The 72,089-nt window shown below is 35.4% G+C and overlaps 4 protein-coding genes across 5 annotated transcripts in view; 1 reads left to right on the forward strand and 3 right to left on the reverse strand.

The window, feature by feature from the left end:
* The first annotated feature begins 29,091 nt into the window (after positions 1–29,091).
* LOC131641354 (glycine-rich RNA-binding protein 3, mitochondrial-like) lies at positions 29,092–32,490 on the forward strand. Its single transcript, XM_058911660.1, has 5 exons — positions 29,092–29,225; positions 29,392–29,548; positions 30,340–30,408; positions 30,551–30,657; positions 31,454–32,490. The coding sequence occupies exons 2-5, from the start codon at positions 29,401–29,403 to the stop codon at positions 32,213–32,215; spliced, it is 1,086 nt and encodes a 361-aa protein (XP_058767643.1). The 5' UTR covers positions 29,092–29,225; positions 29,392–29,400; the 3' UTR covers positions 32,216–32,490.
* Positions 32,491–32,963: 473 nt separating this feature from the next.
* Positions 32,964–36,977, reverse strand: LOC131641353 (uncharacterized). 2 transcript variants are annotated; one of them, XM_058911659.1, is made up of 4 exons: positions 36,821–36,977; positions 35,437–36,561; positions 34,370–34,794; positions 32,964–33,792 (listed from the first exon to the last, which is right to left on the reverse strand). In XM_058911659.1, exons 2-4 carry the CDS (start codon positions 36,296–36,298, stop codon positions 33,043–33,045), a joined length of 2,037 nt encoding a protein of 678 aa, XP_058767642.1. In that variant the 5' UTR covers positions 36,299–36,561; positions 36,821–36,977; the 3' UTR covers positions 32,964–33,042. The 2 variants fall into 2 exon arrangements, with proteins under 2 accessions (XP_058767642.1, XP_058767641.1); XM_058911658.1 differs by having other exon boundaries at positions 35,437–36,714.
* Positions 36,978–64,743: 27,766 nt separating this feature from the next.
* On the reverse strand, positions 64,744–65,211 carry LOC131641351 (uncharacterized). Its single transcript, XM_058911655.1, has one exon. It carries the CDS (start codon positions 65,209–65,211, stop codon positions 64,744–64,746), a length of 468 nt encoding a protein of 155 aa, XP_058767638.1.
* A 5,129-nt stretch (positions 65,212–70,340) lies between these two features.
* The window catches only part of LOC131641349 (phosphoserine phosphatase, chloroplastic-like), a 4,290-nt gene continuing 2,541 nt past the window's right edge, over positions 70,341–72,089 (reverse strand). Inside the window, exons 4-7 of the mRNA XM_058911654.1 lie at positions 71,697–71,790; positions 71,297–71,446; positions 71,166–71,219; positions 70,341–70,790 (exon numbers count right to left, since the gene is read on the reverse strand). Of these exons, the coding sequence (XP_058767637.1) occupies positions 70,665–70,790; positions 71,166–71,219; positions 71,297–71,446; positions 71,697–71,790 (424 nt within the window). The 3' untranslated portion in view covers positions 70,341–70,664. The remainder of the gene's footprint in view (positions 70,791–71,165; positions 71,220–71,296; positions 71,447–71,696; positions 71,791–72,089) is intronic.

A 72,089-nucleotide genomic window follows, 5' to 3' on the forward strand; every position in this document is an offset into this window, starting at 1 on the left:
TGATCTTGAGGGTGCTCAAACTTAACTCGGGTGCATGGTCATTGCTACTTCTATTCCACCCTAGTCCCTAAATGTCTAGGGAACTTAACTCTTTTAAAAGTAACGAATATTATGAATATTTTTCAAGCAAGGTTGAGGGTGTTCATTAAGAAGAGTTTATAGAAATTAAAATGTCGTATCAGATGTGTTGGGAGTCAGTTGTCCTAGCCTTTGGTTCCATCAGTAATGGAGATGTCTTCTTCCTTAAAAGTCTTTGAAAAGAGAAAAAGGCGCTTGTCGAACGTGCTAGTACCCTTACTATCAAGTGGAACTATTTTTTTGGAAGATCTCACAAAGACGGGTGGTCTGTTGGTGGAGATGGGGAAAAAGATACGGTCTTTAGGGTACCCTCGTCTATAATTTGAAAATGTGGAGTTGTTAGCTCTAGAGATAAAGGATTAGGACGCTTCCCTATCATATGCTTAAATGATACTATCTAAAACTGAGGCTGCTAAGCCGATGCGACTCAAGCACAAAATTTATCTTGTAAGAGGGTAAAAAAATCTAGAGATGTCTTTGAAAGAAGCTCAAGAGGGTTGGAAGAAGGCTTAAGTTAACCTTTAGGAGATGCGTCTCAAAAACCTGAATTTATCCAAGGAGTATGCTAAGTCAGTGGAGGATAGTTATTGCGTTCTACAAATTTCATTTGAGAATGCACTAAAGCAGTGGAATTTTTCCATATCGAGGTGAAAATTTCAAGGGAGCGAATTTGACTTGAGCAATAGGTAGTGGATGAATGGCCGATTAATATTAAGTCATATTCATAGTTTTTTTGTGGTGCTCTTGCTCGATGTAACACGTGTTGTTGACTAAATTAATATTCATCGATATGACTTTATTTCATTACCTTTCTTTATTTACTTATAGGGGTGGAATAGGCCAGGCCAACTAACAGGGGCCTACGGCCTAGCCTACACAGGACCATACCAGTCCAGGCTTTTTATTCAAATAGAAAAGGCCTAGGCTTTTTCAAAAGCCTAATTAGCTAAAAGGCTAGGCTACATGACATACAAAAAGCCTTTTAAGCCTATTTGACAGGCTTATTTAAATATATATATATATATATATATATATATATATATATATATATATATGAATAGTTTAATTATTATAGTATTGTATTTATATTTTGAATTAAAATACAAAAATCAAGCTTAGTCATTTAGAAGAACTGGTGAAAATTAATCGCAAAAACCTTATGAACAATGTCATAAGTTGTTTTCATAAGTTCTTTCAAACAAATAGTATCACAAAATTTATGTTAATAGGTAAACTTGAATAAGAAAACACAAATAAGCATTTAGTCTTGTTAATCTTTTGATTTGTTAGTTTATTTCAACATTAATTAAATTTTTTATTTACAAATGCTCAAATAAAATAGGCTTTTATGTAGGCTCTTTGGTCAAAAAAGCCTTCAAAAAGGCCAGGTTTAGGCATATAAATAAGCCTTTGATAGGCCATAGGCCAAGCTTAGGTTTTAAAAAATTTTACATGCCAGGCTCAGGCTTGGCAAAGCCTAGCTCGGCCCAGCATATTCTCACCCTTATTTGCTTACCATTATTTTTACCTGTTATGTACGTTGTCTCGAGTCTCGAGTTCTCTTAATTGGGAATTATGTGGAGCTCGAGGTCATGCTCAATTTTTTTTGACCTCTATAGGGACCATGTCGGACCAAGGTTCGATACCCCTTCCTTGCCCCAAGATTGAACTTGGTTTGAGGTTGACGTATTGGGGACTCGCCTCTGCACTCTAGATACTTAACTAAGAGACTATGTCATTACGTAATGATCTCTAGGCACCGCACCTTGGTGTTTTGCACCATGGCCAACTCGAACATACTTTTTGTAGCTATATCTTGAAATTATCATTATAGAGTAATTTATGTTATACCTAGTAAGAGCACCAGTCCCTTTCTTTGTTGGTCGTTTACCATTTCTCAAATTATTTTATGAAAGACACTGTATTGATCTTTATTTCATTCTATTCATATTTCCCACTTCAATCGCAATGCAATGCTTTGTGTATCCTTTGTGCTCCACCTAGATCAACACATATTGTTACCACATTTTTGTGGAAATTATGATATTTTATCTTCACTTGGACATGGGAGGCCACCATGTCGAGTATTGCTATATATGACTTACCTAGGGTGCGATTGTAAATGTTATTCCAAGGGACTACCAAAAACTTCAGATCAAACATTTTGTGTCTCTTCCTTCTCTGAGTGTGACCATTAGTTTGATGTACCCCTAGAGATGCGTTACTGTGTCATTAAAGGCTTACATGTTGAGCTTCTCAAAACTCTCCGCATACATGATGTCACATGAGCTCCCCCACTATTTGAAGATTATTGATACGTCGAAGTTGGCCATAGTCGTGGTTATTACAAAAGGAAATATTTTATCCGAGAATCCACCCAATTTTTTGATATTGTGGAATCAGAGGACAAGTTTATCTAGCTTCCCCGTAAAGGTTACCACTCCTTCTTTGCTGACCACTGTTAGCTCGACGATTCTTCTCTTAATGGTGCCCTTGGACAGGTTCCTTAGCCTGGAAAGACCTATAGTAATGGATACAATGTACTAATGTTTCACTTTTCAATTGCCTTCTTCTTCTTCTTGTTATTCTTCTTCTTCACTACTATCATCCTTCTTCTCTTTGGTCCCTCATACAACCTCAATAGTTTTCTTAGAAGACCCTTTCCCCGAGGGGGGATATTTTCTTTCTTTCTTTCTCGGTTATTTTTTGTCCACCTTCCTGGGTTTATTGGATGAGTCTTCCTTTCTCTATCAGCTCCTTGATCGTGTCCTTCAAATGGTCACATTGGTTTGTGTCATGGTCTTGGCTCTTTTTGGAAATGTTAGTACCTTATTTTGTTAGCCTAGACAGATTCCTTGATTGGGTATGGGGTTCTTAGCTTGGCTTCCTTAAAGTCGACATTTTCACAATCCTTTAGGACAAGAACCTAACTTGAGATCCCCCGTATCCATCATTCCAATGACGGATGTTGTCCCTCTCTTGTCCCTAGTCATTTTCCAAGTGATCTATTCCTCTACCCTTTTCAACCTCTTCGACCATGAGCTCTGTTAGAACAAGATTTGGATTTGCATTCAATATTTAAATTTTGATGATAACAATACATATATTTGTACGAAACAATTTGTACTCTAATAGTTTCTTAGGTGTGAAGATTCACTATTTTGGTTGATTAGGATTGCTGTCCAGATAATCACGTGAATCAGGGTTATCACACATCATAAGGACTATTCATCTCAATTCTGAAGAGACGTCGGAAGTTCTGGAGAATGTTGAACAACTCATCAGAAAAGGATATACAAATATTCTGAAGCAAAACTGTGAGGGCAAGGTGTTGTTTTCATGTTGTCAAAATATTGTGAATCAACCACAACTTAAGTGGAAACTTAGAAACCGAGCAAATGCAACCAAGACAAGTATTTTTGGCTACAAGACACTAATAGGTCGACTCAGAGACACAACAGGTCGACCTACTGCAAGATGCTTCTAAAAATTTTTGTGTAAGGGCTGAATGCGTCGACGCATCACATGAATAGGTCGACGCATGGAACTTTGTGTTATCTCGGGTATGCGCACGCTGACTCCTCAGGTCGACGCATCCACTCTTTGAAATTCAAATAAAAAAGCAAAATGCGTCGACGCATTGAGTGACTAGGTCGACGCATATCATTTTGGGGAACCCACGGGAATGCGCACGCCGACCCTTCAGGTCGACGCAAGTGTCACACATTGCTCTTTTTCAGGTGCTATACACTCAATAGGTCGACCTATGCAGAGAGCAGGTCGACCTGTCGCTAATAAATCCAGTTTTCTGCTGTTTTCAAGTTGGCTTATACATTGTAGGTGTTATAAATACTCAAGTGATCATTCTAAAGCAAATTCAACAAGAAACGTGAAAGATAGACTCAGCTTCTTCTCATCTTCAACCTTTCGCTTATTGATCGAGAATCACACATAATCATCTTTCTCGATCGAAGTAAGGAACGTGTGTTGATAAGGTTCGACGGTAGATATTTGTCTTGTTCGAGATTCGACGGTAGACATTCATCTTGTTCGAGTGAAGAGTGTTGAGGGTGTTTCTTGTATAAAACCTTAGGGTTTTTCCTTCTTCATCAAAGATTTTGTTCGAAGGTTTTTGACGATCGATTTGCTTTGGTAATCAATTCATCCGTGCATAAGGGATTGAGGGATTGAAGATCCGCTCAACAAACTTGCTACAACCGGAGGATTGAGAAAGGAACGATCGGGGTCTTGATCGTGAAGATATTAGACATTGACTTGATTCAACTTGAATCAAGGGGAGGATCGAATTGTATTCAATTTTACTGCATGTGTGTAGTTGGTGATTGGTACTTTCTATCCTTGTTAAACATCTTGCAATCTAATAAAACTTTCCTAATTTCATTTGAAATTAGGGACAGACGTACTCCTGCGAGGACGATAGAGGAACTGCCTAAACAAATATCGTGTTCCTTATCGCTTTTACTTTATCGTATTTCCATTTGTTTTCGTTTATTACCATTGTTGAACAAAAACTAAGGTTAGGTAAAATATCGATCACCAAGTGTTCGGTAAAATTACTCAATCAAATTTTTGTTCAAATTTTAGTGAAAACGTTCATTGTGAGTAATATACCATATAGTGTGCAATTGATACAATCGATATATTCGTTAAAAACGTAATTCATAACTTGACATTTTCATCCGTTCGGTTTAGTGCACATATCCGGTCCCCGATAACATAATCGCTCTTAGACGATTAAGTGATTCAGGGAAGTCACGTTTCAAAAGCTAAAATTTTCTTAAGTCGGAAAAAGGTGGTCTATTCACCCCCCTCTAGAACATTCCTATCGTCTAACAAGTGGTATCAGAGCTCCGGTTCATTCTAGTGCTTGATATAACTTTTTAGAAAATGGAGAATGGTCAAAAAGGGGCGTATACTAAAGCGCCTGTTTTCACTGGAGAAAACTATAGTTATTGGAAAGACTGTATGTGCATTCATATCAACTCCGTTGATAGAAAAATATGGGATGTCATCGTCAATGGTCCTATGGCTATCACCATAACCAATGACGCTGGCATCACAAGACCTAAACCTCAAGCACAATGGGATGAAAAAGATGAAAAGAATTACGGGTATGATTGGAATGCTAGAAACATGATTATAGCTTCCTTAGGGGTCGATGAGTACTTTCGTGTGTCGCATTGCCAGTCGGCTAAGGCAATGTGGGATGCATTACAAGTCGCCCATGAAGGAACTAATGATGTTAAGCTAGCTAGAATCAATACCTTAACGCAAGAGTTTGATCTCTTTCATATGAAGCAAGGTGAATCCATTGCGGATATGCAAAAGAGATTTTCTCACATTATCAATCGATTACACACTTTGGGACATATTACTTCCAATGTCGTACCTACTAACAAAGTTTTGAGATGTCTTAGTAGGGAATGGCAACCGAAGGTCACGGCAATCAAAGAAGCCAATGATCTCACTACATTGGATCTCACAGCTCTATTCGGAAAGCTTGAAGAACATGAGCAAGACCTCATGAACCTAATCAAGCATGAAAAGAAAGAAAAGAAAGAAAAGTCAAAGGACACGGAAAAAAAGTCTATCGCTCTAAAGGCTTCAAGTTCTAAGTCATCCACCAAAGATACATGTGATAGTGAGTCTAGTGATGAAGATGATAGTCCGAATGAAGACATGGGATTATTCGTAAGAAGATACAACAAATATCTTCGAAAGAATGAAATTAAGCATTCGGACAACAATCTAGTTGATTATAGACGTCAATCAAAGCCTAACAAGCAAGATGAGTACAAGAAGACTAAACCTAGAGGATCTTGTTACAACTGTGGAAAACCCGGTCACTACAAACCGGATTGCCCTTCGCTAAAGAAAGGAAGAAGAGCTTACATCGCTTGGGAAAGTGATAGTGACTCATCTAGCAAAGAAAGCTCAAGCGATGAAGAGGAAACCGTCAACCTATGTCTCATGGCACATCAAAAGAAGAAAAAGATTGTAAGTCATGATAAATATAATAATGTTGATGCTATGTCTTATTTTGAATTAAAGCATGCCTTTGATACCTTGCATCATGAAGCTAAAGAAGCATTTCAACGCTTAGCTTCAAATAAAAGGATTTTCAAATACCTTGAGAAGAAATTTTCCGATTCCGAAAAGGAATTAGAAACTCTCAAGGAATCTATGATCATAAGTATCAAAGACACAAGCGTTGTTGACAAGAGTCCTTGGTTTAAGTGGGGAGGATGTGAAACTTGTCACATTTGGCAAAAAGAAGTTAAAACTATCAAAGCCAAATTAGACAAGGCCTCACAACCAAAAATCACATATGCTATTGATAGATCACATTTCAAAAATAGTATGATAAATCCGTATCAACGATACACTTATGTGATAAAGGATCAATCTAGTAAATGTGATGACTACTCAAACTCAAGATGTCTATACTGTTGCAAAAGGGGGCATACCATTAAAAAATGTCGCTTTAGGAGATTCTTGGTTCCCAAAGGCATTTTCAAATGGACTCCTAAGAGCAACCTTTGTTTCACTAACACACAAGGGCCCAATGAAAATTGGGTACCTATTTCCCTTGTTTAAATTTGTAGGTGGAATGTCTTGAGCCATCCAAGAGAAGATGGTTTCTAGATAGCGGATGCTCAAGACATATGACAGGTGACTTATCTTTATTCTATGACTTTGTGGCTAAGAAGAAAGGATTTGTGACCTATGGTGATAACAACAAAGGAGCAATACTCGGTAAAGGTAGTGTAGGTAATCCCTCTTCTACTACTATCTCTGACGTCCTTCTAGTTGAGGGCCTTAAACACAATCTTATTAGCATCAGTCAATTATGCGACAAAGGATACTCAGTATCATTTTCTAAAGAAAGTTGCATAATTCGAAATGATGACAAGAAAGATGATGCGTTCAAGGGCCTGAGGGTAAATAATGTATACATGCTTGATCTAAATGATGTATCCTTAATTGATGCAAAATGTCTAGCAACTATGAGTGAAGACTCATGGCTTTGGCATAGACGTTTAGCTCACGTCAACTTTGATTTGCTTAATAAAATCGTCTCAAAAGACTTAGTGTCCGGCCTACCTAAAATAAAGTTTTCCAAAGATCACTTATGTGATGCGTGCCAAATGGGGAAGCAAACGAGGATCTCTTTTAAATCTAAAAACATTGTTTCAACTACAAGACCTCTTGAACTTCTCCATATGGACTTCTTTGGACCATCTAGAATAAAAAGTCTAGGTGGAAACTATTATGGGTATGTCATAGTTGATGACTTTTCTAGATATTGTTGGACGATTTTCTTAGCAAATAAAAGTGACACCTTCTCCGCATTTGAGAAATTTGCCAAGTTAATTCAAAATAAATTAAACACTAACATAGTATCCATCCGAAGTGATCATGGAGGTGAGTTTGAAAACCATCTCTTTGAAGAGTTTTGTGGCAATCATGGCATTAATCATAATTTCTCCGCACCACGAACTCCCCAACAAAATGGAGTTGTGGAACGTAAAAATCGTTTGTTGGAAGAACTTGGGAGAACTATGATTAATGAACATGGGCTTCCAAAATATTTTTGGGCCGATGCCATTATTACGGCTTGTTATGTTCTGAATAGGATCCTGATACGTCCTATTCTAAACAAAACATCGTATGAACTCTTGAAAGGGAGAAAACCGAACATTTCTCACCTTCATGTATTTGGATGTAAGTGCTTTGTTCTAAACAATGGTAAGGAAAATCTTGGCAAGTTTGATGCAAAAGCGGATGAGGGTATCTTTCTAGGATACGCTCAATCTAGTAAAGCTTATAGAGTATACAACAAAAGGTTACATATTGTTGAAGAGTTCGTACATGTCTCTTTTGATTAGTCTTGTCCGAAAGTTGTCGGAAAAGGTAGTGCTCTTAATGGTGCAGGTGTCTCAACTGAGAGTTTACTTAATGATCCGGATGCCAAGCTTGACAAAGATAAAGGATCCCTCTTACTCGAGAATAATGAAGAGGAAGTGGATCAAACACCTAAAGAAAAAGTAGAAGATCAACCAAGCGAGAAGAGTGATCTTCCTCTTGCATGGAAATCTTCTAAGGACCATCCTATGGAGAATATTCTAGGAGACATATCAAAAGGGGTGACAACACGGTCAAGGATAAGTAACTTTTGTTTTTATTATTCTTTCGTCTCTCAAATTGAGCCTAAAAACTCAAAAGATGCATTAGTCGATGAGCATTGGTATTTAGCTATGCAAGAAGAGCTAAACCAATTTAAGAGAAATGAGGTTTGGGACCTTGTCCCTCCTCCGCGAGACCATCGAGTAATTGGCACTAAATGGGTGTTTAGGAACAAACTAGACGAAAACGGTATCATCACTCGCAACAAGGACCGTCTTGTTGCTCAAGGGTATAGCCAAGAGGAAGGGATCGACTATGAGGAGACCTATGCTCTAGTCGCCCGACTTGAGGCAATACGCTTGTTAATTGCATTTGCATGTTCACAAAACTTTAAGCTTTATCAAATGGATGTTAAGAGTGCATTTCTAAATGGGTTTATTAATGAAGAGGTTTGTGTATCTCAACCTCCCGGATTTGAAAACATTGATTATCCTGATTATGTTTACAAACTTAAGCGTGCCTTGTACGGCTTAAAACAAGCTCCTAGAGCTTGGTACGAGCGGCTTAGTAATTTTCTAATTAATCAAGGTTTCTCAAGAGGGAAAGTTGATACCACCCTATTCATTAAGAGACATGAAAAGCATTCAATATTAGTTCAAGTGTATGTGGATGATATTATCTTTGGTTCTACTAACATGACTCTTGTAAAGGAGTTTTCTAAGCTTATGCAGGGAGAATTTGAAATGAGCATGATGGGTGAACTAAACTACCTCCTTGGACTTCAAATAAAGCAACTAAAAGAAGGAACGTTTGTGAGTCAAACCAAGTATTGTCAAGAACTCATCAAACTGTTTGATATGGCAAAGTCCAAGGCCATTGACACTCTTATGCCTACCGCGGTAAATCTTGATCGGGATGAACATGGTAAGCCGGTTGATGTAAAAAGGTATAGAGGTATGATTGGTTCCCTACTTTACCTTACCGCTTCCCGTCCCGATATTATGTTTAGTGTGTGCAAGATATCAATCATGTCCCAAGGAGTCTCACTTAAAAGCCGTTAAGCGCATACTTAGGTATCTTGTAGGTACTACTAAGCATGGCTTATGGTTCTCCAAAGGTAGTGATTGCTCTTTGGTTGGATATTCCGATTCCGACTTTGCCGGGTGCAAATTGGATAGGAAAAGCACTAGTGGAACATGTCACTTCTTTTCAAATTCCTTGGTTAGTTGGCACAGCAAGAAACAAGTGTTCGTTGCTTTGTCAACCGCCGAGGCGGAATATGTGGCGGCTGGTAATTGTTGTGCTCAAATTCTTTGGCTCAAGCAATAATTACTTGACTTCAATGTCAAGCTTGATCATATTCCTATCTTTTGTGATAACACAAGTGCTATTAATCTAACCAAAAATCCGGTCTTGCACTCTCGCACTAAACACATAGAAATTCGACATCATTTCCTTAGGGATCATGTTGAGAAGGGTGATGTAGTGTTTGAGCATGTTGATAGCAAAAATCAACTTGCCGACATATTTACAAAACCACTAGCTACCGAGCCCTTCTTTCACATCCGTAGGGAACTTGGCGTCCTTGATATATCGGATAGGTTGCAACTATGAGTAGTTGCATATGCTTTATTTATTATTATTATCTATTGTTGGAGCGGTATGGAGGCAAGCAACAAAAGTTTTGGAAATATTTATCCGGGAATTTATCGTGTCCACAGAGATTAGTGCTACTGAACTGCCGTTCGACGGATTCTTAGTTATGAGTTTGGTTTTGAATGAATTTAAATATGAAATGGAAAAGTAAATATCAACACAAAAAGAATACATTCTTCAAATAGAAGAAACTATCAAGTATTGCATATAATCTACTCTTCACAAACTTAAACTTATCGACCAGTTGCACTCAGTCTACTATACTCCTTAAACCATTCACGTGTTGCCCGTTGTCGGCATTCGTATCCAAACACCTCCACGAGTTCTATCGTATGCTTAGTTAACGATTTCTCCACCAATCAAACATACGGTAGCTTACCGTGTTAAATTAAAATATTGCTCGATCGACGATGTCTCCACCGATCGAACAACCCGGTAGCATTACGAACCAACACAAAGTGAACATTAACTCTTCATTTATCTCTACAATCAAGAAGCTAATGATTATCTCTCCTAATCAAGATTCGTGAGGTCTATCTCTACAACAACACAAACCCCTAACATCAAGATGCAAAACAACCCACCAAACATAACCCAAACATGAAGATGTAAAAAATCAGGAAAAACAACAAGTTTATATTGTAAAGCAACTTTATACAACGCCATGGGCGACAAATATACATGAGATCAAAGTATATATATACAAAACCCACAAATGAAACCACAAAGAGAAGAAAAGAAGAAAAACCCAAAAATCTCACGGTTTGTCGGCTCCGATTGATGAAGGATTCAATCCCGGATCATCCATTTGACAACTCCAATGTGTTTTCTAGCATCTTTCCACTCAAAAAATGCTATTGGATGGATTGGAGCTCTAAAATATCCAACCATGCCCTAAAATATCTGATTTCCGCCTATTTATACAATACTGGATCTGGTACAGCGCGCGTCGCGCGTAGGAGCGCGCATCGCGCCCAACCTGCTGAATTGAAAAAACAGCTTTTAGTAAAAATGGCGTAACTTGAGAACCGTAACTCCGATTTGCGCCCGGTTCGAAGCGTTGGAAAGCTTATTCAGTTTCCTATATAACAATGACAACATATCAACCAAATTGGTGATTTATTATTCTTTGATTTTTGAGCTTTATTCGCCGAATGAATTGATTCCGCCGCTCAAAATCGCGCGTTTGAAGCCGTGTCTTCGACACGTTATTGCTCATGCTCCAAATACGCAAGAATACCTACAAAAAGAGTAGAAAACTATCAAAAAGTATAAAAGTGTATGAAAATATATCTATTCACAAAGTATACGTATTTATGCACAAAACGGGGTATTATTCGAACGGTATTAACTAAAAGTATCGATAAGTGCCACAAAACATATATACAAAATAACTACATTTTGGCACTTAACATCTATGCTCTCACTACTTTTTGAGTGTTCATTAAAAGATTTGTGAGGGCTTGTTTCTCCTCTCTCATGTGTAAAGGTAATATCGTTTCAACCTTAGATTCACTTCATGTTAATATATCACTATGGTAAAGCTGATATTTGTTCATCAATATGATTATTCTTTGCAAGATCTGGTCATAACATGCATACATTCATTGCATACAGCCAAATTTTGAAATTTGCAAGCCTTAGGTCGACCTACTTTTTATGTGAGTCGACCTATTCAAAAATAATTTTAAAAATTTAAGGCTAATGCGTCGACGCATTCACTGCATAGGTCGACGCATCGTTCGCAGAATTTCAAAATTAGGTTACATTTAAAAAGGGAACACAAAGCAAATTCACTTCTTCCTTCTCCTCATTGCGCCGACCCCCTCACACAAACCCTAAGCACCACTCATCTCCTCCCTCTCACTCATCCATGGCTTCCCACAAATCACTAAGAAAGAGAGCAAGCAGAGAAGACTCTTCCTCTCAACAACAACCTGAAATAGAGGATGCTTTGTCTCTTATCCCTGATGCTCTTGTGGAATCCTACTCTTCCCATTTCAGAAACCGAAAAGTCATCAAACAATTCATGTTGTTCACAGGAACTCTACGAAGACTTCATCTTCAACAGGTAATGGAACTAATTGAATTTCAAAATTTGGGTACTTTTCTTGAACTAAGCCATGAGTACAATGAGGATTTGGTAAGGGTCTTCTACAATGGTATGCAAGGACACTTCCAAGGCAGTTCCTTCAACTTTCAGATGTGTACAACCACATACGCCATCACCGACAACACTTGGAGGCAATTAGGTCTATTTCCACTCCGTGAGAATGCCGTCACGGTAACTGATACCAATGTTTTGACCCAATTTGACTATAATGTTGCTCTGAACAACATGTTGAGGCGTCCTCATGCTGACCATGTAGTTCAAAGCAACTTGTTCCCTCGGTCCGCTACTACAGGTCTCTTAAACATTGTTGATAGAATTCTACAATGGATTGTGTCACGAATCATCCGACCTAAACAAGGTGGATATTCTCGTGTTGACCAACAAGAAGTGTACTTGGTTTGGTTGATCAATGGGTGCTTAATAGAGTCAATATTCCCTCTCAGCGGCTTCCCAAGAAGACCATCTCAATTGACCAAGAATTCACAAAGAAGACATTGAATATGATGGGATTCTTCTACAATCGCGCCACGGGTGCCTATGGAGTTGTTCTACGAGGAAACAATCCGGACCTCAATAGAGAAGATGAGGATGAAATGAACATTGATGAAGAGGAAGATATTGCAGGTGAAGATGAAGATGAAGATGTGGGTGCTGAAACTGGCGGCTCGAATATTACACAATTGATGGAGGCTATGCGTCTTCAACAAATTGAAAATCAAAATTTGATGAATGAGCGCCTAACTACTCTAACCACTCGTGTCACTGAGCAAGGTGCTCAATTTACCGCCTACTCAACACTTCAAGAGCAAAGGTACAACACGCTCTATGGCATGTTGGATGCCCAGAGCAACCAAATCTCATCCTTCACTAGTGCCTTCATGCAACACTACCCTTTTCCTCCAGTTCATTCGGCTCAACCACCACCACCGGCTCAAGAAGGAGATGATGATGCCAATGCCTAGTGTTCTCTTTTGATTTGTTTTGCATTCATTATTTACATATTGTCATGAACATTTTTATTGTATTTTGTGACTTCATTTTATTTTATGCTGGACAAAATTCTACCGTACTTTGTGTTTGTGTAAGGATTTGAATTGAGCTATGTGCTCATTATGCGTTTAGCTATTTATGTTATGTTGCCGTTTATTTGATCATTAAGCATTGTTTTATGTGAATGATTGCTTTATGATTATGATTGCAAAAGGGCTTAGTACTGATCACGATTGAGTTATGTTATTCCGCCATATATGTATAATATTGCCTATCTCTTTTTGATGTTGTCAAAGGGGGAGAAAACTGAGTGAATCAACAAGCTATGGAAAACAAACGCACCAAGTAAGGGGGAGCATACAGAAAGGGGGAGCATGCATGTCGGACAAGCAACACCTCGACAAAGATTCACAAATTTTGCCATCATCAAAAAGGGGGAGTATGTGAGGGCAAGGTGTTGTTTTCATGTTGTCAAAATATTGTGAATCAACCACAACTTAAGTGGAAACTTAGAAACCGAGCAAATGCAACCAAGACAAGTATTTTTGGCTACAAGACACTAATAGGTCGACTCAGAGACACAACAGGTCGACCTACTGCAATATGCTTCTAAAAATTTCTGTGTAAGGGCTGAATGCATCGACGCATCACATGAATAGGTCGACGCATGGAACTTTGTGTTATCTCGGGTATGCGCACGCTGACTCCTCAGGTCGACGCATCCACTCTTTGAAATTCAAATGAAAAAGCAAAATGCGTCGACGCATTGAGTGACTAGGTCGACGCATATCATTTTGGGGAACCCACGGGAATGCGCACGCCGACCCTTCAGATCGACGCAAGTGTCACACATTGCTCTTTTTCAGGTGCTATACACTCAATAGGTCGACCTATGCAGAGAGCAGGTCGACCTGTCGCTAATAAATCCAGTTTTCTGCTATTTTCAAGTTGGCTTATACATTGTAGGTGTTATAAATACTCAAGTGATCATTCTAAAGCAAATTCAACAAGAAACGTGAAAGATAGATTCAGCTTCTTCTCATCTTCAACCTTTCGCTTATTGATCGAGAATCACACATAATCATCTTTCTCGATCGAAGTAAGGAACGTGTGTTGATAAGGTTCGACGGTAGATATTTGTCTTGTTCGAGATTCGACGGTAGACATTCATCTTGTTCGAGTGAAGAGTGAAAAGGTGGTCTATTCACCCCCTTCTAGACCATTCCTATCGTCTAACAAAAACGACTATTCAAATATAAGAATTTAGATAAAAAATGCTTATTTCTTCCAGTTTAGAAATTAGAATGTGTCATTAAGATAGGTTGTTGCTCTTGACTCTGAAGACCTCTTTCTGTATCTACCCCAATCTTTATTTGTACTTACCCTAATCTTCGTGATGTTCTTCGATCCTATGTTCAATTAACTATGCGTTTAAGCTCCAAAAGATTTTGGAATTATAACACTGACATTGGTGATGGTTTCAAAACCTGAAGTTTATTTGAAAAGGCAGTCATCATCTTGGTAACATATTTATTTTGTCGAGGATTTGTAGTAACCTCTTTTTTGACTTTGTTATCCCTAACTTTTTCCTGAACTATTTATTTTGAGATTACAGTTAGCGGGATGTTCCGATTTTGCCTAAGTCTCCTTCATAGGTTTCGACTTAGCGGTCTTTTCGCTTGATAGATATTGACTGCCTAACTTAATGGTTAGAGGAACCCATCACTAATTGTACAAAAGAATAACTGGCATAATTGAGTTAACTGAATAACTACCCTGCCCCGGGTTATGATTAAGGGTTTAAATTTTTATGTGAAAGAAAAACTTCTACTCCTTAGGCTCGAAAGGGGTTGACAAGAGATGAAATTCCTTATATCTCTGATGTTTAGAAATTGAAACAATGCCTGTACATCGTCAGCATAGTCTGTTTAAAAGCATTACTGTATGAGGTCACAGTATCGTTTTTCGTCATCCTCCCTTAAAAGGCAAACAACTTAGCAGAAGTTGAGTATCACAAACAGAAACAAAGTAAAGATACAATTTAAATGAGTGATAGCGAAAGAAATAATTCAAAAAAAAAGATGCAATGCATTAATGATTATTATCAAAACAAATAAAGTCTATCATAAGGCAAATGTTTAAACAAACAGAATAGAAATTTCAAATGAAAGTGAAGCTAATGATCTAAAAATTCCATCCTTCTAGATATTAAGCAGTCTTGTCATGATTGGGCATAGGAGCAGTGGTCACGTCAGGAGTCTCAGGAGGATCAAATTCAATTTCCCCAACATCGATCATATCTTGAATCTTGTTCTTCAATGCCCAACAATTGTTAGTGTCATGTCTAGGACTATTGGAGTGATATGCACACCTCGCGTTGGGATTATAGCGAGGAGAGGAAGTGTTGCGTTTTGGATGAGGAGCTATCTGTGTAAGTAGCTCTGCTTTCAACAAGTGTTGCAACGCTTGAGTCAAAGACATATTGATCTTAGTGAATTGCCTTTTGGGTGCGCCTTGTTTACGCTGGTTGCCTTGTTGTTGTACCAGCGCTTGATTGGAGACCAGGATTGCCCCAACAATTTTGGATTCATTCTTTCCATTATACGGTTTCTTTGTGGTACTAGAGGATGCAGCCACCTGAATCTTACCACTTTGAATACCGCTTTCCACACGTTTTCCAGTCAATATTAAGTCAGTGAAACCAGATGACGAACTTCCAAGCATATGACTATAAAAGGGACCAATCAAGGTACTCATAAACATGTCGACCAATTCTCTATCAGCTAAAAGATGTTGAACTCTGCCAGCCAGGTCTCTCCACTTCTGAGCATATTCCTTGAAGCTTTCATTAGAACCCATAGACATGCTCTGTAGTTGCATGCGGGTTAGTGCGAGGTCAGCATTGTATTGGTATTGCTTGTAGAAATTAGTTGCCAAATCATCCCAGGTATGAATGTTGGTACCTTCAAGTTGATACTACCATTCTAGTTGTGTTCCAGTCAGACTTTCTTGAAAGAAGTGGATCCAGAGATTCTTGTCAGCAGTGTGAGGCTGGATTTTCCTCACATAGGACCTCAGATGCAGCTTGGGACAGGAGACTCTGTCATATTTAGCAAAGGTTGGAGTCTTGAATTTGGGAGGGATAACAACCCCTGAGATAAGTCCCAACTCTTCAAAATCTAGCCCATATACCTTCTGAATTTCCATGGCTTTCATACGCTCTTCCAACAACTTGTATTTTTCATCAGGGTGTTCATCCTCATGCTAGTAATCCTCTTCTTTCTTAGAGGGTTGGACAGAATCATGGTTGCTTTTCATGTCAATTTTGATATTAGCATCATCATCTTGTTCATTGTCGTCCTCTTTAGAAACCTTAACTTTTTCAGCTTTCTTAAGTGGACCTCACAATCTTCTTCCCATATTAAGGACACCCACATATCTTCTAGACTTCTTATCCTTCTTGGTCAGCAGGGTTTTTCAGCCCGTCTTGCCCCTTGGACAAATTCAGAATCAAAGCTTGGAACTGGGCATTCTGAGCATGAAGGTCTTTGACTGATTGTTCGAGATCCATTTCTGCTAAAATAAACGACGAGAGAAGATGATAAACCTGTTGCAGAAACCTGTTATGCGATATCATGATATGCATATGCAATGTTTTCAAGGATCCTTAAGGGAATTTAGTTTACAACTTTAGAAAATGAGTTGGTCGCATCTTTGTCTGAAGAACTTTCATTTTGGATGTCCTTCTATGAGAATCACGCTCACCATGTCCAATGGGTCATAACCTCAGATTCGGGGTACCTGTACTTTTGAATTTGAAGGTATATGGCTAGAGGAAATAAATCTTCTTTCCCCTTGATAGGTACTGTGCCTCTGAACTGGAAGACATATGGCCAAAGGAAAATAAATCCTCTTACCCCTTGATAGGAATTCAGTCCTTAATAATGACACCTGAAATTGTGCGCCCTAAATTACTAAGATCCTTGAAAGGGTTAGTTAACATGCTATGTTATGATGTCATGATGTTATCCAAAAGTTATGCATTAGGCAAAGCATAAGGTAATAAGGACGAGCAAGTCCTACAAACAAGACCTGCAAGGAAATCAAAGAGTTAGCAGCACGCACAAGCAAGTCACACAAGTGTCCTTAGGTTTAAAGGCTTGCATGGAGTCCATAGGTAAGTACCCTCCCCACTGAAGTTTAGTTGGCTCAACCTGTCATAAGTAAAGATGGGGTTCTAGGGAGCTCATATCACGGATCTTTCTCGAAAGCATTATCTCAGTCAGCGCTCGAATGGTTGACTGAAAACATCTTGAAAGATTGATCTCAATGAGTGTAGCATCAAGTATCAACCAGTTTCGGTCAGGAATCCAAAGTCAGTCATCTCGCTACTTTCTAATAGGCCAAAGTCATGTTCAACTAGGGGTTCTAAGGGCAAATTAGTGCTTAATGAAACTACATGGCAGCCTAATGTCTCCTCGATCACATTCAAGGGCCATCAGAACAAACCCGAGCGTCGCACTAACGGTGGCCACCATATCAATCATATCAAGACGAGTCGTACAGTCTCCTTGGTCTATTGCCACTTATCTAAGGTACACTAGATCTGGGTGTAGGATCTTTCATACAAGCCAATACCCAAGCAATACCCTTAAAAATGAAGCAAACAAATCAAACAAGCAAATATTAAAAGTGATCTAAACTCTAAGGTAACCCCTCTTTTTATTAACGTCCCCAGCAGAGTCGCCAGTTCTGTAATACGGTGGGAGAACTGACTTTTTAAAATGTGCGGATAGCTAGAGTCGCCACCGACTTTTATTTTATCCAATTAGGAAAGGCAAAAAGAACAGGAAAGACCTTTTTGAAAAAGATTGAGTTCGGGGGGTAGGTTATACAAAGGGAAGGTGTAAGCACCCTTTGTATCCATGGTTGGTTATCCATGGGCTCTTAATTGCTTAGCTCACTTGTTTTTGTTTGATTTGTGTGAAAGAGTGTAGTGTGTGTTTAGAAAAACATTTTGAAAAAGGACTTTAACTTTGTAAATAAAGTGTAGCCTTTGGAATTGTTTTGAAAAGAGGTGTATGAAGTAATTTGAAATGTTTTGAATAGAGCAAGCAATTGAGAACTACCTACCCTAAGTTTAAAGTATTTCTTGTTCTTAAAGTCTTTCGTTGAGGGAAAGAGACTATCCATACCATTAGTTAGTGAGAAGTCCTTTCATTGGATGTAAGGGTCATCAAATAGTCATAGGGGCCATCCATACCACAAAGAGGGTAGGAAGTCCTAGCATTGGATGTGAAAAGTCATAAAAGGCAACAAGTAAGGATACTTTAGCATTTGAATGGACTATCATCATTTAATCGAGGGACGAGATCATTTATATCGTAGGCAACATCGAAGGGACCATGATCTTTAAATTGGATGGACTATGATGATTTAAATCAGAGGGACATTTGCTAAGGTATCCCTACGCTCGAGGGACTTGACTATTATTCATCGAAAGGCAGCATAAGAGAGGATTACCCTAAAGGTGAGTGTGTGAACAAAAGTGATTGATTTATTTAATCCTGAAAATTAGGGTTATTCTAATTTAATTTTAGTCTTGTCATACAATCCTATTACCATACATCTAAATAGTTTATAGCAGTTATAAAGGTGCGGAAAGTAAATCCTACGCTATTACAAGGCTTCGAGATGGGGGAATACATAACCAAAAACGGGGGAGTGTGAAAAGTAAAGTGCGGGGGAAAATAAAAAACCTAATTACTATTACATCAAAAAAATTGGCAACCTATACACCTTCTAGAATTTAAATGAACAGTTAAATAAATAATTAAATGAATAAAAATTATAAGTAATTAAACGAATAAAAATTAACACACATGCGACAATCATAGAGTATGAGATGAGAATAGAAGATCGCGAATTGAAAAAAAATTGATGTTTGAAAATAGGTGAGATAGAAACCTAAATCTAAAGGTTATTACTAAATTAATTATAAACCTAAAATTAAATCAAAGTTAAATTAATAAAACCTAATTACTAAGTTAATTATAAACCTAAAATTAAATCAAAGTTAAATTAATGAAACCTAATTAGTAAGTTAATTATAAACCTAAAACTAAATCAAAGTTAAATTAACTAGATCTATAGCCCGTGCGTTGCACGGGTTTGATTAAATATATTTAAATATTATATATGGTTGTGATTTTTAATTTCTAAAACTTTTTTTTTTTGAAAAAAAAAATTTATTTTCAATAAATATTTCTAAAAAAAATTTAAATGCGAAAATAATAAATTTGATATGTATTAGATTGAGCTTTTAAGAGACTATATTAACAACATAAAAAAATATTGCAAATATTTAAAATTTTGTAGAATTATATTTCCTTATTAGAATTTTAAATAAAAAAATCGTGTAATAAGTCTTTGTACACATAGAGTTTTTTTTTTTCGAAAATCTTGATATAAGTCTTTGTACACAGTTAATTTATATTTTAAATAAACATATAATGATGGAAATGTGAAAGAGAAAAAGATGAGAGATAAAAGCCTAAAGAAGGTGCTATAGTATTGCATGGAAAACGCAACCGATGATCCAAATCCGTATCCGTATTTTATGTAATCAAAAGATGTTATACTAATAAAAATATATGATCATTAATTTTTATAGAATTTTAAAGATTGCACATAAAATAAGTATACAATAAAAATGATATGACATTTAATTCAAATGTGTAATATTTAATTATTGTAAAAAAAATTGATTCATATTATCTTCATATTAAAAAACAATAATATAAGCAAAAAGAGGCTTGAGAGAGTGTCATATATAATTCAGATGTGCGACATTTAATCATTATTCATAAATTGATATTGTTATAACGAATAATCATAACAACGAAGAAAACAACATATTTGCAATATTGTTTAATGCATCAAACAAACATAAATTGCAATTATAAAAGTTCTATAATATATATTATAAAATAATTTGTACAAAAAATTATAATAATATAATAACAACAACAATAATAATATAAATAGTAAATATTATGAATTTATTTACGACAATAAATAATTAGAGTGGTTATGTTCAATAAATATAATAGATACCCATAATATACTTTTTTCTCAAAAAAGTTTGACTATTCGTATAATAATAAAATATTAATTAAAAAAATGAAAATGTATTTTGAAATTAAAAGATATAAAAAATGGTTAAGGTTAAATGAAAAAGATTATAACATTATATCATTTGTATAATTTAAGATGTTGTAAACATAACTTAATAGATACGTGTTGCAATTATAAACACAATAAGGTTTACAATATAATGTTTTTCTTGAAATTTTACAAATCATAAGAAGTTATGATATGAAAACCGTCATCATTCAAAATTCATATATACATAATTAATCTTCAAGATTTCATCATATATAATTGATGGTAACATTAAACAATTACAATTAATTTATCAAAAATCTCACTAAATAAGTTATACCTATTTTCATGTTTGTCACCTCCAATTTGAATATGCACTTGATTGCCTCCATTCACAATTTTTTTTTTCTATACAATATATTCTCACCTCACATACTTTGTATTTTGCGATCAACCACTCTATTTACATTACATTGAAAACTGAATAATCTATACAAAAAATACAATATATAAAATAATAATTACACCATATAGTACAATTTTGATTCTAGAAAAACTGAAAAAAATTCTATTATTCCTGTAACACAATGCTGCAAGACTACTTGAATTTCACGCCCGTGTGAATTGCAAGACTACTTGAAGGGAAGAGTGATATATAATAAGGTATATATAAGAAATTTACGTAACTCATTTTTTATTAATTACATATTGAATGAAAATCAAGAATTTGTATAAATTAATCAAGAATTTGTATAAATTACATAAAGGAATACGTTTCACAATTAATTATCAGTTTAGAATAAGAATAATACAAAATATAAATTATCAAATTTAATACAATGAATATTTTTAATTCATGAGACAAAAAATTAAAGAAATTAAATGTATATTTATGATAATAAATAGTAGCTAGTCAATTAAAATAAGAAATTTTTTTATTAAATAAATTAATTATATAATACTTGTTTTTCAAAATATTTTGAAAAAAAAGATGAGATTTATTTGTGGGCTTATGAATTGAGGAAATTTTTTTTATGGAATAGATAGAAAAAATGGTTCAACGTAAATATCACAGGAAAATTTATTAACCAAATTAATATCATAATAATCAATGAGTGGAATATTTAAAGCAAATAAATTCTATATGCAAAATTTATTTGAGATTTATATTTAAAATAAATATAGAATTGTATAAAATAAAAAATTAGAAATTTGATTTAACTTGAGAAATTTTGTGAGTTTGCCACATAAGCATGAGGCTTTGTGAGTTTGCCACATAAGCATGAGACTAGGGTTTTGTCTAGGATTGTCATCATGACAACCTTAGATTTATATTAAGTAGATTAATTATATAATACTTGTTTTTCAAAATATTTTGAAACAAAAACATGAGATTTATTTGTGGGCTTATGAATTGAGGAAATTTTTTTATGGAATAGATAGAAAAAATGGTTCAACGTAAATATCACAGGAAAATTTATTAACCAAATTAATATCATAATATTCAATGAGTGGGATATTTAAAGCAAATAAATTCTATATGCAAAATTTATTTGAGATTTATATTTAAAATAAATATAGAATTGTATAAAATAAAAAATTAGAAATTTGATTTAACTTGAGAAACTTTGTGAGTTTGCCACATAAGCACGAGGCTTTGTGAGTTTGTCACATAAGCATGAGACTAGGGTTGTCATCATGACAACCTTAGATTTATATTAAGTAGATAAAACCTAATTACTATATTTTTCTTGATTTTAAGGTTTACCTAAAATAGGGTTTATGGCTAAAAAATAGATATTTTACCAAGGTTATCAAGGAAGTGACAAGTGATTAGAAAAGACAATGGAATGATGGGAGATAGAATTTACCTCTGCTCCCCTTTGGCCAAAGGAAGTGCCTGCAAAAATAGGGTAATAATAATAATAATAATAATAATAATAATAATAATAATAATAATAATAATAATAATAATAATAATAATAATAATAATAATAATAATAATAATAATAATAACACAAGAAAAGAATTGGGGGTTAGAATATTAAATTACGACCAAAAATTACAAATAACCTTGATTTGGCCAAAAACCAAATGATTTTTTGGCCAAATATGAATAACCTTATTTGGCCAAAAGCCAAAAAAAATTGGCCAAAAAAACAATTGGGGTATCCCTTAAGATCAAGGGATAAAGCTTCATCCACTTGGTCAATCCATAGGAAACCTGATTAAGAAAAGTGATTAAAATAGAAAAGTGATTAAAATAAAATCAAACAAATATAAAAACCTGATTATAAATCAAATCAAATAAGATCACGAACCTACAAATTTTTTGAGATTTTTTTGAAAATATGAAAATAGTAATTAAATCAAATAAAATAGAAAAAAGAGAAATTTGCGATTTTGATGGTCGATATTCTTTAGAATTCTATTCTAAATGGGTATTGTTTCGCGATTTTTTCTAAACTTCTAGAAAAAATTCAGAGCAAATTGAAACACTAGTTTTAGAATTCGGCTGATAGGCTGAAAAATTTATCACCGTGCTGAGGAAGGAGAATTAGGAGAGGATGGCGTCGTGGATCCGTTTTGCTTCTAAAAGAAAATCTTCTTGTTCTTTTTGATCTTTCAACCTGCAAAACAAAAAAAAAATTGTTACCCGAAAAAATTATGTGATTTGGGGTGTTTGATTGTAATTTTTTAGAGTGACGGAAGGTTATTCGTAACGGCCAGAAACGATGGTGAAGGGTGTTAGATTGTGAATATGGGTTGAAAAATTGTTAGTGACAGAGAATAAGGGTTAATTCTTAGTCCCTTGTGAATGTGGAAGTGGGACCTATTTATAATAATGAATTAGGTTAGAAGAAAAATAATTATAGTAAAACTATGGACCAAATCAAAGTCAAAAAATCAATTTGTTTTAATTCTAATAAAAAATTAAATCAAACTAATTTAATAAGATTGACTTGTTCCCTAAGTTATAAAAAGTGCTAAAAATAGGACAAATAAGATTAAAAACTTCATTTTTTGAATATTTTATGATTTTTGGTGATTTTTTGACTAAAAATGCAAAAAAAAAGTAAAAATTGATTATTTTTAAAAATGCCTATTTAATTAATACGAAAATTAAACTTAAAATGATAAAAAAATAATTTTTTGTGATTTTTAAATATAAATAAAAATAAAATTACAACTATTCCTTGTACCTTTTACCCTCAAATTCTTACCAAATGTGTCATGTCACTTAATCAAAATAAAATGACATTTATAATTATATGAGGGAAAATTTTGGGGTACAACAGTCATCTTTTCAAGGGATTATATATTTGAGACACTCTCTCTTGAAGATGCTGCCGATCTGAAAAACTACTCAAGCAATATTCTCAAACTCACCAAATAAACTTCAAAGAGAAAAAGAGAGAAAGAAATTTCTTAAAGAAATTGCACTAAACACTCCATTGTGAGAAGTCTAGTTTCTAAGAATCTGTAAGAACACAAAAGATGTTGCTCATAAATTATGTTAACATTTGAGCTAAACTGTTTATGTTTCATTTGCTTTTTAGAAGCAATATCTTGTAAACATTTCATTTGTAAAACTATTGAGATGTGTTTTCCTCAAGTGACTAGGTTGTTAGTTTGTATACTTAAGAGGGCTAAGGTGTCTTTCTAGACTCTTAGAGGTTGTTTGTAATCTTTCAAGATTAGTGGATTAAGTCCTTTTTCTAAGGCGAAATCACATTGGCGGGTGGACAAGATTAGCCTTTTCTAAGATGAACCAGGATAACTAAAAGTGTTCTTTTTCTTCTTTCCTTGAACTATCTCTCTAACTTTTGAAACCCATTTTAAATGAGTCAAAGTTTTTAAAAAAACACAATTCAAACCCCTTTCTTGCGTTTTTCTCAACCTTCAAGTTCTTCCTCTTAATTGATGTAGGGACGGTCCCCAGTCAAATGATTATTTAAGCTAAAACCCCCTTCTAGCCCTAATTTCTCATAGAACAAACAACCCTATATTCGTCCCTTTTTAAATATCCAACACTTTAATATGTCATTTGTTCCCCCACTTCCATTGCTACTTTGGTGAATAATTAAATGTACTCTCAAAGGGTCTACTTCTTCTTCCGCTAGATCCCACTAAGGATGTCTATCATAGTGAATTATTTTGGAGCGGTAAATTGGGTGGCAAAAGAGTCATAGACTTCCTCAGAAGTTAACGCTTCCATCGATGAGGGATTTGAACCACATCACTGCGGCTCCTTTGAGGATTAGCATGTACATTTTTATTTCACGACCTCCTGGGTGTGGTAGTAGAAGATTCAGGTGTCCATGTGTTTGATATGCTTGTCTAGATCCCCAAAGTCGTCATAGTTGTCAAACTTAGGAGGTTTCTCGAGGGACTTTAAGACTTCATTGTCGAGGATATGCTTCAAGAGTGAATTCCTCTTCTTTTGGGAAGCTTGCATTTCAACATCATGTCCCTCGTCCATTTGTGAGTAGTGTGACAACGGACGATATGGGCAATAAATCTCTAAGGGGCGTGACTGCCTCTTCTTTCCCTGGATTCGTGTGGTGGTGTATGATGTTCTCGACATCGGGTGTGATATAGGAATCTAGGGATCATCTTGCACTAAGAGACGGTGTCAATAAAGACCAGTCTTAGCTCGACTTCTTTATCCTCGTGTGAGGCTGCCTTTCACATAGAAGGGTCTCACGAGGGAGCATATTGATATTTTTTTATTCAAAGTATTATTTCAACCAAAGAGTGTGATTTATGTTGCACCAAGTTATAAAAATTGTTGAGTATATCATTAGTCCCTTGCATACCTAGATTAGTTTTTAGCTGATGGAGGCTTTGAAATATCTCTTGTTTGAGAATTATTGGTTGCGATAGAAATTGTGTCAAAGTTTGGCCTTGGAGTGTTTGTTGAAAAGACTGGAAAATTGGGATGAAATGGAATATGCCTTAGCCGATTATTTGAGGACCAAGAGAGGAAGTTACCAGGATATGATTGTCTTCAATCTTAGGAGCGAGAATATTGACTACTAAAGCATTCACAACGGCGGTGCATTTTGAGGTTGATCAAGTAGGTCTCAATGTTTCTAGTGTTTCAAGAGTTTGATTGGTGATTTAGACAGGAGAATGTGAGACAATGATTTCTCGTGGAATTTTATGGGAATCAGATGTAAATTTCCACAAACGGCTTCATTGTTTTGTTCATGAACCATAAATAGTTGATGATGGAGTGAAGTAGGACTCGTGTGCGATGAAACAAGCTTTTGGTATGCTGGAACGGGGTGGACCTGCAAGGTTAGCATTCCAACACCAAAGTCATTAAATGAATGAGAAGTAGTATAAGTGTGAGAATGAGTAGAATGTATGAGTCATAACGCATAAAGGGATTTATATATATATATATATATATATATATATATATATATATATATATATATATATATATATATATATATATATATATATATATATATATATATATAGAGAGAGAGAGAGAGAGAGAGAGAGAGAGAGAGAGGACAGTTAGAACCACTCCCACTTGATTCAACATCTTGTGTAGACCATTGTCTAATTAGATTTGACAATGGAAAATTGGAAGGAGGTCAAAATTCCATGCTCTTAGCTTGATTGAAATCATATATAATCCTATGTTCCTTGCTTGTATTTAGGCCTTGACAAGTGAGGCTTATGAGCAACTTAGAACATATGTCATCCTATTGTATTTTTCCTTAAATTACGTTATTTGTACTATTTGTGCTTGAAGGCCACTTAGTAGATAAAATCTTTATGATATTCTTGTAAAGTTTGGATCTAAATGATTTTTATAATCTTCAAAGTATACCTTCTTGATAACTTGACTTCATAAGGACTAAACATTTTGATCTTTTAGAGGAATGACTCCCCTGAGACAATGAAGGATGAATATGTTCTTTGTTCCAACATTTTGTGAAGAGTCTTCAAATAAGAGACAACACATGATTTCTTATCATTAGAGGATCGTGACTTATTCTTCTCCAAATTGTATATTTCTTTCATACTTAAAGTATTCACTCAAAAGCTATTTTGTTTGGTCACCAGAGACAACAGTTGATTAGAGTTTTTGTTTGTAAAACTTACCCAACACGCTTAAAAAAGTTATTATTAGACAAATTATTCTTTTATTTTGTTGGTAGTCTGTATCGGGAGAAATCCAAGTCCCACAAGGTTAAAGAAAAAGCCTACCGATGATTTATATATAGAGTAACATCCTTTCACACGACAAGTCAATTTTATAGGAATAAATTAAAGCAAATTCTAACTCCAACATAATATTATTGTATTGTTAATCGGACCATGGGTCATCCACTGTTTATATACATGCAAAAAACTCAATAATATTGGATGAGAAGAGGTGTATTGAAATTTTTTCTCAAATCTCACATTGATTAGACATAAAATCTCTAAATATATATATATATATATATATATAAAGAGTTACGTCAAACTCTAAGAATATTCCATAATGGTTATACAAGCTGGTTTTTAAACCAGACTCTAATTATCATGATATCAAGAGCTTTTCGATTTGGTCAACCCACCTTATCCAATAATGTTTATTGAATAAGGTGTATTGAAAAAATCAAGTCTCTCAAACACCAAACTCAATAATAGTGCGTGTGAAAGGATGAATGTATTGGAAAAAAAACTCATGCCTTTATTGGTTAAAAATAGAGTCCCCAAAGAGTTCATGTAAATGACATCCATCACGTTACAAGCAATTTTGCAAGGATAAATTATGTGTATATTTGATTTATTTTTGGACGAATAAAAAACAATTTTAAATGTGTAGAATTGACTCTAATTTTTTTTTGAAGTGTTTGGTTATTCTAAAATAGAATTGATTGCCTCCATAAAATTGTATGACACTTATACAACACGTGTCAAACAATTTAGACGGTCGTATAAAAATAATTTGTTTTTTGTCCTTTTCTTCAATACAACTTATACAAGTTTTAGATAAATTTCGCACACATTTATACGAATTAAACATGAAGCAATGTTATCAATGAAAAATTAAAGATAATAATTTTGATTAAATTATTTTTAACTCTTTTAATAATAGATGGATAAATGAAGTTTAAGTAATATTATATGTAACGGTGTCAGCGTCCTATATTTTTGACATCTACTATTTTAGCCATTAATGGAAGATACCACAATTCTACCAAAAATGTCCTTCACTCTTTCAAAACTTACAAAGCAAAAATGGTTGTTTTGTCTTTTGATTATCAAGTCAATATTCCAACATTTCAAACAAATGTCCAAGTGACATGTGTATTGACCATTGAATATTCCTTTGTCTCACATTTACTTCAGATGTTCTCTTTCCAATATTTTCACTTTCATTTTAATTTTCCCCTCAATTTTCTTTTTCCCTTTTTATTTTTCTAAACATAAATAAATTAATAAATTGAATCTTTCTTAATGGAATGAAAACGAACACGTAAAAATTCACTCAACCAAAAACATAATTATTTTATGATTATTAAAAGATTATTCATAATTATTAAAAAATTATTTTCAAATTTCTACTTTATTGACGGACCACTATCAACAAAATATATTTTTTATTTTAGCTAACAATTATCTTTATTTGAGACACAATATTTTTATTTTCAAATGTCAAAAATTTTATTTTTCTCACGGGACATTATCAGCAAAATATCTATTTTATTTTAATTAACAACTCTATATAAATACACAAATGAATGACAATTCTATATATATTCATTGCAACATAAGATCATTATTTAGCTTTATTACGATTTTTACAATATCTATCTCAAAATCATATTACATCTTACTCATTATAATTTTGCACTTGTCTTTAATGTTATGGGACACAACAAGTTAGATCCAAACAACAAAATATGTATAAATGTTAATTTGCACTTGATAAATTAACACTAGACACAATCAATTAGATCTAGACAAAAAAAATATACAAAAATTGATCATTTCAATGATGAAATATTTTAAATATTAATATGTATTGCAATTTTTTCATTGTAATATGATTGAAAAAACAATTCATTCTTACTCTCAGGATAATTTATTATTTAATAGGTGTTGAGTTATCACTCATTTGCACAATGTCTTTAATATTGAAAATGTGAATGAAATATTTTATAAAGTGTCATGGGACACAACCAATTAAATTTTAAGTAGTTCACTCTCAATTTGCAGTATAATTTCACACTACTAAATAATTTTTACCCGTGCATAATAATGTATGCGTGTATCGTATTTCTATGCTCGTGTTGGAGTCTATGCTATGCTTCATAGATCTTAGGATCTGTTTGGTAACATCCAATAAAGAGTTTTTAGCTTTTAGTTTTTTAGTTCACATAATGAAAAAACTTTGTTTGATAACGCTATTTTAATTTTTAGTTTGTAGTTATTTTACTAGCTTTTAGCCTTTTTTTTCAAAAGCTATTTGATGTAACTTTTGAGCTTGTAGCTTTTAACTTGTGACTTTTTTTTCCATTTATATCTTTATTATATTAACAAAATATTATTATTCTTTATTAATTAAAATGATCTTTTATGTCATTTTCTATCTATCAACTAATGAAACAGCTAATTTACCAAACACTCATGTTAGCTTATCAACTATCAGCTAGTTTTACCAAACAGAGCCTTAATCAATCTATCCTCTTTAATCAAAAGTCATCATCAGAGAATCAAATTATATGCAATTCACTTATACAACACACATTGACAAGTATGATTCATTTGAATGTTTCACATAAATAACATTATTTAGAACTTAATGGATGTTACAAATATTTTTTTCTTGACAAGCAAACACATTGTGGCAATAATTGAGAATAATAACTTTTATCCCTACTTTGACACAAATACCCTCCACATAACAAAGAAACCATCCAAGGGCTAGTTTTCATTTCCTCTTACAAGAATCAACGGTTGATATCAATTCAAACAACAACAACCTTCTCTTAAACCCCTTTTCCAAAACCTCGCTAGGGTTTAAGCAGAAGAGAAAATCACCGAGAACAAATCCAAGGTACGTTCTCTTCCTTCAACTTTTCTTCATGCTTATCTCAATTTCAGCTTCCATTTCTTCATATAAGATGAAAATTTAGTTATGATCCTTGTTCATTACATTAGTTTTTTCTTTGATCATAGATTCATAGTGAAATATAGGTTAATCTTTTGATAATTTTCATCAGGTTGCAGAAATGGCTTTCTTTGGAAGATTTGGGAATATAATAAGGAATGCGGCGAATGCAAAGATCAGTTCTGAGATTAAGCTACGTTCTTTTCCATCTGTTTTCCAAGCTATTCGGTGTTTTTCGAGTGTTCCGTCTACAAAGCTGTTTGTAGGAGGTGGGTTTTAATTACAATCTACTCTATTTTGTATACATGTGGTGTTTTGTTTTTCTCGTATATACTGAAAGCTCTGTAGCACCGACACTTCTGAAAAATGTGTGTTGTTGGTGTATGAAACAGACACTGACACTTGTGATTATGTTTAAATTATTTATTTTTTTCAAATTATTACCGGTGTCGACTTGTCGGTGTCAATGTTGTGTTTCTGGTGTCTGCGCTTCATAGATTGAAAGGAAACCTTGTCGGAGGTTCTCGCAGTCACCGTTCAACCTGTGAAGCTATGAAGCACTGACACAATACAAACACCGAACACGTAGACACTGATGAATAATTTTGGACATTAGAAGTGATTGAATATAAATCTATGAGTTTGTGTTGAACATGACACGTATCAGACACCAAACACGCCTTTGATTTAAATTTTTGATGCTACATAGTTGTGTAGTCAATCTCTTGTAAAAGCAAGATAAGTTTGCTATGATAAATCTGTAATGGGTTTGATCCTTGTTTATACCCTGTCATGTCAAGGTAGAATCTTTATAGTTATATTCAGTGTTATCAAATATCCACAATTGCGGCGCTATAGCAGATATACGCTGGGCCGCGGTTTTTAGGCTCGCCACAATGGTAATTATCGTCAGATATTGCTGGTTTTTCCGCTACAACAGCGCCACAAAGTGTCCTGTGTAGCGGGATTTTGGCTCTCCGGCAAGGGTTGCCATTGCCATGAAGAAAACTGGTTATAGTTGATAGTGCTTATAATGATTACATCTACATGTGTGTTGCAGGTGTTTCATTTTCTACTGATGAACAAAGTTTGAGGGAAGTTTTTGCAAGATATGGGGAAGTTGTCGATGGTAAGTAGTCAGTTTATCCGCTTTTCTTCTGCCTTTTATAAATTCTTTTGCGGGGGAAGGGGATTCAATTGAAGAACTGTTGCAGTCATTTGTGTTGATTGAAGTCATTATTAATTTCTGTTTAACCTCATTGCTTTTGTAGTGAGGATCATTATGGATCGTGAAACTGGTAGGTCCAAAGGATTTGGCTTTATTACTTACAATACAGTTGAGGAGGCATCAAGTGCCCTTCAAGCTTTGGATGGACAGGTAGAGCAAACTGTTTTTCTTAGTATTATTAGTGTTTCATTATTAGTAAAATTAAACTGCAGAATGATCGTATACACATAACACATATACAAATGATGAAACTTCATAGGTAAGCCATTAAATGAAACTTAGGTGTCAATTTTTTGCGCTTCTTAACTGTCAGTGCATGTGTGTGAGTTTGTCAATGTTGTTGCTTTTTTGTTACATGTCCTTAGAAATGTAGGGCTTTTACAAATGTGTCTAACTATTTACATTACTATTAATGTGGCTGTGACTAATACCATTAGTCTGGGTTCTGATCTAGACAAGTTTCATAAACTAGTATGGTCTTGTTGTCTCATTAGTTTGAGCCGTAAGATTGAGTATTATTATTAAATAGCTAATCATTGTGAGATTCATAATAGATAGAGAGAACCTCATCCTTGCGGTTTACCTGCTATTGTGGTTCCTTCATTAGATAGGTCATAACTCATAAGTGAGAAGATATTCATACGGTCTCCCGTTAAAATTTTCATTATTAGGAACTTATAACGCTTCTACATGTTGTATTTTATTTGTAAATCTCAAGTAACTCAACTGTGATGACGTAAACTAGTTTATAACTAATAATTATTAAGTAACTCAACTGCAATAACTTAAACTAGTTTATAACTTCAAAAGTGAAGCGGTACCTGATATGCTACATTCTTTGACCCTTTGTGTTAATTTAGTTTGGCATATATATTGCGTCAATCATTGACTGACACATTACATTTACATTATTATTTCATTTTTATGAATGTAATTTTGTTTACAGGATTTGCATGGTCGCCGGGTTGGTGTAAATTTTGCCAACGAAAGAGCCCGTGGAGGATACGGCGGCGGTGATGGTGGTTTTGGTGGATCTTATGGAAATACTTCCTATGGTGGTGGAGGTGCTGCTGGATATCAAGGTGGTTATGGTAACTCTCCATACGGTGCTGCTCCAAGCGGTGGTGGGTATGGTGATGCTGGTGCTAATGTCACTGGAGGTTATGGCGGAGGTGGTTATGGAAGCACTTACAATGATGGAACTACTAGTGGAGGTTATGGCGGCAACAATGTGAACTATGGTGCTCCTGTGGGTGGTGCTGAAAGCAATACGCCTAACTATGGCAGTGCTCCTGCTGTTGGTGGTTATGACGGTGGTAACAATGGGAATTACGGTGCTGCTGATACTGTTAACTATGGTAGTGCTCCTGGTGCTGGTGGTTATGGTGGTGGTAACAATGCAAGTTATGGTGGTGGAGAAAGCAATTCTGTTAACTATGGTAGTGCTCCTGGTGTTGGTGGTTATGGCAGTGGTAATGCAAATTATGGTGCTGCTGTAGGTGGTGTGGAAAGCAATTCTGTTAATTATGGTACTCCTCCTGTTGATGGCGCTTATGGTGCTTCTTCTGCTGCTGCTGGTCCGACCAGTGGTTTCGCGGGTAGTCAATACCCTGGAAATGCAACGGGGTATGGCAGTGGAGGACTTGGATATGGCGAAAATTTCAGGAATGATGATCATGAAGCAGATGCTTTTGCTAAACGGGCTTGATCGAGCCTCGGAAAATCTTAGGTGTTTACCAAAATTAGGTGGACTTGTTCCTGATATTCTTTTCTAGCATGTATAATCTGAAAGAAACGCCACTCCTCTTATTCTGCGTCTGTTCCCATTATCATATGAACCATGAGTCTAAATTTTGTTGTGTGTTTTGATAAATTGAGATCTTCACTAGGAGTTTGAGTCTCATTGACACTGCTTTAAAACATTGTGTGGGTTTATATACTGTTAGAAACTGGTATATATCATTCAGAAAATTAATGAATTAACACTGAACTTTCATTTTCTCATATTTTTACAGTTTTTAATGCTAGTAATTGAAGTTTGTAACCAATGTACATGGCCAATCATGTGAAGTTTCTTCCTCATGCAATCTAAAAATTTCTGTTGTTTATAATAACAGTTGAGCTGTGTTTAATAAACCAAGTTGAGCTGTGTTTAATAAACCAAACCAAATGGAACTGTTTTACTGCCATTTACTATACCTCGGTTATTTTGTGAGGTTTTGTACCAGCCCAAGCAATCTCGCTAGTTCAATGTCCGATTCATTTTTCAGAACATCGGTTTTAAGGAGACGTGTTGTAGAAGCCACTTCCTGGTCATTCATTCTAGTTTCAATTTTTTTTGACAGAATATTCATTCTAGTTTCAATTTTTTTTGACAGAATATTTATTCTAGTTTCTTGAGACAGTGAGAATATAATTTTAGAATCAAAAGTTACTATTATCAAGACAAGACCAGATCAAAGGAAGCTTTTACTGTATTCAATAAATAATACTCTTTTTTTTTTCTATTACTACATTTCTAGTAACTAGATGATATCAATGTTGTTCATCTTCATCCATAGAATACAATATCTTTTTTGCATTTTGAAAAAGAGGAGAACCTTTCTTGGTTCTTTCAACAATTTGCCTTATCAATTGCCTCTCGATCTCATCATTATCACAATCGCGGCTTTCATCTCCACTAACATTTAATTCACTAGAGCTTTCTCCTTCCAACATTGTCTCCTTGCTAAAATAGGGTTCCATTGAAAGACTTCCTTCATCAACCACCGAGTTCGTCGCTGAACTGTGCTCAAAACCTGTTGCATGCCAGTCATGTGAAAGTGGTGAACCTTGTTCAATATTGGTTGATGGTGAATTGTCTTCAGAATCATTTATCTTTATTAATTCTTCATAGGCTTCATTGTATGCATCAAGTGCTTCACCTGATAAATTGAGAATCAAGGGTTGAGACATAGTATTGCAATCTTCCCGAGTCATCAACGAGATTTCTTTAGTAGGAGAAGACGAGATTTCTTTAGTAGGAGAAGACGCCTTTTCAAAACTACCATCATGCTTGGATTCCAAAAACCTTACTCGCCTTTGGCTATTTTCAAGGGCAATCTCAAGCTCCTTCACTCGTTTCTCGAGTTGGTGTTGTATGACTTCGTGCAAACGTACACTCAGTTCATGCGGCGAAACTCCATAGTTTGAAGGAAGAGGTGTAGTGACGTTGGCATCTGTTCCGATGAACTTGTTCGCTGGCAACTCACCTTGAGCAAAATCTGCTACAAAGTCCGGGTCAATCTGCAAAAATATTGCAAATTTTTAGTTTTGCATCGAGCCCAATACAAGTAGTGAGTGAAATAGCATATGATAAATCGTTTGTTGGTTTCGTCAAATGAATGTTCGTAAATATCAGTATTTTCCATAAACATTATGTGTTGTAATTTCAAGGCAAAACAAGGCATGAAACATTGAGCCAGGAGAGCTAAAACCATATCTATAGCTTTGGGAGGGTTTTCTTTTTCCTGTTGTTATTCTACACACCAACACAAGATAGTCGCGAGAAACTCAGTTACTGCCACAATTCCGTTTTCTATTAGACGTAGCACAAATAAGTATATGTTGAATTGACAGTGAGTTTGGCAGAATCACAGTGTGCCACCGTGATTTTGACAAATGTTACATTTTGGAGTTTCAACAAAATCATGGAGGCACATTGATTTTGCCAAAGTCGGCATCAATTCAAGCATGCACTAAATGATAAGAATGCTGCAACTAATTTTATCAACAAAAAAAAAGAATGCTGCAACTAAAATAAGAAAGAATGAATGTGTCAAAGAATTGTGTAGTTACTCGAAAATGTGACAGTTATGCTTACCTCAACAAGCTCGGATAATTTTCTATCCAGACTTGAATTATTCATGTCCAACCCTAATCTCTCAAGTTCTGCTTCAAGCTCGGCTTCAATTTTGCTCATAGATTCGGAACTTTGTTCTTCCTTCTTATCATATATCGATTCTTTGCACTCTATTCTCGGAGAGCTATCCACATGTTTTTCAGGGGAAAATTCATGTAGCTCCTTACTATTGAAGGAATGATCACATGTTTCTTGTGAACCGTAATTTTCATTATGCAACTCCTTCACGGTTAACGAATCTTTCATATCAAGTTCATCTTGAAGATCTTGAACCAAGTTCTCACTCTGCTTCAACAATTCTCTTAGCTCGATTATTTCTCTCTTATTTCCCATGATGGAAATTATTATCCCAAGAGAAATCCCAAAGCAGAAGAGAAACGTCGGATCTGATGATTGCAGATGCGTTAATATTAATAAACAACTATCAGAGTAAAACATATCACATGACAGAAACCGAGTATAAATGTTCATCGAGTAAACGGTCAGTTTGGTCGATAAATGTATGAGACAGTGACTATCTTCTTTGAATGTATCAAAATTATAAATACATTCGTGAGCGTATAATTTTGTAATTTTGAACACCTCACTGACTTAAATTGAACACATAGGAGAATGTTTTTGTAATTTTGATTAATTCAAGGACTAGTGTAAAATCGCTCGACACATTCAAGGATCAAAATCACCGTTTACTCAGTGTTGTCGATGGCGGTCCATGGCAGAGCCAAAATCCCACCATTCCTGCCGCTTTGCGGAGCCGTTATAGCAGATTATGGCGAAAATATCCGCAATATCGGCCGATATTTACCATTGCGACCACAATATAACAATTGTGTGGTCTTCGCAATGGCATCACAGCCAAAATTCTGACCACATTGGCCGCATTTTTCCGCAATATAAAAGTTCGCAGCTTAATCGCAACAACAATTTAAAACCATGGTTCTTAACATAGGCATGAACAAGAAATACATGAACAAATATTTCAAACAAAACACATGCTAATGAGATTTGCTATAAATCAGAAATTATACCATATCGGGTGATTTTTCCACTAAGCACGTCACTAGAAAAGCTTGAACTTCGATTTCGTCCAGTAATTGTATCCAGTTTCATCTTCTTGGTATCACTATCGTCTTTTGCTCGACTAGCTTTATGCAGCTTACGCTCCTTACTTGCAGTTGATGAGTTGATCAAAGTATCATTGCCTCTATTGACTATTCGGCTTCCATTGCTTACACGAAATGATCTTGTAGCCATACATTGAGATGAAAGAGGACTGAAAACATACTCTTCCATTTTCGCATGTTCTTTATATATCTGAGCCATGAAACAACTTTCTAAGGAATTCAATGGTCTACTAACATGCCTGGGAAAACGTTTCGGCGATGATAGACAGGTTTTATTTCCGAAAGAATTGTGTATAGGAACCACATTGGCAGAAAAATCAGAAACAAAGAAACCACGGTTGCCAAAAGTATCACTGTTTCGCTCATTTCCATCTTCACCATGCTTAAAGCTATCATCATACTCATACGGTGATAATGGCATACCTAAGTTCGATAGAGACAACAAATCACCCTCATTATAATTCCGCAAATTTTCACAATTCAACCCTCGATTAGACGACATGTCTCTTGTCGAAAAACCATCCAAAGAGCTCAAATCTGACGCCTTCTCATCCCAACCTGTTCTATCTAAAGAAACATCTTTTCCCTTTTTTTGCACCTGTGTATGTTTGCCGAACGAAAATTGGTAACCCGGGGACTCAATATTCCCAAATTTCGAATCCTCTGAACACAAACGATATGAATCATCACCATTCTCCGAACTCTTGTGCCAATGTTTAGCTAAACAACCAGCTCCAACAGCCGCCGCAACAACCCACAAATCCATTCTTAACCCAGCATCATCAATCACCGATCACATAAAATAAAACAACAGATTGTTCAAATTCCACTACGCGATAGCGCTATATCGCAACTATCGCCGATATTCGTTATTCGACAACGCTGCACTAAACACTAAACAAACTCCACAATACAAACTACCACCCTCTTTCTTTCAATTATCAGTATCAATAATCAAACAACCAAATGAAGAACTTTCCATGAATGAATCAATAAATACCCTTCAAGTATTCTGACAATAACAAAACCCTAAACACAAACATTCAAACAAAAAATCCTCAATTCACTCATTGAATCAAAAACCAAACAACAACAAAACTAAAACTACTACAAGGAACCAAATTTCACTATGAAAGTATAGAAGTTGAAGCGTCTCTGCTAAACCCTTTTCTGAGAAAACCCCTAATAAAAAAAAATGGGGTTTGTGGTTAATTTTTTTCTGGCATTGGAGAAAAATTATAAAAAAAACAAAAACGAAACGAGTAAAAAAGAAAATAAAAAAGCTTACTTTCCGGAAAATCCTCAGTAATCGTGAAACGGAATCTAGGACACACGAAGTATTGTCGAATCTCGCAGGTTGTTTAATGTTTACACCGTTATCTCCAACGAAGTGTTTTCACGGATGAAAAAACATTAATGTTTTTGTTGCTGAGAAAAATATGGAACAAATAATAGAATTTTATTTTTTATTTTTAAAATTTTATTTTTCTGTGTATAAATTCAAAGTTTTGCCGAGTCGTTGGAATCTCATCCAAATTTTCCCGTGTGTTACGTCATAAAGTTTTTTGTAATTGTAGTCAGAAAATCAGAAAATATTAAATAAAGAGAGGTAAGGAAAGTGTTAATTGATTGATAATTATGAAAGTGTCTTTTTTTATTTATGAATGTGATTGGTTGTGATAGACAAATAAAAAAGAAAAAATAAGGGAAAATAGAAAGAGAGAAGAAAATGGATAGTAGTGTTACTTTTGCTTTGTACAAGATATTACTGATATTTTACCATAATAAATCATCAAAGTAATCTTTAATATTGTTCTTAATTAAATTTTTTAAATAGAAAAATATTTTTAAATATAATTAGATTAAACGATCCATTAAAATCATTAGATTAATGAAAATCAATGGTTGAGATTTGGAGTAATTCTTCTACACTTACTTTTGAAGTATATATATATATATATATATATATATATATATATATATATATATATATATATATATATATATATATATATATATATTTCTGATGTATCTCAATCCAACGAAACACTATTTCTAAAAGACAAAGTCGTAGGGGTTCTCACACCCAAAGTGAACAGTACCTCGTAGCTGCAGTGGCGCAGACTTGAGGTCGACCGAAATATGAAATTGCAGGTCTTTTAGTTTTTATGTTTTTGTCAATTCGCGTGTATGTGTTATTGATTATTTGCGTATTTGTAATTTGTTTGTTATTTTATCATTCGCGTGTTTGTAATTCATTCGCTTTTGAACTGTATCATGTTCGCTTCAGCTATTTACCATTGTGCTCTAAGTCCCTTCATTATTCAATAAATTAAAGTGTTGATCCATGATATTGTTCCTTTTTTAGCCTAGCAAGTTGATTTTTGTCTTTTCATCAGGTGTTTCTTGAATCACAAGTTAGAACCGTCGAAGATACTATTAGAATTGCTAATTAATTATTTTATGTTGTTAGTTATTAGATTTAATTATTTTATTCGGTTAGTTATTAGGTAGGATTAGTTTTAATTAGATAGTATCTAGCTAATTAAGTTGTTGCTAATTTTATGCATCTATTTATGTAAATTTGTTATATTGTAAACACTATTTATATGAGCCATATTCAGCAGAAATAAACAATTCATTCGGAATAATTCTTTCCGACTTTATGGTACCAGAGCCTCGTTTAAGATGCGGTGGGCCACCTTCTATGGTTTCCGTTATCGGGCCACCCACTATTTATTTTCACGCTCCAGTTGTCTAGTCCTGGGTGTGAGGGGGTGTGTTAAGAGTTCCACATTGGACAATATATGGCCCGAACATGTCCTTAAAAGTGGGGGCAATCCTTACCCTACAAGCCGGTTTTGTAGGAATGAGTTAGGCCAAATCACATTTCTTCATATGGTATCACAACCTAAATAGCCAAACCATTTGATGATGATACCCCTGGTATCGATTCTATGAGTTCTACTCGCTTACTCACCCTAAACAATGAATTCTTCCAAAACATATCCATCACTTCTCATAAGTTGAATGGAAATAATTTCTTATAGTGGTCACAATTTGTGAAATTATTTATTCGTGGCCGTGGAAAATTCGACTTTCTCTCAGGTTCCACTACGAAACTTGCCAAGGAAGATGAATATGAAAGATGGGAGGCAGAAAACTCGATGATTATGTCTTTGATCATAAATTCCATGGACCCAAGTGTAGGGAGGACTTATCTCTTCCTACCTACTGCTCATGACATTTGGAATGTTGTGAACGAGACCTATTCTGATATCGAGAACACAAGACAATGGTTTGAGCTAAAAACTCGGTTATGGAGGCTAAAACAATGTGAGAAAACTGTCACTCAATACTACACCAACCTCAAGACCTTGTGGCAAAAGGTTAACATGTTCAACGACTACTAATGGAGTTGTGCTAAGGATAAGACTCTATTCCAGAAGATGGTGGAAAAAGAAGGCGTCTTCGAATTCCTTGTCGACCTTAATAAGGAATTGGATAAAGTCAGAGGGCGCATTCTTGGTCCTGATCCACTACCGAGCACCAGAGAAGTTTTCTCCGAAGTCAAACGAGAGGAAAGCCTACGGACAGTCATGCTTGGAGGCTGTAGCAACCTGCCCTAAAAATTAAAGATTAGAGTCGCCACCTATTCTACCAAGGCGAATAGGAAACCTCGCGCAGTTAAGAGATCAGGGTAAGATACTATATTCAGGTCGAGGGAAGGTGTTAGGCACCCTCAACCCTTTCCTAAGGTTTGCATTATAAAGTCAAGGTTTATGGCTAAAATAAAGAAAGGTGACAGACAGTTAATAGGGTTAAAGGCAAATATATTGAAACATGATTAGAGTTTGGAAGAGGGGGACTCGCCTTGTTGCCAAGTGTAACATCCCAAAATTTCTAATTTAATTAGTTTAATTTAATTTTAAATTAATTAATTTGAATTAGCATTTTATTGGAGTTATGTGGAAAGAAAAATAAAATGTTAAGTTGTTGGGCCTTATGGCGGAATAAGTAATATGGGGGTGTAAGTGTGAGGGAGCCCATTTCTAATTTTATGTTTTCATAAAATAAGGAAAAACCAGAAGAGAAAGAGTTAGAACATGAAAAACAGGAAGTTGTGAAAAGAGGAGCTGAAGAACGTGAAAGAGGACCAAAGAGGAAGAAGACCCATCCAAGGATTTGGCTAAGGTAAGGGGGGACTTGTCTAATTATCATCTATTATCGGGTTAGGGGTTGATAATACTGAATAGATGTAGAATTCGGGTCGATTGAGTCATATGATAGGTTTAGGGATTGAGTACAATTGTGTGATGTTTGATCCTATAATTGAATCCATGATATCTATGTTGTTATGATCTCAATTGATGGGTAATTGATGTATTATGAGGTGTTTTTTGTGTTGTTTGTGCATTCTATTTACCTAGGTTCGTACTGGTATGAATTGGATGAGTTTGGAATGTATAGAATGCTGTTTTCTGCAGGTTGGGGTTTCTGAAATCGCCGGTTCGCGCCGCGTGCATAGGGTTGGCGCCGCGAACAGGTGGGCAGAATGCCAGAAATTTGTGATACGCACAGGTCGCGCCGCGTACCCGTGTTCGCGCCGCGAAGGTGTAACTTTTTCTCGCTTCGTGCCGCATGTAGATGTTTGCGCCGCGAACAGCTAGGCAGAGAGCTAAGGATTTTTGGGATGCTCAGTTCGCGCCGCGAACTGATGATGGCGCCGCGTGCTGTTGGTGTTTTGAGATATTTTTTTTTAAAGTTCAAAGATGCATAACTTTTTAACCGTTGGTCCGTTTGATGCGCCGTTTTGAGCTAAACGAACCTTATAGAATAATCTATATGATGATGATTGATTGGTTTTTAGAATGATGAAAATACATGTATGCTATTCTTATTGAGTATGATGATTGGTGCAAATACGTGTATGTTTTCTATATGATGATGATAGAATTGTGATTGAATGAGGTGAATATATATGAACATACTTGCATGATGATGATGATGTTGATGATGATGATGATGGTATAAGTATGTTGTATATGTTGCATTCATTCATGTTCATTGATGATACTGTATCCATAAGGGTGTGTTGGATCAGTGAAGGGCATGATTCCCATTGTGTGGAATCTGTGCTGGCAGGGTCGTATCTTGGATGATGTTGGATCGGTCATGGGTTATTCCCATATGATGATGTTGGTACCACATGCATAGAGTCAGTTCATACATATGCATAATTTATAACATGATTGGAAGTATTCCAGTGTTGTAAATGTTGATGAAGTGTTGATTGTTATTTGACTTGTCTGATTGTCTGTTTATGAAACAATTGGGTGAATGATACAACTGTGATGTGTTATTGCTTTATAACCTTATAACATTTGTTAATTATGACGAGACTCACCCTTACATGTTGTCATTTTCAGATTGAGGATAGCGGCTGTTCGACTCGGTGAGGATTAGCTCATGAGTCAGTGTTTTAGTTAGCGTCAGGTGTCATGCTCTGATAGTTGTAACACTGGGAACGCTTGTTTTGGAGTTTTAATTATAACTCTATATTTATTTGTTTTGGTTGAAGTCCGATACATTAGTGATATAATGTTGACTTGATGAAGTATTTCCGCTGTGTAAAGTATGAATTTGATTGATGAGTTATGATCTCAGGTGTTTCAGTGAATGCATGACTTATACTGACGTGTGCTTTTCTTTCATTTTTATAAATTGTGATACCTCTCTACATGTTACTCTGATTTAATAATTGTTATTTGCCGCGGGTTACTAGAGGGGTGTTACAATAGTGGTATCAGAGCATAGTCGGTCGTTATGACCAGAGTCTTAGTGTTAGTTGTTTTCCTGTGTATGCGACTAGTAAGAGTTAACTGTCGATACTTCTGTTCTGATTAATTGGTTGTGATTTAAGCAGAACAATGGCTGGAAGAGGAGGAAGAAATGACGATGCTATTGCTGAGGCTCTGGGCATGATTGCTGGTGTGTTGGGAGGAAATGCCAATGGGGCTGCGATTGGTGCTGACAGACAACTGGACAGTTTTCAGAGGAACAATCCTCCATTGTTCAAGGGCACGCATGATCCTGAAGGTGCTCAGAAGTGGCTTAAGGAGATCGAGAGAATCTTCAGAGTCATCGATTGTGCTGAAGATCTGAAGGTGAGATATGGTACTCACATGTTGTCTGAAGAAGCTGACGACTCGTGGATAACTACCAGGACTGAACTGGAAGCTGATGGTGTGTCTATTTCTTGGGCTGTGTTCAAGAGAGAATTTTTGAGAAGGTACTTTCCTGAAGACGTAAGAGGTCGAAAGGAAATTGAATTTCTGGAACTAGTTCAAGGTAGCATGACAGTACCAGAGTATGCTTCGAAGTTCGTTGAGTTGGCAAAGTACTACGTCCACTACAACAATGATGAAGCTAGTGAATTCTCGAAATGCGTCAAGTTCGAGAACGGCCTCCGTGATGAGATTAAGCAGGGTATCAGATATCAGAGGATCCGGAGATTTGTAGACTTGGTGGACTGTAGTAGGATATTCGAAGAGGATAATCTCAAGCTGAAATCATCTCACTCTCGCGAGTTAGTTGATAGAAAAGGGAAGAATCCTATGGATAAGGGTAAGCCATATGGTAGAAGTAATCCAAAGACTGGTGGTTGGAAGAAGCCTAGTGGGGGAGACTCCAGTGCTTTTGTCAGGTGCTATAATTGTGGTGAGGTCGGGCACCGTAGGAATGAGTGCAAGCTGAACCAGAAGAAGTGCTTCAAGTGTGAAGAGGTGGGTCATGTTGCCGCTGATTGTAAGAAGAAGACTGTGACTTGTTACAGTTGTGGTGAAGAGGGCCACATTAGCCCACAGTGTCCTAAACCGAAGAAGAATCAAGCTGGAGGAAAAGTTTTTGCCTTGTCTGGGACAGAGACTACCCCAGAGGATAGACTAATTAAAGGTACGTGTTTCATTCATGGCACATCTTTAGTTGCAATTATAGATACTGGAGCAACTCATTCTTTTATTTCCTTGGATTGCGCTAAAAGGTTGAATTTAGAAATATCTGAAATAAATGGAAGCATGGTTATTGACACTCCTGCGTCGGGTTTTCATCTGCTTGTTTGAATTGTCCTGTTGATGTTTTTGGTAGAGAATTTGGAATGGACTTAGTGTGTCTTCCATTAAAACAACTCGATGTCATCCTGGGAATGAACTGGTTGGAATTCAACCGTGTTCATATTAACTGCTTTACGAAGACGGTGATTTTTCCTTAAGAGGTTAATACTGATAATCTGGACATGACGGCTAGACAAGTGAAAGAAGCCATTAAGGACGGTGCGACAGTGTTCATGTTGTTCGCAATGATGTACCTGAAAGAGAAGGTAGTGCGTACTGAATTACCTGTAGTATGTGAATTTCCGGAAGTTTTCCCTGAAGATGTGAATGACTTACCACCGGAAAGAGAAGTAGAGTTTACTATTGAATTGATTCCGGGAACTAGTCCAGTGTCGATGGCACCATATCGTATGTCACCATCAGAGTTGGCCGAATTGAAGAAGCAATTAGAGGAGTTGCTTGAGAAGAAATTCATTCGTCCTAGTGTTTCTCCGTGGGGTGCACCTGTGTTACTAGTGAAGAAGAAAGAGGGTTCAATGAGGTTGTGTGTGGATTACAGACAATTGAACAAGGTTACTATCAAGAATCGGTATCCACTGCCGAGGATTGATGACTTGATGGATCAGCTGGTTGGAGCTTGCGTATTTAGTAAAATTGATCTGAGGTCCGGATATCACCAAATTCGAGTGAAGGAAGATGACATTCAGAAAACGGCGTTTAGAACAAGGTATGGGCATTACGAATATTCGGTGATGCCATTTGGAGTTACGAATGCACCTGGTGTTTTTATGGAGTATATGAATAGGATTTTCCATCCTTATCTTGATAAATTTGTGGTAGTGTTTATAGACAATATTTTGATATACTCCAAGAACGAAGAAGAGCATGCGGAGCACCTCAGAACTGTGTTAGAATTATTGAAGGAGAAGAAACTTTTCGCAAAATTGTCCAAGTGCGAATTTTGGTTGAATGAGGTTAGTTTCCTTGGACATGTGATTTCTAAGAATGGTATTGTTGTTGATCCTACGAAGATAGAAGCAGTATCTCAGTGGGAAGCTCCGAAATCAGTGTCGGAAATTCGTAGTTTTCTTGGTCTTGCAGGTTACTACAGGAAGTTTATAGAAGGCTTTTCAAAGTTAGTGTTGCCGTTAACTAAATTGACCAGGAAGGGTCAGACCTTTATTTGGGATGCAAAATGCGAAGAGGGATTCCAAGAGTTGAAGAAGAGACTGACGAGTGCTCCTATCTTAATTTTACCAAATCCGGCAGAATCCTTTGTTGTTTATTGCGATGCTTCGCTAATGGGTTTAGGTGGTGTACTGATTCAGAATCAAAAAGTAGTCGCATATGCTTCGAGACAACTCAAAGTGCATGAAAGGAATTATCGGACTCATGATTTAGAACTGGAAGCTGTGGTTTTTGTCTTGAAGTTGTGGCGACATTATTTGTACGGTTCGAGGTTCGAGGTGTTCAGTGACCACAAGAGTCTGAAGTATCTCTTTGACCAGAAGGAGTTGAATATGAGGCAGAGGAGGTGGCTAGAATTCCTCAAAGATTATGATTTTGGTTTGAACTACCATCCGGGTAAAGCAAACATTGTTGCTGATGCATTAAGTAGGAAGACTTTGCATATGTCTATGCTGATGGTGAAGGAATTGGATTTGATTGAACAATTCAGAGACTTGAGTTCAGTGTGCGAAGGTACTCCTACTAGTGTTAAGTTGGGTATGCTGAAGCTGACTAGTGGTATTCTTGAAGAAATCAGAGAAGGTCAGAAAGCCGATGTTGGATTGATTGATAAGTTGACTTTGATTAATCAAGGCAAGAGTGGTGAATTCAGAATTGACGAGAATGGTATACTGAGGTTTGGTAACCGAGTTTGTGTCCCTGATATTGCTGAACTCCGAAAACGTATTTTAGAGGAAGGACACCGTAGTGGATTGAGTATTCACCCTGGTGCTACCAAGATGTATCATGATTTGAAAAAGCTGTTTTGGTGGCCTGGAATGAAGAAGGAAATTGCTGAATTTGTATTCTCTTGTTTGACGTGTCATAAGTCAAAGGTTGAACATCAGAAGCCATATGGATGCATGCAACCGATGTTTATTCCTGAGTGGAAGTGGGATAGCATATTAATGGATTTTGTTTCTGGATTGCCGAGGACCGTTAAGTATTGTGAAGCTATCTGGGTTGTTGTGGACAGGTTGACGAAGTCTGCACATTTCATACCAGTGAGGATGGATTATCCGATGGAAAAGCTAGCTCAGTTGTATATTGAGAAGATAGTTAGTCTACATGGTATTCCTTCAAGTATCGTGTCAGATAGAGACCTGAGGTTTACGTCTAAGTTCTGGGAAGGTTTGCAGAAGGCTTTGGGTACTAAGCTAAGACTGAGTTCTGCTTATCATCCGCAGACTGATGGACAGACTGAGAGGACGATTCAGTCATTAGAGGATTTACTGAGAGCTTGTGTGCTAGAAAAAGGAGGCACTTGGGATAGTTATTTGCCTTTGATTGAATTTACCTACAACAACAGTTTTCATTCGAGTATAGGTATGGCTCCGTTTGAGGCTTTGTATGGTCGGAGGTGTAGGACGCCTTTATGTTGGTATGAATCCGGTGAGAGTGCTGTAATTGGACCAGAAATTGTATAACAACCTACGGAGAAGATTAAGATGATTCAAGAGAAGATGAAAACGTCTCAGAGTCGCCAGAAGAGTTATCATGACAAGAGGAGGAAAACACTTGAGTTTCAAGAGGGAGACCATGTGTTTATGAGAGTTACTCCTATGACAGGAATTGATCGGGCATTGAAGTCGAAGAAGTTGACTCCGCGTTTTATTGGACCATTCCAAGTTTCCGAAAAAGTGGGAGAAGTAGCTTATCGTATTGCTTTGCCGCCGATGCTTGCAAACTTGCATGACGTATTTCATGTATCGCAGTTGAGGAAGTACGTTGCGGATCCATCTCATGTGATTCAGGTAGATGATGTACAGGTGAAAGATAACTTGACCGTTGAAACTTTACCTGTGAGGATTGAAGACCGGAAGCTGAAACAGTTACGTGGCAAGAAAATAGCTTTGGTCAGAGTAGCTTGGGGAGGACCGGCTGAGGGGAATGTCACATGGGAGTTGGAAAGCCAGATGAAAGATTCATATCCGGAACTCTTTGCTTGAGGTATGTTTTCGAGGACGAAAACTCTTTTAGTGGGGGAGAGTTGTAACATCCCAAAATTTCTAATTTAATTAGTTTAATTTAATTTTAAATTAATTAATTTGAATTAGCATTTTATTGGAGTTATGTGGAAAGAAAAATAAAATGTTAAGTTGTTGGGCCTTATGGCGGAATAAGTAATATGGGGGTGTAAGTGTGAGGGAGCCCATTTCTAATTTTATGTTTTCATAAAATAAGGAAAAACCAGAAGAGAAAGAGTTAGAATGTGAAAAACAGGAAGTTGTGAGAAGAGGAGCTGAAGAACGTGAAAGAGGACCAAAGAGGAAGAAGACCCATCCAAGGATTTGGCTAAGGTAAGGGGGGACTTGTCTAATTATCATCTATTATCGGGTTAGGGGTTGATAATACTGAATAGATGTAGAATTCGGGTCGATTGAGTCATATGATAGGTTTAGGGATTGAGTCCAATTGTGTGATGTTTGATCCTATAATTGAATCCATGATATCTATGTTGTTATGATCTCAATTGATGGGTAATTGATGTATTATGAGGTGTTTTTCGTGTTGTTTGTGCATTCTATTTACCTAGGTTCGTACTGGTATGAATTGGATGAGTTTGGAATGTATAGAATGCTGTTTTCTGCAGGTTGGGGTTTCTGAAATCGCCGGTTCGCGCCGCGTGCATAGGGTTGGCGCCGCGAACAGGTGGGCAGAATGCCAGGAATTTGTGATACGCACAGGTCGCGCCGCGTACCCGTGTTCGCGCCGCGAAGGTGTAACTTTTTCTCGCTTCGTGCCGCGTGTAGATGTTTGCGCCGCGAACAGCTTGGCAGAGAGCTAAGGATTTTTGGGACGCTCAGTTCGCGCCGCGAACTGATGATGGCGCCGCGAACTGATGATGGCGCCGCGTGCTGTTGGTGTTTTGAGATATTTTTTTTTTAAAGTTCAAAGATGCATAACTTTTTAACCGTTGGTCCGTTTGATGCGCCGTTTCGAGCTAAACGAACCTTATAGAATAATCTATATGATGATTATTGATTGGTTTTTAGAATGATGAAAATACATGTATGCTATTCTTATTGAGTATGATGATTGGTGCAAATACGTGTATGTTTTCTATATGATGATGATAGAATTGTGATTGAATGAGGTGAATATATATGAACATACTTGCATGATGATGATGATGTTGATGATGATGATTATGGTATAAGTATGTTGTATATGTTGCATTCATTCATGTTCATTGATGATACTGTATCCATAAGGGTGTGTTGGATCAGTGAAGGGCATGATTCCCATTGTGTGGAATCTGTGCTGGCAGGGCCGTATCTTGGATGATGTTGGATCGGTCATGGGTTATTCCCATATGATGATGTTGGTACTACATGCATAGAGTCAGTTCATACATATGCATAATTTATAACATGATTGGAAGTATTCCAGTGTTGTAAATGTTGATGAAGTGTTGATTGTTATTTGACTTGTCTGATTGTCTGTTTATGAAACAATTGGGTGAATGATACAACTGTGATGTGTTATTGCTTTATAACCTTATAACATTTGTTAATTATGACGAGACTCACCCTTACATGTTGTTATTTTCAGATTGAGGATAACGGCTGTTCGACTCGGTGAAGATTAGCTCATGAGTCAGTGTTTTAGTTAGCGTCAGGTGTCATGCTCTGATAGTTGTAACACTGGGAACGCTTGTTTTGGAGTTTTGATTATAACTCTATATTTATTTGTTTTGGTTGAAGTCCGATACATTAGTGATATAATGTTGACTTGATGAAGTATTTCCGCTGTGTAAAACATGAATTTGATTGATGAGTTATGATCTCAGGTGTTTCAGTGAATGCATGACTTATACTGACGTGTGCTTTTCTTTCATTTTTATAAATTGTGATACCTCTCTACATGTTACTCTGATTTAATAATTGTTATTTGCCGCGGGTTACTAGAGGGGTGTTACACCAAGTGCCTACGTACCTCTTTATGGAGGATCAGAGTCTACGTAGTTCGGGGAAGGGTTGTACGCCCTTAGGATTAGAATTTGATTTGATATGGTTTGAAGGCTTTTTGAATGGCCTATCGTAGTTTTGAATAAGGATGAAAATCCTTAGTTTGATTTGGAAGTGTTTTGAATGTTTAAGATTTGGGGAAGTGTTTTAGGATTTGGGCGTACAACCCTGATTTTAATATGCACTATTAACCGCAATGATCAATAGATTCGATCACCATAGTTAAAAGATTAGTAGTTGTATCGTTACCCATTTTAATTGATAGGTTCAATTATCACTGATAACGAATAAAAGTATTTTTTAGGAGTTTTAGTAATTTAATTTGTATCATCATCCCTCGTAATCGATTGATTCGATTAAAAAGAAAAATGAGTTAAAGTGAGAAAAATAGGTTAATCATTGCAACCAATAAAAATAGTTGAAACCATTTAACCGAATAAAACTTATTTCTATTTCAATTAAATAAATATTTTAAATAAAATCGATTATTGCCCATTGCGATTAATTGATTTAATCGGGACGAACAATAAATTGGACTTTTAACATTTATGATATATATTAACTTATTTATAAAAATAATTTATTATTATATAAATAAATATTTAAAAGAATTTAAATAAAACATATAAGTTAATTAAAATTAATTTAGTTTATTAGGGTTTTAATTCAATGTGGCAGCTTGTATGGTGCATGGTATAGGGAACAGATATGGGACATTGGATCTAAATTAGTGGTGGCTCTATGGCTCAGATCTGAGGATGCATGGTATACCCTTTGGCTGGACACGCATGGGATACTCAAAGCAGACTTTGTAAAAAATATAGAAAAAGGGCCAGGGATCGAACCCTGGTCCCTAGGGATAAACATATGCGCCTCTACCACTCCAACCAAGCCCATTATTCGTTTACTGAACGCACCCAATATATTATAAAAATAAAGAGGAAACAAACATGAAACTGCGCGCGAAATTTCAGACAAGCGAATCAGATGAGGACACCTCATCGTCTTTCCCAACATACCTGAATCTTTCTGCAAATTTTGCTACGAATTTCATGGATTTTGTCCGTAGCAAGCATACCTGGAAAAATAGCGAACAACACATACGTATAAATAAATCTTTCGCACATATCCTGTTCCCTTCGTCTGGACCATACGAATTCAACCCCACCCTCATTTTGACCTAATTCTAGCCCTAGCAAAAAGCCCTAATTGAAAGCTTCGTAGAACCCTAACGGCCAACAATGGTGGTTCGTTTTTAAACCGTACAAACTTCAATTAAACCATCCAGAAACATTCAGAGCATCAACAATAAACAGAATACACACTTAAATTGCAATGAGAATGTATGATATACCCTAATCGATCCAAGTTTCAGAGCAACGTACCTTGGCCAATTGGAGGTTATTCTGAAGTTGTTGATGAAGCGTGATGATCCCAACACCTTCAGAATCCTTCAAGGAACGATTTGCACTCCTTAAATCTCCTTGCTATTGTTTAATTCTCCAAACTGAATTTGAGTTTCTTGATGAATTTTTGAATTCTTGCATACATTCCTCTGCCCAGAATTTCGTCCCCTACTCCATTGCTTTATGTTATATATTTATAGAGGCACAAATTAGGTCAAGAAAATAGTCCAAAGGCCTCTTGAATCCAATCTTGCAAAATTTGAGAATCTTGATTTGGAACTTTGAATGAAAACCTTCTAATTTTGTCCAATCTTGTATTGATATTTTTCCAATCATTATAGCACTAAATTATATTGCAATATGCCATAAATGTTGATTGGAATAAACCTTTAAATAATATCTTGGATTTTTCTCTTGATTTACTTAACTTTTAATCACCATTTAAATGAATAAAAATCATAAAAAATCAAATGAAACTCTAAAATTCGTGGCAAGTGATTTTGGTAACTTGGAAAAATTGTGGACCAAGGTTAGAGCTTGAAAAGATAGGCCCACTTGTAAAAAATTCCATTTTGAACCCCTTTTGTTTCACATTTTGCCCCAAAAATCACTCAACTTTGACAAGGCATATCTCTCTCAATTTTTGAGCTATGGAGGAGTTCTAGGACTTTTTGGAAACCTCAAGATGTCCTCTATAAGCCACTTTGGAACATATTTTTCATTTGGAGATTTTATCTTGATCATATGCCCTTTGACAAAAAACTGCTTTTGACTGATGTTTGAAAAGGACCTGTAATCTTTTGTGCTATATCTCCTAAATGAAACATTTCTGGCCTTGGTATGTGAGAGAAAAAGTTGTATAGAATCCAATTTCCTTCCAAATAGGCTTTGAGTAAGAAATTTCTGATGTTCCATGTGAAAGTTATGGCCAGTCAAAGTTGAGTTGACTTTCTCCTAAAGAAACCCTAATTTGAACCTTTTTGCATTTGTTCATTTCTGAGTTTCTATTGATGGATCATGATCAACCTTTGATCAAATGATGGATATATTCTCACATACTTGATGTTGACCAAAATTGAGAGGTTTTGGTTGTGCTTTGACCATGGTTGACTTTTAGGTCAAACTAGTTGACTGTGGATCATCTAAGCTGTTGAACAAGTAAACTTTGGATTTGGGTTTTGAATTTTGACATAGAGGTATCTTGGATCATAATGGGCCATGGAGAACTTCATTAGAGACCTTGTTTTGCTAGTTCCCTCAGGAGAGTACCAAACCCTAGCTTTAGAAGACTCTTACTCAGGAGAATGACTGAATGAATCTCTTGAACTTTGAATCATTGTGAATGGAATATGGAAGGCAAATTTTGGGGTATGACAGAGGCCAATCAACATCCCCCACCGAGTCCTCTGCTTTGTTCTCGGGACAACCACCACGTCGCAACGATCGTCACAATGACATAAATCAGCTAATATGCGAGCACTGCAATAAGTCGGGACACACTAAGGCCATGTGTTGGAAGCTACACGGGAAGCCAGCCGAGAACCCTTCAGCCAATCAAAATCCTCGTGATGCAAAGGGATTCCATGCCTCATCTGAAGATGCTTCTGAAGAGTCGAAACCTGCCTCATAATCGTCTGCCTTCAGCAAAGAACAACTAAAGCAATTGTATCAACTAATGAGTTCTCATTCCATATCCAACACCTCTAACCCATCATCTTATATTGCCTCTTCATCATTAGCCCAGAAAGGTACATATCCTACAGCTTTCACAGTCGATTCTAAATCAAACCCTTGGATCATAGATTCAGGGGCAATAGATCACATGACCAGTAGTTCATCCATATTCTCATTCCTTCATCTAATAATCTGAAAAGTAAAAATTGTTGATGGTTCCCTAACCTCTATAGCTGGAAAAGGCTCTATCATTATTTCTCCATCTCTCACATTACTAAATGTCCTACATGTCCCGAAACTCTCTTGCAATCTCATCTCTGTTAGTCGTGTTATCCACGATTGCAAATGTATTGCTACAATAACATTTGTTGGATTTGAATTTCAGGACCCTTTTTTGGGGAAGATGATTGGCAATTCTAAGGAGGTTGATGGACTGTATCACCTGGTCACGGAAAATCCTTCAGATAAACAAGTTCAGAAACCAAGATGCTTTACTACCTTGTCTTGTGAGAAAGAAATAATGTTGTGGCATTATAAGTTATGTCATCCTAGTTTTAATTACTTGAAATATTTATTTCCCAATCTGTTCAAAAATAAATATGGTTTTTCTTTTCAGTGTGAAGTTTGTGAATTGGCAAAACATCATAGATCTGTTTATCCATCTTTAAAGTACATGCCATCAAAACCTTTCTCTCTTGTGCATAGTGATATTTGGGGTTCTTCAAGAGTAAAAACAGCCTCGGGATCTAGATGGTTCATGATCACACTAGAGTCACATGGATTTATCTACTAAAAGAGAAATTTGAGGCAACAAGTGTTTTCAAAAAATTTCACACACTAATCAATACTCAGTTTCAAACAAATATTCAAGTCCTTAGAATCGATAATGGTCGAGAATATTTAATGCTATCTTAGGTGATTTTTTGAAACAAAAAGGAATAATTCATCACAGTTCTTGCGTTGATACTCCCCAACAAAATGGAGTAGCTGAAAGAAAAAAATAGGCATTTATTAGAGGTGGCTAGGGCTTTATTGTTTGCTATGAATGTTCCTAATCATTCTTGGAATGAAGCACTCGTAACAGCGTCTTATTTGATAAATCGAATGCCTATAAGAGTTCTTAATTATATCACTCCTTTGCAAGCTCTAAAGAATATGTTTCCTGAAAATAGATCTTTCACTGATTTAACACCTAAAATTTTTGGTTGCATTGCTTTTGTTCATATACACGGCCAAAATAGAGGAACACTTGATCCCCGAGCACATAAATGTATTTTTCTAGGATATTCACCAACGCAAAAAGGGTATAAATGTTTTGATCCTAAATCTGGAAAGTATTATGTGAGTATGGATGTCACCTTTTTTGGAAAACAACCTTTTTTGACAAAAACTCTCTTCCGGGGGAGAATGACTCTGAAATGAATTCTTGGGAACAAATATCTTTGCCAAAATCGGTTGTAAATAACTTGGTACCACCTACTGAACTTCGTATTTATTCTAGAAGGCAGACTCGACCAAGTAATGTTCCACCAGCCCCCGAGGTGTGCCAACCATCGGACTCAACTACGGTCCAAGGTACAACTCCACTTTCCCCTATTTCTATTCCAAATTTAGAGCCTTCTACAAAGTTCTTTGAACTCATAGTCTTGCGCAAAGGTGTCAGATCATGTACTACATATCCAATTTTGTATCTTATCATAAACTCTCACCAGATTTCAAAGCTTTTTCAACCAGGATTATGGATGACGAAACTACCTAAGTCGATACATGAAGCTCTAGAGGTTCCGAGATGGAGAGAGGCAGTTTTTGAGGAGTTAAAGGCCTTGAAGAAGAATGACACATGGGATCTAACCCCTTTACTTGAGGAGAAACGATTTGTAGGCAGCAAGTGGGTGTTCTCCATCAAATACCATGAAGATGGCTCGATCAAGAGATACAAAGCAAGACTCGTAGCACGATGCTTCACTCAGACATACGACCTTGACTGCGCAGAAACCTTTGCTCCTGTGGCCAAACTAAACACTGTATGTGTCTTACTTTCACTAGCCGCCAATTTGGATTGGCCTCTCAGACAGTTTGATGTGAAGAATGCATTCCTAAATGGTGAGCTAGAGGAAGAAGTGTTTATGGAAATTCCTCCAGGATTTGATGAATTGAAGAAGAATGGCAAGGTTTGCAAGCTAAAGAAATCCATATATGGATTGAAACAATCTCTGAGAGCCTGGTTCGAGAGATTCACGAGAGTTGTGAAACAACATGGTTACACTCGGGCACAGTCCGATCATACTATGTTCTACAAACACAATTATGGTAAAATTGTTATTCTAATTGTGTATGTAGATGACATTATCATGACAGGAGATGACATAGTAGAGTTGGAGCCACTGAAGAACTTCTTGTCCAACAAGTTTGAGGTCAAGGATCTAGGAAAACTCAAATATTTCCTTGGAATGGAGGTGGCTAGATCCTCGAAAGGTATAGTTATCTCGCAAAGGAAATATGTCCTCGATCTCTTGAAAGAGACTGGTTTACTAGGATGTAAACCAATGGCGACTCCTATTGATCCGAATAAAAAAATCAAAAAAAGAAGATGGTGTTGAGCCTATGGTCAAGAATCGGTATCAGAAGCTGGTGGGGAAGCTGATGTATTTGGCTCATATGGGACCAGATATTGCATTTGTTGTGATCTTGATGAGTCAGTTTATGCATTGTCCCTCAGAGAAGCACTCCAAGGCTGTTTACAAGATTATGCATTACTTGAAAGGAAGTCCGGGTAAAGGAATCATGTTTTCAAAGAGTGGAAGTCGAAGAGTGGAGATCTTCACTGATGTTGATTGGGGCGGAAAAGAAGATCTACCACCGGTTATTACTCCTTTGTCTAGGGCAACTTAGTTACATGGAGGAGCAAGAAGCAACCAGTTGTCTCTAGAAGTAGTGTAGAGGCCGATTTCAGAGACATGGCGCAAGGAGTATGTGAGTTGTTATGGCTTTGAAGGATCTTGGAGGAGCTAAAGGTTGAAGGAGATAAACCGATGAAGTTGTATTGCGATAACAAATCAACAATCAGTATTTCTCAGAATCCTGTACAACATGACAAGACCAAACATGTTGAAATAGATCGACATTTCATCAAGGAGAGGCTGGAAAATGGTGATATCTGCATACCATTTGTTCCATCATCAGAGCAGCTCGCCGATGTTCTCACCAAGGGACTGTTCACTACAATGTTCGAAGGATTTCTAGCCAAGCTGGGAATGATCGATATCTATTCTCCAGCTTGATGGAGGGGGTGTCGAAGATATTATTAGGATTTCTAATTAATTATTTTATTCTGTTAGTTATTAGATTTAATTATTTTATTCTGTTAGTTATTAGATAGGATCGGTTTTAATTAGATAGTATCTAGCTAATTAAGTTGCTGCTAATTTTATGCATCTATTTATGTAAAGTTGTTATACTGTAAACACTATTTATATGAGCCATATTCACCAGAAATAAAAAATTCATTCGGAACAATTCTTTCCGACTTTAAGAACACTTGAATCAAGGTTTTAAGTTGCTTCGAATCATGTACATTGTTTAATTCGAATCATACAATTTCTCAAAGTTGGAATTCATCTCTGTGTGATTTGATTTCAATCATAAATTTAACCTGACTTGAATCCAAGCTTTCTTTGAAAGGAAGAATTTGGCTCTGCCAGGTTTGATTCGAATCATGGATACATCATGACTCGAATCACAACACGGTTTGCTTTTGACTTGAGTCATGGGTTTGAATAATGATTCAAATCATAGCCTTAAAAATCCAAAATTTCACCTTAGATTTAAATAGTTGTTTCTTGGATTCAAAATAATGACGACTCTCATTATGATTCTTTTTCATGATGAGAGTTTTGGTGAAACCCTTGAGGCAAAAATGTCAATTTTTCTTTTCTTCTCTAGTGTGTCTATTCCTAGTATCTTTGAATCTTTCTCTTGTTTGAAGAACAACTTCTTGAGTATTAATTCATGTCATATTGCATCTCCTTTTTTTTGTTACACCTTGTGTGTGTAATTTTCCGTTGAAAGAAACCAGAGAAAGAGTATTGATCAATCTTATAGTGATTCAATTTTGGACAAGCTCGTAATAACCAATCAAGAACCAATACCCATTTTACCTACAAATTTGAGAGAACCTTTATGTGTTCTTTATTCACCTACATATAATTCATTGTTGATATCTTGTGAATTTTAAAGTGTTTGTGTGAGATTTCTTTAGCACTTTCATCATCTTCAATCTTAGTCTTTATCCATTGGCGTGTGCATTCATCTTTACAAATTGAGTGTTTGAGTGTGACTAGTGGTACATTAGGGTATCTAATGTTTTTGTGTGAAGTTTGATGTTTGTAATGGGTGCAGGAATCATTTTTTGAATGTGGTTTGGACGTTGTATTATCTATCACGAGGAGAGTTTCACTATACTCGATGGAAGACTTTGGCGAAGTCGAGTACACCACTTCCTCAAACTACTTTTGTTGCTTAGATGGTCTTCCAACTTTACCTTTACTTGTCCCCTTACCTTTACCCTTACCTATCCCTTTACCTTTCCCATTACTTTTACCTTTACCTTTACATTTACCCTTTTTCTTCCCTTTTCAGTCCTTTGCTCCTCAACCACATCATTTTCAGAAACCTCATTTTCAGCAACTGCCATGTCTTCATTCATACCCACATCATCATCATCATCATCATCATCAAAATCTTCAAAGTTTATCACCAATGCACTATCTTCACTGCCACCATCTAGTCCCTCTTCAATTATTATGGACCCGTGTAAGTTTATTGAGTGCGCCTAAGAGGGGGTGAAATAGGACTTTGAAGATTTATCCGGTTTTTGAATACTTGTTGTTCTTATTTTTCTGGTTTGGTGCAAGATTTTAGAAATGTGTTACTTTCTTTTCTGGTTATGATTTGTGAAAGCAGTAAATGCGAAAAAGTAAAGAACACAATGATGTATACTGGTTCCCCTCACAATCCGAGAGTACTCCAGTCCCCTTTCAACATGAAAGAGATTTTACTATTGTTTGTAACTTACACAAGACACACCAAACACCAAGAACAATCCTCTTGGATTTTCACTAAGTACATTAAGAGAACAATCCTCCCTTAATGACTCACTTGTTTCCAACAATCCTGGACAACAAGATTTCAACCACTAAGAACAATCCTCTTAGATTTACTAACTTGATTATGAGAACAATCCTCTCACTAATCAAAAACCCTTGCTTCCAACAATCCTGGATAGCAAGTCGATAATAACCAAATATATTTGAGTAGTAATGTTGATGAACATATATCAATCACTAGGATTGATCTTCTCTTCCAAACAAGCAATTTATGATGAAAATATAATGCTCAAGTGTTTATGAGAATTATATGAATTTTCTAGAATGTTATGAACATACATGTAGAAAATTCTTTATGAAATATTAATAACAAAAACACTTGTTTGAAAATTTGAGTAAAAAGATATGATGTTAAATTGCAATGAAAGAGGTAAATTGTAATTTGAAATTTAATGTATTTATAAGAGCATAACACCTTTATGAACCATGGTGAAGTCATAAAAAAAATATCATGAAAAAATGTCAATTTAAAATGAAAAGGTTTCGTGAAGAGTGCATGAAAAGGTGTTAAAAAGTTGTTGTTTTTAATTAAATTCGTACAGTACTTTTTAAGTCGGTTCCAACGGTTACCTGACTTAAAAAGTTGGCAGCAAATTTCAAAATTCAAATAAAACACTGTTTCAGACCGGTGTAAATTATAGCGGTTATTAGTGCTATTACGGCGGCTGAAAACGCCATAATTTACCAAAATATGCATGTTTGAAAAATAAAAAATATTTAAAGAATTGTCTAAATATTTGAACCAACCTTAAGCAATTATCTATTGATTTATCCAAGTAAATATATTATATTTGAAAGTAATTTATCAGGGTTCAAACATGAAAAATAATATATAATACATGATAAAAAATAAGCATTTTATGCATTTGAGTCAAATATTTTGATGCATGATAATTTGAGAACTTTAACATAAATGACTTATGCATGCAAGTGAATTATGGAAAATATTGAGCACTAAGTTATCAACATAAATTACATGCTTATACCTCAATAAATCAAGATCAATGCTAGTCTTCAAAATATAATTCTTGAATTCCTTGATGCTAGCTTTCACACATGATGAGTCTTGAACACTTGAATTGATACATTGTTCTTGAAGCCTTTTTCCATACTTTTTGATATGATTATTTGACATTCATTTTGTCTTCATCAAAACACATTGGATTGAGAGTCTTGACTTCACATTCTCCCCCTTTTTGATGATGACAAACAATTGAAAGTTGTAATGCTTGAATCTCTTATGTGAATGTGAATCCTGTATGTGAATGCTCCCCCTATCTTTGATAACTCCACCTTGATCAAAGACCTCCCTTGATTCATAGATAATTTGACTTCTTTATGACTGCAAAAGTTAGAGACAAGCATACACATACACATTTATCTTCTCCCCTTTTGTCATTAGCAAAAAGGACGGGAAAAAGATAAATTATCTTAATAAATCATGAAAAATATTACTAACTATTTTACCTTTGAGTTTTACCTCATGAGTGGCTTCATCAAATATTCATCCTTAATGAACTTGAAGCATTTGTCACAAATTTGAATTTTTCTAAGAAGATTTTGCTTTAGTCCTTCAACATAAAGTATATCTTTAATGGATGTGAAAGTTAGTACTTGAACTTTGTCTATACCAAGAATTATTCCTTTAAGGTATTCCCTATATTTGAAATAACTCTTGGACTTTAGAACTAGATTTGAAAGTTAGTATATGTCTCCCATCAAATGCTTAGAACCACCACTTGTCAAAAACACCATAAATTGTAGGTGGTCCTCAAGCAAACCTACAAAACAAATTATGTTTGATTTGGTACCCAATGTGCTTTGGGTCCATCATAGTTTGTTCCTTTCTTAACCCACACATAATGACCACTTGCCACACTAAAGTTTCTAACATAGCAAGTATTAGGTGTATGACCAACAATACCACAATAAAAGCAAGTAGGTACAAAGTTGTTTCTATATCTAGGAGTATATGATTTCTTCTTAACAAAACTTTTTCTTTTATGATAATAATGAACCTTTTGTGCTTTATCCATTTCTTTCTTGTTGGATTGGTCACTTGTCTTCACAAAAATAGTTTTACTAGTACTTGGTTTGTTAGACTTTGAATAACCAATACCACTTTTATCATTAGAGAATCTTTGTTGTCTTAGGATACCTTCCAACCCAATTTGTCCCTTTTCATACCTTTTAAGAACTCTCTTAAATTGAACAATTTGAAAAGACAACGATTCACAATTCTTACACACAAGTTTTTCTTTTTGATCATTAATCATCTTTTGTTTTTCATCCTTTAGTTCCTTTTCAATTGTTTATACTTTCTCTTCTAAGGACAAGATTTGTTTTTCTTGAGATGCTATAGTTTTATATAATTTTTTGCATTCATTTAACAATTCATCTATAGCACATTGTGCATCATTTTCATAGATAGTAAATTCGTTACTAACCTCATTGTCTTCATCATCAGAATGGTGTGAGGCCATCAATACCATATTTGTATATTCTTTGCTTTTGGAATCGGATGATGAACTTACTTCATTGTCTTCCCATGCTATATATGCTTTCTTTGATTTTTTTATCCTTATTTCTCTTGAAGTATTTATTCTTCTTTTCAAGTGTAGGGCATTCACTTTTGACATGTCCTCTTTCTCCATATTCAAAGCATTTAACCTTCCTTGTCGGTGCTTCCTCTTTAATGATCTCCTTTTTCCTTTCTTTTCTTAGAAATTTTTCAAACTTTTTGATAAACTCATTATCTTCGTCACTAGTGGATTCATCCTCTTGATTGTTATCATGATGTTTGACTCTTGTCTTTAAGGCAATGTCTTTTGAATCTTTTATTTGAATTTCATGCGTTTCAAGTTTTCCGAGTTCTGTTTCATATTCTTGAAGTTTACCGAACAAGGTTGCAGAAGTCATCTTTGATAGATTCTTTTTCTCGGATAGCGCCGTTATTTTCGGTTGCCATTCTCTTGTTAAAGATCTAAGCACCTTTAGATTTTGTTCCTCGGTAGAGACTTTCTTTCCAAGAGCACTCAAATAATTTATTAAGTGAACGAATCTTTTTTGTAAATCAAGGATTGATTCTCTGGGCAGCATTCTGAATAATTCATATTCTTGACTTAAAGTATTTAAATGAGATCTCTTAACTTCAACGGTTCCTTCATGAGTTTCGACTAAAGTATCCCATATTTCTTTTGCCGTTGTGCATGCCGAGACACGAAAGAATTCATCCATACTAAGTGCATCTTGAAGAAGATTGATTGCTTTTTTATCATAGAGGACCTTTTTCTTATCATCATCATTTCAAGAAACTTTAAGCTTTGTTGATTCAACGCCATCAACAATAGTTGTAGGAACAAAGGGACCATTTTGGACTGCTTCCCATACTTCTTCTCCTTGTGCTTCTAAGTGAGCCTTAATTCAGATTTTCCAAAAGTCAAAGTATTCACCACAAAATAATGGAGGCTTGTTGTTACTACCACCATCTTTGAAAACAGGATTTTGATTTGCGGAAGCCATTCTGGATCTTTAGGAACAAGTTACCTATAACTTGCTCTGATACCAATTATAAGTTTATTGAGTGTGTCTAAGAGGGGGGTGAATTAGGACTTTGAAGATTTATCCGGTTTTTGAATACTTGTTGTTCTTATTTTTCTGGTTTGGTGCAAGAGTTTAGAAATGTGTTACTTTCTTTTCTGGTTATGATTTGTGAAAGCGGTAAATGCGGAAAAGTAAAGAACACAATGATGTATACTGGTTCCCCTCACAATCCGAGAGTACTCCAGTCCCCTTTCAACATGAAAGAGATTTTACTATTGTTTGTAACTTACACAAGACACACCAAACACCAAGAACAATCCTCTTGGATTTTCACTAAGTACATTAAGAGAACAATCCTCCCTTAATGACTCACTTGTTTCCAACAATCCTGGACAACAAGATTTCAACCACTAAGAACAATCCTCTTAGATTTACTAACTTGATTATGAGAACAATCCTCTCACTAATCAAAAACCCTTGCATCCAACAATCCTGGATAGCAAGTCGATAATAACCAAATATATTTGAGTAGTAATGTTGATGAACATATATCAATCACTAGGATTGATCTTCTCTTCCAAACAAGCAATTTATGATGAAAATATAGTGCTCAAGTGTTTATGAGAATTATATGAATTTTCTAGAATGTTATGAACATACATGTAGAAAATTCTTTATGAAATATTAATAACAAAAACACTTGTTTGAAAATTTGAGTAAGAAGATATGATGTTAAATTGCAATGGAAGAGGTGAATTGTAGTTTGAAATTTAATGTATTTATAAGAGCATAACACCTTTATGAACCATGGTGAAGTGATAAAAAAAATATCATGAAAAAATGTCAATTTAAAATGAAAAGGTTTCGTGAAGAGTGCATGAAAAGGTGTTAAAAAGTTGTTGTTTTTAATTAAATTCGTACAGTACTTTTTAAGTCGGTTCCAACGGTTACCTGACTTAAAAAGTTGGCAGCGAATTTCAAAATTCAAATAAAACACTGTTTCAGACCGGTGTAAATTATGGCGGTTTATTAGTGCTATTACGGCGGCTGAAAACGCCATAAGTTACCAAAATCTGCATGTTTGAAAAATAAAAAATATTTAGAGAATTGTCTAAATATTTGAACCAACCTTAAGCAATTATCTATTGATTTATCCAAGTAAATATATTATATTTGAAAGTAATTTATCATGGTTCAAACATGAAAAACAATATATAATACATGATAAAAAAATAAGCATTTTATGCATTTGAGTCAAATATTTTGATGCATGATAATTTGAGAACTTTAACATAAATGACTTATGCATGCAAGTGAATTATGGAAAATATTGAGCACTAAGTTATCAACATAAATTGCATGCTTATACCTCAATAAATCAAGATCAATGCTAGTCTTCAAAATATAATTCTTGAATTCCTTGATGCTAGCTTTCACACATGATGAGTCTTGAACACTTGAATTGATACATTGTTCTTGAAGCCTTTTTCCATACTTTTTGATATGATTATTTGACATTCATTTTGTCTTCATCAAAACACATTGGATTGAGAGTCTTGACTTCACAACCCGTCTTCCAAATCCTTTTTATTCCCACCACCATCTAGTCCCTCATATTCAATAGAGTTATAATTCAGTCCCTCATTAACCATATTGGCCTCCTCACATAGTCCTTCATCTTCCTTTATGTTACAATTCAGTACCTCATCAACCAATGTGGTTCCCTAATCAGGTTCAACTTTAGTGGCCTCCTTGTCATTAGTGTCCCCTTCTTCCACATCAGCTTCAACTTCAATGGTCCCCTTATCCATAATGTCTCCTTCATCCACATTAGGTTCAACTTCAATTTCAGTGCACCCATTTCCACAATGTCTCCTTCATCTATAACATGTTCAACTTCAGTGGTCCCCTTATCCACATTGCCTCCTTCATACACAACATTCTCAACTTCAGTGGTCCCGTCATCATTATTCTTTCCTAATTTAGTCCCAGTGGCATCACTATTCTCAATTTTTTTATTTTCTTTTTTGCTTTCGCACTCTGATTTCCAGGGGAAATGGACCATAGTAATCCAAAACTTATACTAAGAGGTATGGACACTGGTCAAATATTGTTCCCACCTAAAAATCAAATCTTATATTTTTTAGATTACGTCTTTAGTAGAAACTCCTTTACTATTGGAGCTCAAGTGCTCGGTTATCAATTTTTTGATTTTGATATCATCAATCTAAGATATTTTCTGTTATCATTATTTGTTTGTTTTTTTACAAACTTTACGAAAAAGCAAAAATTATTAAACGTACCAACCAAAGAAATATAGACAGCGACAGTCCAACGGTCATGTGACTTATGTTTCTTAACATTTCATATTTGCATTGTTGACATTAAATGACAAGTTGTTAGGTTTAGGTTTGAAAAATAAGAGATTATTTGGATCGAAATGGCAGAGGTTATTAAATGGAGCAGCAGTTGCATATCCTTAAATTTTCTAAATCCATTTAAGAAGGTTCATTTATAGAATTAAGTTTACTATATTCAAACTTTTTTTTTTTAATAGAATACATATTAAGTGAAATCTTAGACTTGTGGAGTGGTATGAAATAAAGTAACATTTTGATAATTAAATTATTTAAAATTGAATAGACCATATCATAATTTCATAATTTATTGATTTAGACAACATAACGAATTTGTCTTCTTTTGTTTTAAAATTGTCAAATGATAGAATTCATAGTTCAGTACTGATTCTAAACATAGTGTTTGTGAAAAATTGAATACAATTCTCACTAAAATTTTATTACTTCTATCGCATCATTAGCAACCAATCGCATGTCAACAATTCACATGCCACCACCACCAATTATTCCATTTCTTTGTCCTTACCATGGCCCTCCTCTTGAACTCATCACAAATTTTCCCAACAATCATAGAACTAAAGAACGTGGAAAATGAGAAGGATGGGCCAAGAGAGGGGTAAATGGCTATTCTAGAATTAAGATTACAAGTGGGGGTAGTTTGGAGAGAAAAATAAGTAAAAGTGGAAAGAGTGTATAAGAAGAAAGAAAGGGTGCAAAAAGGAGTCCGTTGGTAGATTTATAACTGGGCCTTATAAAAATTTTCTTTATTTCTAAAAATTTTTATTCTAAATTTTTCTTTGATTTTTTATTTTTTGAATCCAGAAAAAAAAATATTAATTAAAAAAAAAAAGGAATACAAGGTGATCATGATGATCCAACCTACCAAAAAGACTAAAGATAACTTGCAAATCCGACAACAACATCATCATCTTAACTATATGAATTCAAAGTTTTTCAGTATGCCAACCCCTATATACAATGTTTTCTATTATATTTCCCTCTATATTTTTGTTATCTACAACCTGTCCAAAACTAAAATGATTTCTATCTTGCCATATGCTATAAACTGCTTCAGCCATTGCCATCTTCATAACTGCAGCTTTTCACCCTTTACCTTTAATGTTCCCAATGAGCCAAATAAGCTCCTCTTCCCACTCTTTCGGATCATGCATTATATCCATCCAATTAAGGACCTTTTTCCATATAGCATTTGAAATTCTGCAGTTAAAGAATAAATGCTTAATGGATTCCTCTACATTCAAACATAGACTATACTGATTGTCTTGAAGCATACCAAACAGTTTTAATCTATCCTTTGTAGCTATCTTACTATGGCATGCTAACCAAAGGCAAAGTCTGGCTCTAGGTCTGGCTCTGTTACACCTTAGCAGGTTTCTCCAAGGAACCTTTTTATTGTCATCATTTACAACTGCATACATATCTTTTATTGAAAATTTATGTTGATTCAAGGCCAAACCCCACTGAGTATGCACTCTGCCAATATTCTCCCTTTGGTTCATGATACTCTTCACAATCCAAGAACTATTATTGATAAGATCCACTCCATCACATCAGCCCCTTTGAAGTAATATATGTGGATCCATTCCACCCACAAATTATATGTTTTTCTGCACAAATTCCAAAGACATCTCAACATGGCCACATTATTCTAAACAACCCTCCTTGCCTCTTAGAGCTACAGACTCTTTTCCAAGCAACTGGACTCTTTCTGCTAACCTCATGATTACCTGTCCATATAAATGTTTTGCATATGTCATCTATCTTCTTAATAAAAAACTTAGGGATTGTAAAGCACTGCATCCAATATTGGGTAATAGCACATGATATGCTTTTGACCAACTGGAGTCTAACTGCATAGCCAAGTAGTTTCATGGTTCAATGCTTGACCTTTCCCACAATATTTTCTACCAATGGAATATAATGGTGAATCGTAAGCTTCTTACTTGTAAGAGGCACACCTAAGTATTTAACTGGCAGAGATCCTTCTTCGAAAATACTGACCTCCTCAACTGATCCTTAGTACTATTGTCCATCCCTTTAAAGTACATACCGCACTTGGTTGGGTTAACAGTGAGACGTGTAGAATTAGTAAAAATTTTAAAAGCCTCAATCATCATCTCAACAGATGAAGGATCACCTCTATAAAGCAACAAACCATCATCCGCAAAAATGAGATTGGTGAGAGACATCTACTCACATTTTGCATGATGATTAAAATTTGGATCCCTCTGCATCTTGACCATATATTTGTTCATATATTCCATTATAATGACAAAAATCAAGAGGGATATGTGATCCCTTTGCCTTATCCCTCTCTTAGCCTACAACAAATCAGAATATTCCCCATTTAAATTAAACATATAAGAAACGGTAGTGACTACAGTCATGATCCATATGATGAATTGCTTAGGGATGCCTATTTCCTTCAAAATGCATTCCATGGCACCCCCAATCATCCATTTCATAAGCCTTCTGGAGGTCCAGTTGCATCATACATCTAGGTGTGCCTCCCTTTCTATCACAACCTTTAAGAATCTCATAAGCCAATAATATGTGGTTGTGTATATTTTGGCCAAGAACAATTGCTGCTTGACAAGGACTTATAACACTTTGTAGGACCTTACCCAACCTAGTAGTCATGATTTTGGACAAAACCTTGAAAAAAGTAGTGCACCCATCAATTGGCATGTAATCCTTTACGTGATTTACAACTTCACTCTTTAGAATCAGAGTAATCAATATGCTATTAAAAGTTTGTAGATTCTACCTGTGTCAAAGAATTCTATAATGGAAAATTTCACATCTTCTTTAATGATATGCCAACTAGCTTTGAAAAACCTTTCTCCATATCCATCAATACCTGGAGCTTTCAAGTCTCCAATACATTTGAGGGCTATAGCAATTTCTTGCTCAGTTACTTTACTCACGAGAAATTCTCTTTGCTCCATATTGAGTTGATTCCCACTTCTCATGGCTTCTATGTTAGTATGTTTCAAATTAGTAACATCTTTACCCATAATGTTACCACAAAAGTCCATCACCTCCTTTACAATATCACTATGGGATTGAATGATAGTTCCATCAGTTTTGTGAAGCACTTTCATACTCCGGTTGTTCTGTTTGGTTTTGATGGTAGCAAAGAAGAAAGAGAAAGAGTTGTTATCATCTCCTTTCCTTAGCCAGTCAATCTTAGCCCTTTGCATTAGCATTCTCTCATCTATCTCATTATACTTATTGACTTGCTCAGTAATATGCTTCAATTACTCAATCTGTTGGGGATCCGTTCTATTTGATATAAGCTCATATTGAGCTATACTGAGATCCTGTCTAGCTTTCACCAGGTTCTCTTTCAGATTAGACAAGGGCTTGCTAAACAGCCTAAGTATAGGCTGCAACCTTTTAAGTTTATTCCACAACACATACATTGGACTTCCCCTGATAGGCTGCATCTAGCTGCTCCTGACTTCAATTACTAAACTTGAAATGACTTTTATCTTTTTTCTCTTTTATCTTTCCCGCCACACACAGTAAAGCATGATCTGAAACATTGGGAGGAAGGATACTCAAGGTGGCATCCAATTTGTCTTTAAACAAATCCTTATTGCCCAATACCTTATTAATTCTGGAGTATATTATGCCAACCATATGTTTATTTTACCAGGTGAAGTAGTCACTTATACTATCCATCACATAAGCCAGTTTTTGTCATCATATCTTGAAGATCTTGGTATTATACCTCAGTCACAATCTTGCCACCAATTGAATCTTGGGCCTTTGCAACATTATTGAAATCTCTAGGGATACACCATGGTCCCTGGTAGTTCATAAGTAAAAGTTCAATATCTTTCAACAGAGTTGTTCTATTCTTCTGTGGATTGTGGGCATATACAACAGTGATCCAATGCTTGAACCCACTTGTAACATCATATACCCCACAATGGATATATTGGCCGGAGCTTTTAGTATGCTTCACCTCTGCCTAAGTATTATCCATTGTATCCAGATACGACCATTCTCATGATGATTCTAATTGTCCAAGCAATTATTAGGAAGCTTTAACTTCTCTCTAATTCCTTTGGCTTATTACGTTTGCCTCTAGTTTCTATCAATATTGCTATAACAGGTTTAAGCTCTAGGAGACGGGAGCTAGTCTCCCTGAGCTTACCCACCTTATTAAACCCCCTAATATTCCAAGACACTATCATGTTCCAGTGCCTCACTACTACAAAACACGCATACAACAACGCCAAAGGTTCTTCCCAAAACCGTGGTGACACTTCTAAACTCATGCGCTAACAATTTTTTATATTTTAATAAAAAAATTAAGTGTATAACTACGGTTACTTTCATAGTCGTGGTGATCAATCAAGCTTTCCTATGTTTGAACCTCAGCTCCCTCAAATAATTTCTTTCTTTTACATTAATGCTCCCCATTTCATTTTTATTTATATTTCACTAAAAATAATAGGGATATCTCTACGGTTCTTTTGTAAAACCGTTGTTATATGTCATACCCCAATTTTGACCCTAAGATCCCACTCCATTATCATCATTTACTTCATGTAAAAATCATTTATACATTATTTGCTAACCCAAAATATACAAAAACGTATTTGCTTGTTGCTTGTCTCATAAGGAAAGTGATTGATCAAAGGGCTCAGGAAAATCAAGGTTTTGTGATTCTCAAAGGGACTCAAGCTTCCCATATGCTCAAGTGATTCTCATCATCCATGATCAAGCTCAATAGATACTTCAAAGCAAGACCAACAATTTTCAAATTCATCTAGTACACCAATTAGGGTTTTGACCTAATTTTCTGAGGATGTTGACTTTTGGTCAAAGCATGGTCTTATGGTTCAAAACATGATTCAAAGATCACAAATACTTCATTATGACCCACACATGTCATCCATTTGGCCAAAAGAACTTGATTCAACCGGTATTGGAGAAAATGCAATTCAATTAACAAAAGTCAATTGTTCAAGATTCACCTTTGACTTTGGGCAATTTTGGTCAACCATGGACTTTTTTGGTTAAAGATCGTGAATATATGATTATTGAAGTCATTTGATCAAGTTTAATCAAGAAAATCAAGAAAACGTTTCAAAAGTCAAGATTAGGGTTTTGCAAAATTTTCTAAGCTATGAAGATTTTAAATGTTCAATTACTCAACTTTTGAAGCTCATAACTTCTTCACCAAGTCACCATTTTTCATGCTCCAAAGATCAAATTAAAAAGAAAATTACATACAACAAATTTGTCATTAAGGATGAATTCTCAAAAGATGCATAAATTTTGAGTTAAGAAGCCATTAAGAGATTCGAAGAGATCAAGCTGGGCATCCATTCTTGAATTATAGGTCATTTATTTTAAAACCTTAAGATCGAATCTCCAAGACATGCCTTGTAATCTTTCTTTTCAGGCCATCTAACCTCTAAATATATCCATAATCAGAAGATTACACAAACTTTTGAGCGATTGACCAAGTGATTAAGCCTCTGTTCACAATATCATTCCACTTATGGCATAAAGATGGTACTTCCATTTCCATAAATAGGCTTTAATCACAACCACTCTAATCTTGAGCCCACAACTTATTGCATCTGACTTTGTAACATCAAAAAACCAACAAGAAACCCCTTAAAGATTAGAAGAGCCTCCCTAATCTCTTGATTAAAGCTTGCCCAAGACCTTTTGATCATATCCCCCCCCCCCCCCCACAATTCACAAATATTTCCTATAAATATGAGTCATTGCTTCTTAATCAAAACACACAACAAATTGCAAAATCACTCTCTCACTTAAAAGCTCCGTTTTCCCCTCTTGCACAAACTTGAGAATTTTAAATTCTAATCAAGTTATGCGTAAACTTAGCATTCAAATACCTTCCATATATCAAATATAAGCTATCCAAACCATTCCATTGCATTTGTAACATCCATATCATCATCTCCATTTTCACTTTTAGTCATTTGCAACTTGAATTGAGCAGAGTAATACAGGCACTTTCAAAGCAACTCAAGCATTCCAATAGCTTCCCCAAAGTCCCAGGAAGTTGTCCAGACCATTACATTACTTATGGAAGTTGGTTAAAGAGGAATCAAAATGCTCTGACTTCCCTATTGCATTTAAGGGGTATGTAGGCACAAGATGCGATGTCTTGTCGTGTAAACTTTTAATAAAACTCTTTTGTCGCCATCCCACTATATTTTCACAAACAACAATTATAACAATAAAACAATAATATATATTTTCAAAGAGGTTCTTGTAGAGTACTACAGATGTGAGGGGTGCTAATACCTTTCCCTAGCATAACCAACTGCCATACCTAAGATCTGTGTTTTATTTTATTTGTTTTGATTTAAAAACTTCTTTGGATTTTATTTCACTCTTTTTCTCACTTCCTTTGGAAACAATAAAGCGCGGTGGCGATTTTCACTAAAATATGAGTCGGGTCAATCCAATGGCCTCAGGCTCAATTTTTCATTGCTACATTATACATTGGCGCTTCTTTATATATACTAAACACAAAGTTTCCATTTTTCCACTGATAAAAGAAACATCCCTAACATTGGCGCTTCTTTTTATGGTTGTGATGGTCGTATGGTTTCGTACCAATGCAAGAAAGGACAAAATAAATGAAGGCTATTTTGAAGATGTTCATTTTGGAAGAGTGATGAAACATGTAATTTTTTTATATGAGATGACGACATGGTAGAAAAATGGGGAAAATGAAGATGAGAGCATTATGAAGTCAGAGCTGGAGGCTTTGGGCTATTTGATTATGTATGAAGATTCAAAAAAGAAGAACAAGAAATTGAAGAATAAGCTGAAATCAGAGAGATTTTCTAGAAATTTGAAGATGTTATGTTTTGTTATCTCCTTTATGTTTAATATTTACTTAGTTATGAAATGTAATAGTTGAAGATGTTATATATGTTTATGGTTTAGGGTTTGAATTGCATTGTTGATGTTGAAGCTGCAGATGCAGTAAACATGACAGGAATGCAACTAACAGACAGTTTCTTAAGAGTAAGTTCATTGCATGCTATTGAATTTTCAATTACAATTATCGTTCAAGCTGTTTGTTAATATATTACTTTATAGTTTAAGCTGATAGTTTAAGTTGTTACTTTATGTTGATAGCTTAAGAGAGTGATAAATCCCAAAATTAAGAAGAAAGATTAAAATTCATTACATAAACTTTCATTCCAGAAGGCCTTAATAATCAAATCTAAATCCTCTGGTTGAGAGGAAATTTGACCAATCATAGGTTGTCTCATCCTCATCATCATAGTCGAAGAAAATCATTCTTCTTCTTCTTCTTCACACCCTGAGAGCTCTCCGGATTCTTTCCTCATCTTGATTAGGAGGATGGTTTTGCAGCACAACAACCTCTACAGCAACAACATCTTGATTCTGAGGATGGTTTTGCAGCACAACACCATCTACAACAACAACATCCTCATTCTCAGCATTGTTGGTAGCTTGAGCAGGGAAACTCATTTTGATTCCGTTGGATGAAGTTGTTTTTGTGTTATGGTTATTCTGCTTTTATATTGTTACTTTTGGTTCTTCATGTTCTTTTCTTGAAAGTTTAAAAACCAAAAGATGCACGCATATTTTACTCATTATTGGTTCTTTAAATTCTATACACTTTTTCTTCTCTTAGAAGTTGGAAAGAACATTTGCCTACCTTGAGCTGTTTAAATTTATTCTTCCATTCTTAGATATTCATTCTACGTATATTTTGATGTACTTAATGAAATTGTGTACTTAATACAACTAATTTTGATATCAATTCAAAAATGGTGTATTACTAATTATAGTATGATACTATTGATATTTATTCATAAACAATATCACAACAGTTATTAGGCTTAATCGTTGATATATGAGATGTGTTTTCTAATTTACTACAACGGTCACAAGACCGTGATTGAAAGTACTGCATAAACAACAACACGCTACATAACAATGTCTGGACCTACGTGATTATATACTTATTCCAACCGTTGTTAAACCTCTAGTGCCTCAAAGTCATTGATGCAACTCACTTTAGAAGATGAACCAAAATAGGCATTACCTTTTGATATATATTCGAATCAAATAGAGTTCAACCAATAGCTCTTTAGTTCGACCACTTAACCTCATAACCTTGTCTCTAAGTCTTTGATGCATTGGATAATGAAGTAACATGTCTTTACTACGATTTTTATTCCACCAAAAGATAAATAATATCGTGTACATTTGCTAGACATAAAAACATTCTTAACACTACAAACAAAAGGCAGTGATTAAATTCTGGAAAACATAGAAGTAACTCATAAGATCAACTTAAAAACTTAGGTAATGCATTATTGAAGTACATTGATACAACAAATGCAGTGCATCTGCATCTGCATGAATAAAATAACACTCCCAAAGATAAAAGAAAAACAATGGAAGAAGAGTAATTCTGAACTACAAGAGGAAAAAAAAAATCAATCACATCTATCTAGTTTAAGAAAATTCTTTCTCTAATGGCTCTTGCCGGAATTTCATGTATATGTTTCCGGCCATTTTTCGCCCATTCTCTTGATATTATAAAAGGGTAACTTAAAAAATATGAATCCTATCACGCTCGTTCGAAAAGAAACATAGAAAGGAGAAAAAATTACCCTAACGAATTTATAAGGTCTTGAAAATTGAAAACTAGCCAATCAGCTTTTGCAGCAACAGCTTGTCGAAGTACAACACCAGCATAGCAAACGAACAAGTCTGCACCACCTGGTCTACGAGCCTAAATGTGCAGAAAAAAAAAGCCATACAAATTATCACAAGTGAATATGCTATTCAAGAAAACCTAACAATGGCACAAAGAAAGTTCATTCATCTGTCAACAATTTAAGATCACTATTCATCTTTTCGATTGAAATCTAAAAGCTGTTTTCTCAAATGGACGTGAGAAGTGAAAGCAGCTTTTCTAACAAATAAGGGTGATCCACATTTGTTTAGAAATTAGAAGAAACGACATACGTGTCTATCTTTTAAGCAGACCTCAGGGGAAGTGGGTGTAATTTTCTCTATGAAACCCGGGAGTCAAATTTTCAAAACATAGGATTGAAAATGAGATATATCACAAAATTACCACGAGATATCCGATATTTTTTCTTACCTCAAAATCGGTTGCACCATCTCCGATCATAGTTAATGCTTTATATCCATGATTCTGGAAAATTTTCATGATCAGATTTACAAGTGATGTAATAATCAGTTCAAAAATTTAACAAGTACATGACTAACAACCTTCTTGATTTGTTGTACAGCAGTGGCTTTTCCTCCACTCCTCGATGTATGCTCATTTTCATCAAATCCGAGAAACTGACCCGAGCTTCCGAAAAGTAGTTGATTGGCAAAAATGTTCTCTTTTGGAATCCCGAGTATTGATGCAACAGGCTTCATAAGAAGTGTGTTATTAGTTCGGAAGAAAACTAAGCATCTAATCTAAAGAAAATAATCATTTGTGTCGGACAGTAACACGCCATCAGTCTCAAGTGTCGGTGCTACATAGCTTTTTAGTGGTAATACACTACAGGTTTAAAGAAAATCTCTACAAATTCACAACATGCTATGAGTAAGTAACTACTGATATCCACTTAGTCGAAAATAAATTGGAAAACATATTCATCAAAACTATTCGCCATACATTGATCATTTGACGAAAGCCCCCGGAGATTAGATAAACATGCTTGCCATTGGCTTTTAGTTTCTGAATTAACTCGTGTATGCCAGGAGAAAGCCTGCATATTAAGAAGAATCGTAAGCAGTGTTCCAAATATGTCTGAAATGATCGGTTCGGTTCAGGATAGAATAGGATAAACAGTATTGAGAAAGTAGAGTAAAGAAAGCAGGCAGTTAAGCATCAATGATACAAAAATCAACCTTCTGGCTGGTCTTACAAAAAACTAGCATGGTTCCATTAAGCTCCTACAATATAGTAGAATCTAGGATAAGATTAGCTTCGTTACGATACGAGTTTGTAGTACTAGCAGGCAGCCTTACATTGCATTTACAAGGGACTGATTCCACAACCAGTGCT

The sequence above is a fragment of the Vicia villosa genome, unplaced genomic scaffold (genome assembly GCF_029867415.1).
Source record: "Vicia villosa cultivar HV-30 ecotype Madison, WI unplaced genomic scaffold, Vvil1.0 ctg.003683F_1_1, whole genome shotgun sequence".
In the NCBI taxonomy this organism is placed as follows: Eukaryota; Viridiplantae; Streptophyta; class Magnoliopsida; order Fabales; family Fabaceae; genus Vicia; species Vicia villosa.

Coding starts and splice junctions, on each gene's coding strand:
- LOC131641354 (XM_058911660.1), top strand. CDS start 29,401: ATGGCTTTCTTTGGAAGATTTGGGAATATAATAAGGAATGCGGCGAAT. Junction 29,549..30,339: donor TACAAAGCTGTTTGTAGGAG/GTGGGTTTTAAT, acceptor TGTGTGTTGCAG/GTGTTTCATTTTCTACTGAT. Junction 30,658..31,453: donor TTCAAGCTTTGGATGGACAG/GTAGAGCAAACT, acceptor TTTTGTTTACAG/GATTTGCATGGTCGCCGGGT.
- LOC131641353 (XM_058911659.1), bottom strand. CDS start 36,298: ATGGATTTGTGGGTTGTTGCGGCGGCTGTTGGAGCTGGTTGTTTAGCT. Junction 34,795..35,436: donor TGGAAAAATCACCCGATATG/GTATAATTTCTG, acceptor TGCAATCATCAG/ATCCGACGTTTCTCTTCTGC. Junction 33,793..34,369: donor AATTATCCGAGCTTGTTGAG/GTAAGCATAACT, acceptor ATATTTTTGCAG/ATTGACCCGGACTTTGTAGC.
- LOC131641351 (XM_058911655.1), bottom strand. CDS start 65,211: ATGCAAAGGGCTAAGATTGACTGGCTAAGGAAAGGAGATGATAACAAC.